This window comes from Amblyomma americanum, chromosome 7 (assembly GCF_052857255.1).
Source record: "Amblyomma americanum isolate KBUSLIRL-KWMA chromosome 7, ASM5285725v1, whole genome shotgun sequence".
Taxonomy (NCBI): Eukaryota; Metazoa; Arthropoda; class Arachnida; order Ixodida; family Ixodidae; genus Amblyomma; species Amblyomma americanum.
This window is the reverse complement of record NC_135503.1, coordinates 102528542-102600630: the sequence shown is the minus strand read 5'-3', so window position 1 is coordinate 102600630 and position 72089 is coordinate 102528542.

Genomic DNA, 72089 nt, shown 5'->3' with positions numbered 1-72089 from the left:
TGCTGGCCGATTTTGTTGTTCTTAATAATATTTATTCCAGGTTTCTAGCACTGAAGTGTGACATTCCTTGTGTGCTACGAGGTACATTCCTTGTGTGTGCTACGAGGTACATTCCTTGTGTGTGCTACGAGGTACATTTCTTGTGTGTGCTACGAGGTACATTCCTTGTGTGTGCTACGAGGTTCCGCGTTCGACGGCGCGGCGTAGACGGAGACCCAGATGACAGTGGCATCATCAATTACCCAGCCATGCTCTTTGAGTGACGACCAGAACGAAGGGACCCGCCGCCGTGACAGCGGCATCATCAATTACCCAGCCATGCTCTTTGAGTGACGACCAGAACGAAGGGACCCGCCGCCGTCGCCGCGGGGAAACGGGCTTATCCTCCCCAATTGGCGTGGCGGTTCCAGGGGCGGCCCTCGCGAGCACATTCCAGGACAAAGGAAGTGTCAGCGATCCAGAGCGCGCCTTACCTTGAGGAGCGAGTGTCAGTTGATGGATGAAGAATGGAGGCCGGTTACCCGCGGGAACTGTCAGCGGGCCAGAGCGCGCCGTACCACAGCCGACGCTATGCGCTACCGCGAAGACAACCTTCTTTTCCTCGGACTCAACACGTGAGGGGGGCGAGACTTTAAGTGCGGTGGTATGTTTGTGCGCCCAAGTGAAAGCCCTAGCCCCCCCCCCTCCTTCCCCTCCGGCGTGGGCGTCCTCACCCTATGGAGTGTGGAGAAGAGGATATAAAAATCGAGGAGCAGTACGGAAGAAGGACGCTCAGGACGACATCGTTCGCCAAGAGGGCCTTCAGCGCCGAAGCCCGACGGCGTGCAGCTTCTGCCAGCAACCGCTCGAGCCCAACTCCGGAGCCACTCCATCGCCCCCATGAAGTCGTCGGCACGTAAGCTCGGACGCCCCAGCCTCTGATGTATAATCTTAATCATGTGTAATTATTGAATATACCTGTTTGTTTAAACTGAGCCATACGGTGTCTCTTTGCCTCTCCGTCCCGTGTGGACCTGCGCATTATGGGGGTCATCACACTGGTGTCAGAAGTGGGGTCTCAAAAGCAAATGTCGTCTGAATGCTGCGACATTCATGACTTCAAAATTGTAATCAAAAGGGAATCCCGGGACTGATTGTGGGACTTTTACCCCCATTTGAGAGGCTTGAGGCACCGGAGGGCTTGAAAAAAAATGTCTTTATCTGAGGGAGCTCCCACACCACAGCCGTCGCTCGGAGCAAGCATGCTGGCATTAGGAAGCGTCATTCCGACGTTTACGGGAGATAAGACAGGGGTTCCAATCTGCGATTTCTTTTCCATGCTAGAAGAGATTGGGAAAATGGGGGGATGGTCCGATGCTCAAATGCTGGGAATGGCGAGGTGTAAGATTGCAGGAGCTGCTCATGATTTTGCATGGCGAGACGAAAAAGTAAAATCCACAAAATCTTTTGCGGAATTTAAGAAGCTCGCGTTTGAGCATTTTGACACTGAACCACGTCACGTGCGAGTACAGAGGTTCCGTGACGCCGGACAGATGGTAGGGGAGGACGTGCGAACGTTTGCGTCGCGGCTTCAGCGCTTAGCGCGCGATACGTTAAGCAGGGAGGAGGAAGGAGACCAGCTTAAGAAGAAATACGCGGAGGATATACTTAAAGAGGAAATGACCGCTTTGTTCGTGGCTGGTCTGCAAGACCCCGTGCGCCGGTTCGTGCTCTCGCGCAAGCCGAGCAATTTCGACCAAGCCGTGGAGGCCGCATTGGATGAGGAACAAAATGAGGCGTTAACGACAGCCGCAGCGAGAATACGCGTCATAGAGAGAGCGGTGCTCAACCCTGAGGTTGCTCTCTTGACAGAGCGGTTAGATCGCTTAGAACAGCTGCTATCTCAGCAGGTAGAACGCCAGGTTGAAGCGCGCGCTCAACAGCGCCCATTCGCTGGAAACCGGAGACCGCCACAAAGCTACAGGCGCGGTATGCGAGAGTTTGAAGAAATCGTATGCTTCGCTTGCCGGGGTCGCGGACACATCGCCAGGTTCTGCCAAAACGTGCGCCGTGGGCAGCCACAAAGAGAAGCAGGCGAGACACGCCCTAAGCAAGCCTACAGCGGGGCTCCAGATACCGAGACAAAAAACTAGATAGTCCTCCCCAGCCTGAGGAGCGTGGGGAGGGAGCAGTGGATGATGAGGTGGTGGTAGTTTGTGTGGCCGACGAGGCATGCCCTGTTGTGCGTTGCAAGTTAAATGGTTGTTGCATGGAATTGTTGATAGATACGGGGTCAAAGGTGACATTGCTTAAGGAGAGCAGTTTTAACACGCTTCGAAGGAAGGGGGACCGCGAGGTGTTGGAAGCGTCTGGTGGTATGGCAACCAAATTTGTAGGCATAACGGGGGATCCTCTTGGCATAAGTGGACTCTACCGGTTACACTTCTCTCTCGGCGGAATTGCATTGGAGCACCCCTGCTACGTATGCTCGGACACGGTGTCTCTGCCAAACGGAGTGTCAGGTATATTAGGGCAGGATTTTTTGAGAAAAGGGAAGGTAGTAGTCTCATTCTCTGAGGAAGAGGTTAATGCGGGCGGATCAAAAGTTCCGTTTTTGAACAGGAGAGGGGCTGAGATTCGCATTACCGATATTGACACCCGTCAAACAGTGGGATCATTGGAGAAGGTATATTCGCGGGTTGCCGTCAGGCTGGTCGATGAGGAGGTCGTCCTTCCTTGGTCGGAGCACATTTTGTACGCGTTTGTGCCTTCAGATGCAGAGAGCGGCGCCGTGGGAGTGCTTGAGCCGGTCGACTCTCTCAGCAATGGCCTGAAGGCAGCCGCGTGCCTCGTGACAGTTAATGACGCCCACAGAGTGCCCCTACGGGTGGTTAACTGTAGCCAGCAGCCACTGAGCCTTCCCAAGAACAAAACATTGGCTTTCTTCACCTCTGCGATAGAGAAACGTGAGCCCACCGATACGGCACTCGCAACTGTAGAGCATGCTAGTCCTTCGGCTGCTCCAAAGGTGTCGTTCGATCTTTCTCACGTAAAATCCAGGGAGAGGGAGGCTCTGGCTGGTTTGCTGAACGACTACTCGGAAGTATTCGCCGCGTCCAACCTGGATTTGGGCTGCTGTGGCGTTATTAAGCACAGGATAGAAACCGGCACTTCATCGCCCGTTTACCAGCGTGCGTACAGGATTCCTTACTCCCAACGTGAGGAGATAGAGCGGCAGGTGCAGGACCTGATTGATCGCGGCATTGTCGAACACTCAAAGTCACCCTGGGGAGCACCAGCACTATTGGTGGAAAAGCCAGATGGCTCGTATCGATTGGTAGTGGACTACCGCAAACTAAATGCCGTAACTCGCATCGATCCATACCCCATCCCCAATATACAGGAGACGCTTTCTCAGCTGGGCTCTGCCAGGTACTTCACGGTAGTGGACATGGCGGCGGGATTCTGGCAGATAGCAATGGATCCGGCAGATGCCGAGAAAACGGCATTCAACACGCCCTCAGGGCACTATGAATGGAAAAGAATGCCGATGGGTCTGGCCAACAGCCCTGCTGTCTGGCAGAGAACCGCTGATGTTATCCTGGCAGGTCTTCTGGGGAGGCTGTGCTTCGTGTATATGGATGACATTATCATATACAGTGACAGTTTTGATAACCATTTGCGCGATATTGAGCAGGTTTTGGTGTGACTAAGAGCAGCGGGTCTCAAGCTGAAGCCCTCTAAGTGCCAATTCCTCAAAAACGAGGTGAAATACCTCGGGCACGTTGTTTCAGCTGACGGCGTGCGACCGGACCCTGAGAAACTAAGGTGTGTCTCGGATTTTCCATCCCCGACTAACGTCCGCCAGGTCCGGCAGTTTCTCGGCTGATCAGTTACTACCGAAGGCACATAGAGGAGTTCGCCAAGCTCGCTAAGCCGCTCACCGCCTTAACAGCCAAAAATGTCGCCTTTCGCTGGGACGAAAACGCGGAGAATGCTTTTGGGGCCCTGAAAAGGAAGCTAATGAGTGCACCGCTGTTGCGCCACCCGGATTTTAATTTGCCCTTCGTTATGGCCACAGATGCGTCAAAGTTCGCAGTTGGTGCCGTGCTATCTCAGGTTATCGAGGGCAAAGAACATCCCGTTGCTTTTGCTAGCCGACAGCTGAGCCCCACAGAGCAAAAGTACGGAGCTACGGAAAGGGAGTGCCTCGCCGTTGTCTGGGCAGTAAAGCACTTCAGATGCTACCTTTACGGCCGCAAATTCAAGCTAGTCACAGACTGCCATCCTCTGAAATGGGTGATGAGTGTCAGGAACCCTAGCTCGCGACTCGCTAGATGGAATCTACACCTGCAGGAATACTGCTTTGAAGTTGAGCACAAGTCAGGAAAGACACATCTGAATGCTGATGCACTCAGCCGCACAGCTGCCGTGGCAGCTATAGATGAGTTTGTCCCTGTAGTCGACCCCGCCGAATTACGCACAGAGCAGTGCAAAGATCCTGACCTGAAGCGAATAATCGAAAGCTTAGAGGGCGCACCGTCTCACCCCGAACAGCTAGGTTATTTCATTGACAAAGACGGCACCCTGTGTCGGCGCACGAGGCCAACCAGGAAAGGGAGACGAGAGAAAACCGCTTGGGAGAGAGTCGTCATACCTCGGTCGTGGACAGAAAGGGTTCTTCGCGCGTTTCACGATGCGCCATGCGCCGGTCATTTTGGCGTAGCGAAGACACGCAGGCGTGTGGAGCGTTTGTACTTTTGGAGTGGCATGCGACAGGATGTTAGAGACTACTGTGCGAAGTGTCCTTCCTGTCTCGAAAGAAAAACACCCAAGGGACGAAGACCAGCTCCAATTCAGCCGTTCTCTGAGGTTTCGGCTCCCTTCGAGCGGACAGGTATGGACATAATGGGCCCATTGCCCACGACCACTTCCGGAAACAGGTACATTTTAGTATTTGTCGATCACCTTTCAAAATACGCGGAAGCGGTAGCACTCCCAGATCAGAAGGCAGACACGGTTGCAAGAGCATTTGACGAACGGATCGTGCTGCGACATGGACCCCCGAGGCAACTCTTGACAGATCGGGGAACGAACTTCGTGTCGCAGCTAATAAGGAGAGTTTGCGAGTTGCTTAAGATCGCTAAGAAGCAGACAACACCGTACCATCCGGCTTGCAACGGCGCGGTGGAGCGACTGAACCAAACCGTGGCCGGGTTCCTGTCGCATTTTGTTTCGCGCGACCAGCGGGACTGGGACTTGTGGCTCCCGTATGCAATGTTTGCCTACAATTCCGCAGCACACGAGAGCACGGGCGAATCGCCATTCTTTCTTCTCTACGGCCGAGACCCGGACCAGCCTAGTGAAGTGCCAGAGGGCCCCCGTCGTGTCCCATACGCTTCACTGGACGACTATAGGGTTGAGCTAGAATCGCGCTTGCAAGTGGCGAGGGACATCGTAAAGGAGGCCTTAAAGAAAGCGGCGAAGCGCAGGATGGAGGTGCACGATCGCAGTGCTAGAGACGCGCCGTTTAATGTGGGGGACAGCGTGTACATTGAAAACTGCCAAAGGCAGATTGGGCTAGCTCGTAAGTTCCAGACGAAGTGGAGAGGACCGTGCGAGGTTGTCGAGAAGCTTTCTCGTGTAAACTTCAGAGTCCGAGACGTAAGCCGGCGCTTGATAAGGATACACGCAAATCGCCTCAAGTCGGCACCGGTTCAGTATTCACGAAATGAGGAAAGGGAAAGCGCGGATTTTGTTGGGGACAGAAGTGAAGCGGAGCGCGCAGATAGTTCGCAAGAAACGCCCTCTCCTGCATTTGTTCGGCAGGCGCCAGAGGTGACGGCCAGAATGCCACCGGATTTACTTCATGCATTGCTAGAAGAAGAAGCGCGCGAGGTTGCCGCGCAGATAACGCCAGGAGAGGCTCCTGCCACGAGCCCTCGCGAGTCCCAAAGCAGACAAAGGGTCCCAGACTTACTTAGTATGACTCATGAAGGCCGATATCCGCTGCGAAATCGGAAAGCTAAGTCGGACTAATGGTGTAAACAGAGCGGAGTTGTGAACTGGTCAGAATTGTGTAATGCCGCAGCTCATAACATTGCTATATGCGTATGTGTTAAGTTATCGGAGTTAGTAGTTAAACCTTTCTGTCATTAAGTAACACCTACACAGGAGAGCATGCGGAGCGCATGCAGAACCTGCCCTACTTCCTTTCGTTATCTATATTTTTGTCTGTGCCGTGATCGTGCTAGAAGTGGGAGCTCCTTTGTAACTGTGGTAAATTTATTTCGTCCAGTTTGGACTAGAAAGGAGAGGCTTGGGTGCTGAGTTTCATGTTTATCTGTAAAAGAAGATCAGTGCTGCCCCTGGAGACGCCAGTTATGACAGCGGAGGCATATGGTGTTGTGCAGTGGTGTTGAGTGCAGCGAAAAGTGTTTTGTCGGACGCACTGTGCGAGGCGATTCAGAAAGACAAGGGGAGCTGCAGGGACTCAAATGTTCGGAGAACATTCTTCTGGAGGGTGAGCGAGTGTGACATTCCTTGTGTGCTACGAGGTACATTCCTTGTGTGTGCTACGAGGTACATTCCTTGTGTGTGCTACGAGGTACATTCCTTGTGTGTGCTACGAGATACATTCCTTGTGTGTGCTACGAGGTTCCGCGTTCGATGGCGCGGCGTAGACGGAGACCCAGATGAATGCGGCATCATCAATTACCCAGCCATGCTCTTTGAGTGACGACCAGAACGAAGGGACCCGCCGCCGTGACAGCGGCATCATCAATTACCCAGCCATGCTCTTTGAGTGACGACCAGAACGAAGGGACCCGCCGCCGTCGCCGCGGGGAAACGGGCTTATCCTCCCCAATTGGCGTGGTGGTTCCAGGGGCGGCCCTCGCGAGCACATTCCAGGACAAAGGAACTGTCAGCGATCCAGAGCGCGCCTTACCTTGAGGAGCGAGTGTCAGTTGATGGATGAAGAATGGAGGCCGGTGACCCGCGGGAACTGTCAGCGGGCCAGAGCGCGCCGTACCACAGCCGACGCTATGCGCTACCGCGAAGACAACCTTCTTTCCCTCGGACTCAACACGTGAGGGGGGCGAGACTTTAAGTGCGGTGGTATGTTTGTGCGCCCAAGTGAAAGCCCTAGTCCCCCCCCCCTCCTTCCCCTCCGGCGTGGGCGTCCTCACCCTAGGGAGTGTGGAGAAGAGGATATAAAAATCGAGGAGCAGTACGGAAGAAGGACGCTCAGGACGACATCGTTCGCCAAGAGGGCCTTCAGCGCCGAAGCCCGACGGCGTGCAGCTTCTGCCAGCAACCGCTCGAGCCCAACTCCGGAGCCACTCCATCGCCCCCATGAAGTCGTCGGCACGTAAGCTCGGACGCCCCAGCCTCTGATGTATAATCTTAATCATGTGTAATTATTGAATATACCTGTTTGTTTAAACTGAGCCACACGGTGTCTCTTTGCCTCTCCGTCCCGTGTGGACCTGCGCATTATGGGGGTCATCACACTGAAGTCTAGATTCTGACGGAAACCCGTCTGGTCGGCATGGTACATGACGAATGTGGAAGGCGCCGACCAAAAGAAAGGATGGGATGACGTTTCGGCTCCCGCAAGGGAGCCTTGTTCACAATGAGGCATAACGTAGCTTCGTCGTTTATTTATACACGGCGCATGAGCGAACCCAGGCACTTGGCGTAGATTTGGGGCAAGTTTCTGCCATTTCGATTAAACGTGTGCGCTATCGTCTTAATAATGAGCGATTTCAGATAGAGCCATGACTTCCTGTCCCTTTCCTTTGCTATAACACATGCCTTTGTCCAGTTTATTTTGCGTGAGGCGGACACCGAGTGCTCGGCAACGAGAACAAGTTGGAAAGGCAGAGGTGGAGCCGAGGAGACAGCTCTTCGGATTCGCCGAAAGCGTTTGTGCAGAACCTTTCGTCCTGCCAGCCGAACAGGGCAGAGATGACTGTCTTGAGCCTTGGCCTGAATATCAACACTGGCCCCACTCCAGACAGCAGGAAGGTTATATGTGCTGCAGAGAATGCTTTGAACCAGGTTGACCTGTCGCGCCGAGACAAAGCCCGCGCACGCGTGGTGAGCGTCCTTTCCAAGCTACGTTTGCATTCTTCGGTCTCTACCCTTACGCGTCAAGAAAAAGAAGCTATTACAACCCTCCGCACCAATCCAAACGTTGCGATACTTCCGGCCGAAAAGGAGAATGCTACTGTAGTTTTAGATAAGTTCGATTACAAAAAGAAAATGCTGACTCTCTTGGAAGACGGTGACAATTACACTCATCTCGTTCGTGATCCGACGGCCAAGGAGCAGAGAGAACTACAGAAATTCCTGGCCGACGTCTTTCGGAAAGTGCCCCGCAGCACAGGCTGCTGTAATTCTACCTGTTATGCCACACTGGTTTAGCACCAGCGATCTACGGCCTACCAAACATTCACAAGCCGGACGTCCCTCTGCGCCCTATAGTGGATATTACGCATTCCCCGCTTCAGAATCTGTCCAAGTTTCATCACAGAGTTATCTCTCTTCTCGTCGGCAGAAGCCCTACGCACTTAAGCAACACCCAGCACTTGAGGGAAAAGGTTTAAAACCTTAAAATCAACGCCTGAGAAATCGTGGATTCATTCGACGTAAAGTCTCTTTACAAGTGTGCCGATTGACCTTGCCATGGAAGTATGCACCGCCACCCTTGACTCAGACTCATCAGTGCCAGAAAGAACTCCGATAGATGTGCATGACCTGACCCGCCTTCTGAGACTCTGCCTGTCAAACACGTAATTCACTTTTGAGGAGGTCCCGTTCAGGCAGATTCACGGAGCCGCTATGTGTGCATCAATTTCAGTGACAGTCGCTAACTTGGCCATGGAAGAAATCGAAGGCCGTGCGCTTGCGTCCTTCACGCCTGCCCCAAAAGTGTTCCTGAGGTACGTGGACGACAACTTTTCCATCCTGAAGAAAGAAGCATTGGATGACTTTACTATTCACCTCAAAATTTTGGAGCCTAGCATACAGTTCACCGTTGGCGAGGAAATCGACGGCCGCCTCCCGTTTCTAGATATACTCGTTTCCAGGCAGCCCTCACGTCTGAATTTCAACGTTTACCGAAAACCACCGCACACCAGCCGGTACCTCCATTTTAAGTCCGTTAACCCTGATCGCCAGAGAAGTTCTGTGGTGTCATCCCTCCTCCGACGAAAAGAAATCTGGTCCAGAGGAGAAGACCGGATTGCTGAAGATATGCGCATACGGCGTGACCTGTCCATATGTGCCTATCCTGTACACGTCATGGACTCTGTACAGCGCCAAATGCAACGTCTCAGGCAGCAACCTTACCCCGCTACCCTGAAACGAGCCGGGATTCCCTATGTTCCTGGCATCAGCGAACTTTTGGCGCGCATATTACGGTCGCACGAAATTAAGACAGCGCATGTGCCAGCTCGGAAACTGAGGAGTCAGCTTGTGCACATCAAACAAGCTGAAGAAGGAAACGTTCCCAGGTGTCGTGTATTCGATACCATGTGCGGACTGCCCGTCTGTGTGTATCGGCGAGTCGGTTGATTTTGAGCAAAGAATACGTGATCAGAGTGACGTCAGAAACCGGCGTGGAGATCAAAATGTGCTTGCCGAGCACTCGGTGTCCGCCGCACAGAACATAAACTGGGCAGAGGCATATGTTATCGCAAAAGAAAGGGGCAGGAAGACACGGGCCTATCTGGAATCGTTGATTATTCAAACGACAGCGTACACGCATAATCTAAATGAAGGAAACTTGCCCCCAATCTACGCCAGGTGCCTGGGTGCGCTCATGCGCCGTTTATAAATAAACGACGAAGCTACATTATGCCTTATTGTGAAAAAGGATCCCGTGGGAGAACCCAAACATCGTTCTATTCTTTCTTTTTGTCGGCGCCTTCTAATTTCGTCAGGTTTCTAGCATCAGTGCATTTTGGCAAAAAAAGAAAAGTTTAAGCCTACAATTTATGAAGCGTTCATTTGAAAACTACGAGTGTTTCGATGTTGAAAATTGCGCGAATGCAAAAAAAAACGAGGTACTTATTTTGTGTCCTAAACAAAATAGCTTTCTTAAGGCCATTATTTATTGCCTAAACAGACTTGTTTTTATAGATGGCGTCTTGCTGACACCTGAAAGGATTAACGCGAACGACATACAGCCTGATATAACATAATGTTGACGCGTGCGATCGGCGATCTTTTTCATTCCTATAATTTCCGGGGATCCACTTTAACACCATTTCGCTCCAGGCAGCGCTCATGTTCACAAACTCTCCCTCCTGGCCTACCGTTGCTCCACGACCTATCCCCTCCCGGCCTGATCAGAGCGGCACCGGACAAAGCGGGAGAGAGGCGCCCGTGTGTTGACGTGGGAGGCCGACCTTTCCTATTTCGTGTCTTTGGGGATCGCGTGGGCAGCGCACGCCGAGATGTAGTTTGGAGAGCGACGCCAGAATGAGAAGACGGATCCGAGGGACACCCATTCTTTCCCAGGTGACATCGTGCTATCTCTGTGCCAACTGCTAACCTGGTGGCTTCCTTTTGCGGCACGCTGCCTGCGCGCGACACTGGGAGGCCAGCGTATTTTGGAAAACCTCAAATAAATGGGTTTCCTCTGGGCTATTCCTCGCGTGTTGTTCTACGCGACCACGAAAGTGTGGTGGAAGATAGCGGAGTGGTAGTGGCCCTTAGAGCGGGACCCCAGCCGCGCTAGAAGCCCCACAGTTGTAAAGCACAGTAACCCTTGGATCATGTATTAGTTTGATAAAAAGTCCTCAATTCTTTATCACAAGTATATCCACAAATCTCGCAAAGAAAGCTCAATCGATATGAGCAACAAAATTGTGCAATGAAGATGTCAAAGACTATATTCATAGCTATATTCAGAGTTCAGAACTCAGAGGTGTGAGTTTTAGCCCTATTCCTATGGCTAAACCCTTGCAAGATCTTGCGATCTTTGTACGTTTGCAATATTTGTGGGTTTGTGCAAAGTGAACGAAACAAATAACAATGAATCATTCAAAAACAAAACCCAGGGTGGCGCCAACAGAGCAGCTTCGCTGGCAACATCGGGAGAGCACTAGGCTATCACCGCAGTCAAACACGCCTCGTGCTTAACACCAACAAACTGTTGTGCCTGGATAACCAGCCTGGAATCCAGTTCTACAGGATGCAAAATTGCTCCTGCGAACGCCCTTTGGACAAGCCCTGTGCTGCACCGCAAGGCAACAACGCCCTAACGCTCCCTTGACAATCCAAGATGCTGTGCCGCTAGACAGCGGCGTCCTATAGAGAAGAATCGGTGGGCGACGTGTCCAAATCTGCCGAAAGTTGAAAGACTGCGAGGTACCGGTTCCCCTTACCCCCTGGAAGTCACCGAGAGTGGAAAACTTGAAGCGGGTGGCCAACGCGGTTGCTGGTTGCACCTCTCAGACGATCGTCAAGTGCTGGCTTTGTGTTGGGCCGTTTGAGTGATAACCGTTTCTCGATGCTTAATAAGCCCCAACGCTGCCGCCTGGAGAGACCGATCTACAGAGAGACCGACCCACCTTGTGCCGAGTGCCGCTCACGAGTGGAATGAGATGTGTGGCACGTTGGAGTCTCGCCGGACGCCGCCGTGCGAGAACAGTCGCGTTTGCTCTTATCTTGGCGCCCCTTGCCGATCTTGTCCTGTATAATGACTTGTACATAGTTTATAAAATCCCTTTTTGTTATTTTCACCGACGCCTGACTCGGAGTATTCGCTACCGCCAAGAGAGCTGGCAGCGCCCTGTCAAAAATGGGTGGCGAGTGCTACGGGACCCCCTGAAGGTCACGACATTGGATGGCAGCTATGGTATTGACCGGCATCAGCTTCCTCAGCGCGGTGACTGCCTGAAGTTTACCTCAATCGGCAGCTCTCTGACAGAGGTTATTGTATCTTAGAGAAGGACTTTGTATAGCATTGTGATAACCCTGCGCGTTTACAGCCTAGTGGGAGCGTTTTGAAAACCAAGGGATGCTGAGGGGGTAAAAAGGGCAGTGTGTGAAATTCTTGCGCATGTCTTACTAGTAGTGATATAGCAGTGTATGGCAAGTATATTCTAAACGTGTAAACAGCGAGAGGCCAGTGTTAACGATGGAGAGTTACAAGGTCAAAGAACTACAAATTTTTGAGGCGTTGGGCATTGACTTGAGCTCTACAAAGAGTACGAATGCGGTCATTGAGGTCATGAGGACTGCGGACCTAACGGTTGAAGAAGCCAGAGAGGCCTGGGCCGATATCAAAGAGAAGGAACGTCGCAAGGAGGAAAATAACGAGAAGGAACGTCGAAAGCACGAGCTTAAAATGAAAGAGTTGGAGCTCCGTAAAACCTTGTCTGGCTTCTACGACAGTTCCCTCTAACGGCCCAAGAATACGCGGCCAACTGCCGCCCTTTGTCGTCGGAGAGGATATGGCCAAATACATCGCGAAATTTGAGCAAGTGTGCGAACGGAATTACACTGAGTGATCTCTCTGGGCACAGAATCTGTTAGCTTTGCTTCCCGGGGGAGCATTGGACACAATAACTTGCTTGTTGAAAGAGGCGTTTGAGGGCTATAGTGATGTGAAGGAAGCGCTACTGCGGAAGTACAAATTGTCGCCCGAAGCTTTCCGGCAGATGTTGCGGTGTGCACAAAAGGGCAGGGAGTCGAATGTTGACTTCGCGTTTCTTCTAAAAGCCGACCTGGTGGAATGGCTGAAGGGCGAAGAGGTTTTCGATGACCGCGAAAAAATCATCGAATGCATCGCGCTATTGCAGTTCTACCGTTGCATTGATGAGGATGTCAGGCTCTGGCTGCAAGATAGGCTAAAGGAGGTTAGCTAAACAAGCCAGCAGAGTTAGCAGAAGAGTATTACAACCGCCGACGCTTGCACAGTTGGGCAGTGCCCGTAGAAAAAGGAGATAGGAGAGATGGTTTTTCTGGGAAGCCCGACAAACGGAAGCAAATCACGCGTCGAAAGTTTCGAAAAGACGAGTCCCTTACCAAAGAAACTGTGAGGGAAAAACAGAATGCATCTCAGTATGCTAACGATGGTCCCAAGCTGCGAAACGATGCGACGCGTGCTTTTGAAAAACGGAAGCCGTCAACCTTTTGCAACTGCAAAAAGTAAGGGCACATCGCGGCGAAATGCCAAGAGAAAATTGCTTTTGCAACAATGCGGAAAACAAACACATGCTACTATTGGAGCCATATATGCAGGAAATTAAAGTAAACGGCAAGAAGTGCACAGCACTTCGGGACTTGGCCGCAACTATGGACGTCGTCCACCCGTCGTTTAGTCTCTTCGAGTGATTTTACGGAAGAATGCGCCTGGATATGGCAAGTGGCCGTGGAGGAGAGTATCTCTTTACCGATCGCAATGGTTATCATTGAAGGAGAGCTTGGGAAACTTAACACAGAAGCCTCTGTGTCTTCCGCTCTCCCGGAGCATTTTCCCTACCTCTTCTCAAACAGCTCGCAGCAGCTGCTGAAGGATCAGGGCAAATCATTATTTGCCGACGGGATCCAAAGCGTGGCAGCTGTCGAAGGAACTTGACTTCGCTTCGGTAAGAGAACAGCGATGCGGTACACGCACCGATGAAGGTAACTAGTGGCGAGCAGGTACAGGAGATGCAGAGTTCGTAGGCTGGCCTGGGCGAGCGTGGCCTGGGCGTGACAGGGAGTGACGCGTGCACTGCTAGCTGCTGTATAGACACGCCGCAGTTTGAGGACGCGGGCTCCACACTCGCTGCGGTTTCCGCCAGCTGGCAGGAGCTGGCTGCAGTTGAAAGAGAAACTGATTCGTGAGCAGAAGGAACATTGCTCCATAGCCAATCTTATGAAGAGCGTGAAACTCGAAGTGGGAAAAAAGAGCGTTTCATTTTGCGAGAAATCTGGCTTATTGTACCGCTGGAACACGAATAAGCCGGGTAGCATGTATATGCAGCTTTTGATTCTTTCAAAATATCGCCGTCAGTTACTGGAACTCGCACACAAAAATGCTTGGGCAGGGCACCTTGGCTTTAAAAAGACCAAAGCTAGAATGGCTCAGTAGATTTATTGGCTATATTGTTGGAAGGATGTCGAACAATTCGTGCGCTCTTGCGACGCCTGCCAGAGGGTCGGTAAAGCCACTGACAAGTGGAAGGCACCGATAAAATTGGTGCCACTCATAACAGAACCTTTTCGGCAACTGGTAATCGAAATTGTAGCTCCTCTGCCGGACTCAACGAATGGTTGTAGATATGTTCTGACCGCCCTGAATGTCGCGACCAAGTTCCCAGAGGTGGTATCTCTTAAGGAGCCAAATTCCTCCCAGGTCGTAGACGCTCAGCTCTCAATATTCGCACGCGTTGGGTTCCCTTCCGAGATTCAGTGCGACAACGGCAGCGTCTTCACCTGATGCCTAACTTCTGCTCTTTTGGAAAGATGCGGCATTAAAGTGGTGTACAGTTCTATCCATGACCCGCAATCTAGCCCAGTAGAGCGAATGCACACGGTGCTGAAGCGAATATTGAGAGCCCTGTTCTTTGATCGTCACTGTGACTGGGAGGCCAGCATTCCCGCCGCTATATTCGCGTTGATTTATGGTCCCCATGTGAAAACCGGCTTTATCCCCGCGGAGCTTGTATAAGGCCGGAGCCTAAGAACTCCGCTGCACATGATGCGAGAGTCTTGGGAGGGCAGTGGCGACGATTCAAATACAGTCTCCTACGTCCTCGACCTCCTCCAGAAACTCGGGAAAACAAAAGATATTGTAGAAAAACACATGAAGGCGGCGCGAACCTTGTAAAATGAGTAGTAAGACACGTCAGCAAAAAAACGCACTTTCGAAGTAGGTAGCCAGGAGATGTAGCTGCGACCGCCGAAGAAAAACAAGCTCGAGGCTCACTGGGAGTGGCCGCAATGGTTGTATCGAAGCTTTCCGATAGCAACTACGAAGTTAAATTAGGGAGACGGCCCAACAAACTTTATCACAGCCACTTGATGAAACAATAAATTCAGAGTTGCGCGATTGTGAGCATGACGGTAAATGATGCCGACGAGGAATTGGCCGAAATCCTGACGGCGGCTGACATGAATGATTGTGGCCTATAGCTAATGTTGGAACAGCTGACTTTGAACGCGCGTCAAAGTGCCGTCCAAACGGAGGATTTAAAGTTAATCTTTTCAGACTCTAAGGAGGTCTGTTCGAACCGTCCCGGAAGGACCATGGTCCTAGATCACGACATCGAGTTAACATCTGAGTAACCGATCCGCAGGAACCCAATCGTTGTTCATCCGTGCAGAAAAAAATCATGGCTGAGGAGATTCATCGCATGCGTTATTGGGGGTTATAGTCCCAAGTGAGATCGACTACACATCGCCCTTGATACTAGTTCAGCTTATGGGAAAAGATCCGAGGCCATGTGTCGATTATTGGCGTCTGAACGCGAAAACCCGACATCAGACATATCCGATACCGAACCTCAAGAAAGGATAGAAACGGTGTCGAAGTAAAATCATATATCTACACAGGACCTCGTGCGAGGCTATTGGCAAGTACCCCTCACAGAACGGGCTAGCCGCTGCGCTGCGTTCGTTTCCCCGTTTCGAACGTTCCGCCTGTCATGTTGAGCTTCGGACTCAAAAACGCGCCATACTGTTTCTCCAACATGATGTACAGAGAGCTTCATGGTTTGGGCGAGTTCGCATTGCCATACCTTGAGGATGTTACCATATTTCTGGACACTTGAGAAGAACATCTGGAGCATTTGCGAGTCGTATTGAGCAGGTTGAAAGGGGCAGGCCTTACTGTGAAACCAGCTAAATTTCACCTAGGTTGCGGTGAAGTGACTTATTTTGGCCATGTGGCGGGGCGCGGCTGGCGTAGACCTTCCGACATCAAGGTAGCCGCTATTGTGAACTATTCCAAGCCAACCACTAAGACGAATTAAGGGCCTTTTTAAGTTTAGCTGGTTATTACCTACACTACGTGAGAGACTACTCAGAACTTGACAACCCGCATTAGACGCACTTCGCAAATCGGAGCCCGTTAAGGTGACATAGGACTCGAGGAAAGAAAATTGTTCCAAATGGTGAAACAGGCCCCGAGCCACAATCTGGTTCTACCGGCACGAGACTTTTCGTAAGGTTTCGTCATTCAATGTGACGCGAGTGATCGCGGCTTGGGAGCGGTGCTATGCCAAGAAGCTGCTAGTGGTCATGAATGACCAATTTTGTAATTCAGTCGCAAACTAAGTAGTAGGGAGAAGGCATACAGTACCTCTCAAGAAGAGTGCGCCTGCCTCAGTGGGGCCCTAGACTAGTGGCTTCAACCCGGCCACAAGAGCCACATACCGCAACAAAAGATGTGAAGAGTGGCTCTACACCGAGACCCACCCATATATTCCTATGAATAAAGTTATTACTACTACTACTGGTGCAGGCTGGTCAGAAGCTGGCTTGTTATGTCTCCGGTCCTAAGCTTTTGGAAACGGACCATTGCTCTCTAACTAGTTTAAGTAACATGTCGTCTAAAAGCGGCCGTTTGCTGAGGTGAGCCTGACCCTCCAGTAGCACAGCCTCGTTGTCCGTTATATGAAGGGAAGGTTAAACGCGAGCGCAGATACTTTAATTCGTGCATTCTAGGCCTCGTTACTTACCTTCTCTCGCTTCGCGACAGACTGTCAAGTTCGCAGGATGATCGGGGAAAAATGAGTCACATTACTTGCTTCATCAGTTGTGCTTTTGGTTCAAGTGATTTCACGGGGACCATTCTATTTTTCATTATTATTGCTCAATATTAATTGTTGCTGCCATTTTGGTGTGTCGTTCATTTGCAAAATTGTTGTTTGAGCCTTGTGTACCAGGTCGTACACCAGCCTCTTGTAGCAGTGGGCGCAAAAAAGGGAAAGTGCATTTTAGCTAGGTTGATTTGGATTATGGCTTTGTCTGGTGTTTAATTAGAGACAGAGGCACTTCGTCCTGCTGGGTGTTGCCTTTTGCCGGTCGGTTTTGCAAGCTGCAGAACGACCAAACATGACCAGTGGCGAGAAACAACGGCATTGGAAACACGCGAGCGGAGCTGGTCGAGGTGACTTGGCGACAACGCTGTGAGCCGAGATCCTGGCCCGGTGAGGGGGACCTGGGCTCGTGAATTTACCTGCCGTCCGGACACTGGACGTGAACTTGGAAGAGCCTGACGAACGTGCGCGCCTGGCGTCCGAGTCACGTGGAAGGAGCTCGTCTTCCCGGCGCCTTATCTGATGGCGGGGATGCTGTGTGCCCGGACAACCAGCCCAGATTCCAATTCTAGAGGATGCCAAATTTTTTCCTGAGAACGCCTTTGAACAAGCCCGGTGCTGCGCCGCAAGGCAACACCGCCGTAAGGCTCCCTTGACAAGCCAAGATGCTGCGCCGTCATGACAGCGGTATCCCATAGAGAAGCATCGGCGAGCGACGTGTGCAAACCTACAGCAAGTTGCTAGACAGCGAGGCGCCGGTTTCTCTTCCCCCTTGAAGTCACCGCGCGGCAAACTTGAAGCGGGTGGCCAGTGCGGTCGCTGGTTGGACCTCTCAGACGACCGTCAAGTGCTGGCTTTGTATTGGGCCGTTTGAGTGACAATCGTTTCTCGGGGTTTGATAAGCCCTAATGCTGCCGCCTGGAGAGACCGATCTACAGAGAGACCGACCCAAAGTGAAACGAGCGCCGCTCACGAGTGGAGTGAGATGTGTGCGACGCGTTGGAGTCTCGCCGGACGTCGCCGTGCGAGAGAAGTCGTGTTTGCTGATAGCTCTTGGCCCCCGTGCCAATCTTGTCCTGTATAAGGACTTTTACATGGTGCGTAAAATCCGTTTTTGTTATCTTCACCGGCGCCCGACTCGGAGCATTCGCTACCGCCAAGAGAGCTGGCAGCGCTCTGTCACAAAACGGGTGACGAGCACTACGGGACCACCTCAAAGTCACAACAACACTCTCGAGCCGTGTATTAGATCAGATTCCATTTGCTCTGCAAAGACACAGATAATTTTCTGCCGTCACTGTTGTTATTGCTCATGCAGTTCAGCTCTATGTAAAAACATTAAAAAATTCTCTAATTTTAGTGCCTCAAAGGAAGCGACGCTTAGTAGAAGCGTGGAAATAAACCGTCTCATTAATGCTTGCTCTCGGAGAACATTTTTAAAGAGATAAATGATGCTACGGACTGAGTTTTAAGGCACCGAAGCTGGCAATACAGCGGAAGAGAGTGGATTAGTTTCTTCTTCTTCTTCACCCCAGGTATATGGCGCTACAAGCTACACTTCTTTTTCTTCAAATTACGTCGCTTAGCATACGGTAATTTTTCGCATTTCGAGATTTGCGGCCGCGACCTGGTGCCCGCCAGCAATGCCCGCAAACAACAAGCAGTGTCCCATCGCGGCAGGTTTACTGTGCTGTACTAGGAGAGTGCGTGGACGAGGTATCAGAGTTTTTAATGTTGTTAAGTGGTGAGTTGACTCCCATGCTCCAGATGCTGAGTGGGGCTAGTAGGCTTGAACTAAAAGTCCACCCGATGTACCTGATACCTGATACATGATTTATTATCTGCTGCTAGTCCTTGGACCCATAAATTAAACTTATTTTTGGAATATGACGCAGTCCTTGGCTTGAAGCACTCTGCCACGAGTCGGCCCGGTATTGCACTGCCCCCGGGATAGGCCGGGGCATAATAGCGCGCGCCTTTTCTTTCGAGCTTCGCTCTCCTATCCTCGAACTCTCCAACTTTTAGCACGCGGCTCAGAGCGCTGCTCGGCTTGAGCCAGTAGCCAGGCCCGTGCAATTTCCATTTTTATCTTCCGATCAGAAACAAAAACCACAACAACAGCAACAACAGAAGCGCAGCAAGCAGCAGCAGCAGCAAGTCCTGCCACGCTTGTTATTTGCAAGCGGCGTTCAGTAGCTTGCGCTGTATGGATGTCAACGGCCGCAAGGTATAGCCACTTGTTGGTACGAAATTGAAGCATATGATGTAGAGTAATAATCATAAATAATAATAATAATAATTGGTTTTTGGTGAAAGGAACTGGCGCAGTATCTGTCATAGATCGTTGAACACCTGAACCGCGCCGTAAGGTAAGAAATAAAGCAGTTATTGAAAGAAGAAAAGAACGAAGAGGTGCCGTAGTGGAGGGCTCCGGAATTATTTCGACCACCTGGGGATCTTTACCGTGCAATGGCACCGCCGAGCACACGGGCGCATTAGCGTTTTGCCTCTATAAAAGCAGCTGCCGCGGGCGGGTTCGAAGCCGAAGTAATAATCACAATGATAATAATTGGTTTTTGGGGAAAGGAAATGGCGCTGTAAGAGAAGAGATAAAGGTGGGAGTGAAAGGAGAAAGGAAGAAAGGGCTGCCGTAGTGGAGGGCTCCGGAATAATTTCGACCACCTGGGGATCTTTGGATTTTGGGGGAAGGAAAGGGAGCACTGTCTGTCTCAAATATCGGCGGACACCTCAACCGCACCGTAAGAGAAAGGGTAAAGGAGGGACTAAAAGGAGTTACACTCCGGTGTACCTGATACCTAAATTCAGGGGGCATTTTGACCCGCCATGGTGGATCAGTGGTTACGGCGCTCGACTACTTATCCGGAGTTCCCGGGTTCGAGCCTGACCGCGGCGGCTGCGTTTTTACGGAGGAAAAACGCTAAGGCGCCCGTGTGATGTGCGATGTCAGTGCACGTTAAAGATCCCCAGGCGGTCGAAACTATTCCGGAGCCCTCCACTACGGCACCTCATTCTTCCTTTCTTCTTTCACTCCCTCCTTATCCCTTCCCTTACGGCGCGGTTCAGTTGTCCAACGTTATATGAGACACATACTGCGCCATTTTCTTTCCCCCAAAACCAATTATTATTATTATTAGCGGGCATTTTGTCTACCTTAAGTGCGCGGAGGCGAAAGCATTTAGCGCGGCGTTCCTGCTTGTGGCTGTGATGTGAATTAAGTACACAATTGTGTGTCAATCTTAAATGCTGGAGACACTGGAGGACGTTTGAAAGGCATCCGTCGGATTCGACGCCTTTCCGCAAACACTCTCCAGGGTCCTAGATAATGAGAACTACACATGCGTTGGCAGGAAGTAGTGTAGTAGTTGGCACGCTCGGCTGCGGTACGGCAGGATGGTGGTTCCAATCACACTGTGCAAAGTGATACTGGAGACACTGGACGACGTTTGGGAGGTATCTGTCTGATTCGACGCCTTTCCGCAAACAATCTATAGCGTCCTAGAGAAAGAAAACAAAATATGCGGTGGCAGGAAGTAGGGGATCGTTAGCACGCTCGCCTGCGGAACGGAAGTATGGGATGTTGGTTCGAATGCCACTGAGCGCAAAGATTTTTTTTCTTATCGGTTTGCTAGATGTAACGGACGCCGGACAGATCGTTGGCTGCGAAAGCCATTAAATGGTTTCGCCTTAAAAGAAACGATCACGAATAGAATTTATATATCATTATAATCAGATTTGGAAACATTTGTGAGTGGACAATGGAATCAGGGATCGACCACATTGGCGAGTGAAAAGAAAATACTGCGAACTTTCCTCCGCATGGATCTACATGGCCACGGCGGTCGGGTTAGAACCCTGGTACTCCGGCTCAGTAACCTGGTTCCAACACCACCGCGGCGGCCGCGTTTCGATGGAGGCGAAACGCAAAAGGCGGGCGTGTGCCTGGGGGAACCTCAGTGATGTCAACTTCTAGAAAATATGTCTCGAAAAACAACTTGAGCCCGGCTGCGGCTCTGCAGTAGGCCGCGGGTAGTTTGGCTTACGGGTGAAGAAACGCTGTACACACTGACTGCGATTGGAGACGAGAGGTCTTGGAGACTAAGGTTAATGGCACCATTCAGAACGCTGCAAGGCTGACTGCGAATTTAAATGAACATAGCAATTTTTTTTTCAAGCTTCGAAATTTCTTCGGAACTTGAACTCGAAATTTTGCAGCATCCCACATCTTACGTAAATCTATAAATATATTCGCATGTCGAAGCCTCAGTCAGCAAAATATCACAAGGTTAACACACGCAGATTCAAGCTGTACCTCGAGGTCGAGCGAGATGTAAGGCTCATTAGTAAAATCACAATAGCGTCCACAATGCTCGACAATAGTCATATCCGGGGTCGTCCTCGAAACAAAAGCACGTTAAAGATCCCCAGGTGGTCGAAATTATTCCGGAGCCCTCCACTACGGCACCTCTTCCTTCCTTTCTGCTTTCACTCCCTCCTTTATCCCTTCCCTCACGGAGCGGTTCAGGTAGGTGTCCAACGATATATGAGACAGATACTGCGCCATTTCTTTTCCCCCAAAACCAATTATTATTATTATTGTTAACGCCCTCCTATATCCCTTCCCTTACGGCGTGGTTCGGGTGTCCATCGAGAGATGTGAGACATTTACTGGGGCATTTTATTTCCTAAAAAATATTTTCAGTTTTTCAAATTTTTAGACCCCACCGCGGTGGCTCAGTGGTTAGGGCGCTCGACTACTGCTCCGGAGTTCCCGGGTTCGTCGCGGCGGCTGCGTTTTTATGGAGGAAAAATGCTAAGGCGCCCGTGTGCTGTGCGATGTCAGTGCACGTTAAAGATCCCCAGGTGGTCGAAATTATTCCGGAGCCCTCCACTACGGCACCTCTTCTTCCTTTCTTCTTTCACTCCCTCTTTTATCGCGGTTCAGGTGTCCAACGATATATGAGATAGATACTGCGCCATTTCCTTTCCCCCAAAACTAATTTTAAAAAAAATTTAGACATCTCAACCGGCTCATGAACAGAAATTGAGGAATCTAGGATCTTTTAATCAGCCGCTTGAGATGTCTATGAATTTTAAACAGAGAATTTTTTCCAAATACACAAAGATCTAGAAGGGCTCATAAATAGAAACTGAAAAATCTGGAAACCCGCCGCGGTGGCTCAGTTGTTAGGTGGCTCGACTAGTGTTCCGGAGTACCCGGGTTCGATCCCAACAGGGGCTGTCAGGTTTCGATGGAGGCGAAACGCAAAGGCGCCTGTGTGGTGTGCGTTGTCTGGCTACGCTAGAGATTACCAGGTGGTCTCAATTATTCTGGCGCCCTCCACTGCGGCCCCTATTTCTTCCTTCCACCTCTCAGTCCATCCGTTATTCCTTCCTTTACGTCGCAGCTCAGGTGTCAGCCGACATGTGAGGCAGATACTGAGCCATTTCCTTGCGGCAAAAACCAATTAATTCAGTTGAATAATAATAATAATAATTGGTATTTGGGGGAAAGGAAATGGCGCAGTATCTGTCTCATATATCGTTGGACACCTGAACCGCGCCGTAAGGGAAGGATAAAGGAGGGAGTGAAAGAAGAAAGGAAGAGAGAGGTGCCGTAGTGGAGGGCTCCGGAATAATTTCGACCACCTGGGAATCTTTAACGTGCACTGACATCGCACAGCACACGGGCGCCTTAGCGTTTTTCCTCCATAAAAACGCAGCCGCCGCGGTCGGGTTCAAACCCGGGAACTCCGGATCAGTAGTCGAGCGCCCTAACCACTGAGCCACTGCGGCGGGGCCTAGTTGAATCTGGGAAAACAAAAAATTGTGGCTTCAGCCCACCCTCTGAAGGCGGTTGGACTGCGAACGTGTAAAACGACACCCAATTACCCATTGCGACGTCACTTGAAAAAATTCTCAAATTAATGTGGATTAGCTTTGCTAATATAGGATATAAAAGCGAAAGATTGTGCTTGCTGTGTTCATTGGCTTTGGCGTTTACAATGTTCTAGACGGCGATGGCTTTGATGTGGCATGAGTGCATTAGCGCTGATATCGTTGTGGCTGACATGCGGCAATGCAGCAATAGCTAGGCCGCCGCGTTTATTTGGTGATCAATCTCTTGCGATCAACCATTAACTGCATGCTACTTCCCAGGGTGGCAGGGAGGGCACGCTGCCTATCCAGTGTGCGGAACGCAATCATCAAAGCAGGCTTTTGCACACGCCATGTACAAGAAAGCGAGATTGAGGTCTGCACTTACCCACGGGGCCGGTTGTGCGCCTTTGCTTTCGTAAAAATGAACGGCGTTTTCAAAGTTGTCAACGCCAATGAACTCTGTGACCGCCGTCAGCTCGCTTGTTTTGTTTAGTTTTTGATGAAAGGAAATGGCACAGTGACCGTCTCTTATATCTCGGGAGACACCCGAACCGCGACGTAAAGAAAAGGATAAAGGTTGGAGGGAAGGAAGAAAGAGAAAACTGAAATAATACTAATGTGTTATGTTGAACCATGTATATGTATTTATGGTAATTTCCTTTGTAACCATGCGTTGCAAGCGGAATAGTAAACCCAATTTTGTTCTTGTGCCCACTAACTTTTGAATTGAAAAAAAAAGTGAAAATCAAAAACAAAGTCCTTTTTCGCTTAGCTCAGTTTATGAACATTTATCCTTTTTTTTTAATCTGTGCTTGAGTGTCAACCGCTGTTTATCTCAAGTTAGTGCGGCCTCATCAGAAAGGTTCCTGCCTTTAGTCATGTCCCTCAAGACAATCCTTGAGGATTATATTCTTTAAAAATAATTTAAAAATGAAATTATAATTGAAACGTTTCAAATTGGCCTCTGGCGTCGAGAATTGTGATATGTTTGAATTTTTTGCAGTCGACTAATATTTTGTCAGGATTCTTGCTAACTCCGTGTTCAGCCATGTATATCAAACTCTCCGATATTTCAACACTTACACGTTTCTTGCCTGACCAGACCTACAGCGGGCTATAAGTCGATTTTAGGTGAGTGTAGCTACAAAGAAGAGAGGAACAATTCAGGAAACCGGTCACTGTTTGGAATATTTTAGAAATGTGGTTATTCGACCTAAGAAGATTACACTCACTATCAAATCTGCTGTGCCTTTCCTACTGTTGCGGTGCGCAAATAGTGTTGGTATAAATCACTGTAAATAACAGTAAAAATTCCACTCACAGATTCCACCTTGTTCAGCCGGCTCCCTTGGGGTATCATTTTCAAACGCACTCGGCGCGGAATGAAAAACGTGAACTTGGATTCAGTGAAGTTCATGATTCTGATTCCCGTTTCGTTCAAAGAATAAATCAACATTTTTCTCCTGGAGTGTTTCCTTTTCGTTGCAACGTTGTCTCGTTACTAAGGCTCAGTTCCCTGCTTTATAATTTCATGAAAAAAGCGCGCTTCTTGCGATTTTCATAAACGCATCTTGTAACACAGTTTGAATTCTTGATATTTCTTGCTTGAATTCACATTAAATTAAATTGTTTGGAGCGTGTACTTTTCGCAACGCCTTCTTTCTGTGCCACAGCGCCAGCATTTTAATCGTCAGAACCGCTGCAAATTACCGCATTAATTTTTTTCAGAGTGAATTTAAATCCTCCGCAAAGAACTGCAATCAATCCAATCTCTCCTTGATTTGTTTGTATGTTCGATGCAAGTCTCACGAACAAAATTTATGCAGTTGAGCTCTGCTGGAGTGTTTCATTTTGTTCCGCCCATTACTTGTTTTAAAACGTCCCTTCATTTTTGTCCTTCCCTCATACCGTGTACTTTTATACCCTGTTAGAAATTTAGATCTCAATTGAGTTTGAAGGAAAAAAAAAGATTGTATATTGGTGTTCTGAATTTTTTCCCACGACCATTTTAAAAGGACAGAGCGAGGAACCATTAAATTTTTGTGCTCAATAAAATAGATTCTTGGCTCTTCCTGGCTGAGTGGACGCATGTTCGCCAGAGAATGACGCATTTAACATAAGGATAAATTGGGCGTAGACATGGTAGTTTAGTACGCCTCGATTCAAACTGGTGAAGTAGCGACAGGAAAGGACTATCTGACCATCGCCTTTAATTGTATTACGATGCATGCCAACCTAAAATTTGGTTCTTTACACCAACGCAGTTTGTTCGCGAACAGATCCGGTGGCTTAATACCTGTCTTTCGTTTATCGCCTTCCTTGTTTCTAAAAGCTCTATAGGCGTTTTTATAAAATGTGGTAAACCTACGCTGCTGAAAATACTTGTATGAAGCAATAAACTCATACAGTTTGTCATACAAATGTCATACAATCATCATGCACATGTCATTCATGTTCGCAAAATCCTACATTTGTCCCCCAGTTGTAATTCAATATCATTGAAATTGAATGACATTTTTACGATGGAACCAGCATCAGGTCATTGCATCATACAACTTTTTTCAGCAGGACTATCAGTGCATATCAATGTAATTCTTTATCGTTTCAAGGAAAAGGAGTGGAAGCATGGCCCATCATTATCTGTATTATTGCCCTTACCCCTGCTTTATGATGTAACCTGTTCAATGATATTTAAGGAATTGAATAAGTCATTTACTTTTGTTTTGATACCAGAAATGCCTGTAATTAATAGCTTGCCTTTTGCCTGTAGTATTGGTGGCCTCGTATTTTCGCCGTGGACAATATTGCTACCGAAGACCTTAAGTTTAAGAATTAGATTTCCACGAAGCGTTATTTCTTCTTAAACTACGCTTCTTAGCATCAACATTACTTCCGTTTCTGAAAATTGGCCTTTCTCGCCTCTCAACTGTTTGAGTTTCCGTTAGAAGACCACTACGATTATCAACGTATATTAAAACCTCACAAGCATATGGCATCAGGACCAAAGTCATCTTAACTGGGTTTATCTAAGAACCGATTTCACTCTTTACAACAGTGCTCCAAGACGCCAAAACTCGTCATTTTAGAGCGAGATACTGATGCCAAGTAAGTTTTTCGATTATCCGGCGTCGGTTTTAGTGGAGTAATGCCCCAGATGCTAAGCGTCAATCTTATTTGTGAGGATAAACTGCCACAGCGAGGGACGTCATGATGTTGTGCCACGATGATTTCCACGAATGCGATCTTATTTATTCTTATAAAAACAATGACACGCCACAAAGTCACTTGACAATCCACACATCTTACCCGTGCGGCTAAAGCAAGCGAAGCATTATAAACGCAGCAGATATCCCATATATGTCGCACCTCTACCAATAAGCAGTAAATACTCCTACAGATAACAGCTCTACGCACCAGATCAGGCGTCGCTGAAATTATTATTAGCACAAGGACAAATATACCATCAATATTTACCTGCTACGTTCCCGGAATAATTCGATTGCATTTCCGGTTCATGTTTTTACTTTGGTCCCAGAGAATCCCAAAAGGGACCCCAAAATTATGCACTGAAATACGGTGACATAGATAAATAACGAACCCGGTGGTGTTGCTTGTCACCACCCACGCGAACGCCGATAATGGATGGCTTGAGAAGCTACGGTATATAACCCCACTAGCCAAAATTCTATATTTCACAACGCTACGTTTGCCTCTCGATTCATGCTCTTTTTCTAATAAGAACGGAAATCTGGGCAACCAGGTAGGACCCATAATACAACTGCACTTTAGACGAGGACGAACGAAAAGCCATACCACCCGAGCGCTAACTTTCAGCTTTATTTCTCATTTCCTTTCTTTCTATTCCTTTAAATTAAAAAAAAGAAAATGATCGCTGCAAGTCAGCGCTCGTGTTTTCTGCTTTTTCGTCAGCTGGGCGCCGTAACGATAGAGCCAAAGCGGCGGCCGAAAGGTGTGTTGGTTGTGGCCTGCCTATTTAGTCATTATGCTACCAATAGTACCTATGGTGGTGTGTGTAGTTAGAATTTCCAACAACGTGGATATTTGCAGCGTGCATAGCCCTGATATTTGCAGTACACAAATGTTTCCATTATTTTCACCATTGCTGATATTTTTGTTTTTACAACGACGGGGCGCGGGAAATTTGGCTCAGTGAGATAATTTTTTATTGCGTTAAGATGCTCCAAAACTTTTCGTTTTCTTCTAGCGCAGGGTGAAGGAACCGCTATCTACAAAGACCCCTCCTTCAGGACGGGGCGCTGCCCCTTAGACCAAACTGTGATATCCCCAAAAAACGGATCAGCGTGAGGAGACGTACGGAAGCGTGAAAGAATAGAAAACGAGGTACTGCTGCGTGAATATCAAAAATCGCGTAGTCACATCAAATATATAGATAACGTCACATAAATTGTGCGATTACAAAATTAAAACTCTCATTCGGCGCGAGGAAAACCAACAGTAGACTATTCTTCCTGTAAAGCAGCAGGGAAAGGAGTGACATCTCAATGGCGATGTTATGGCTGTCTTGAAGCGAACTGCTGATCTATAGCATCGGTACTTATTCTACTAATACTATTACAACTACTGTCACAACCTCAAAACCGTCTATGAACTCTCAAATGATCATGATCTAGTCTAATGCAGCTATTGCAATAGAAAAAGAACGGCACCCACAAAAGGTCTGTATTGTTGAGATTCAGGTAGCAGCATCCCACCGCTGCCACCAGTTGTTGGGATTCAGGTAGCGCGACTGGGCCGGAGAAGAGACGAGTACGATCGAGGAAGAAAACTTGGAAAATTTTATACAAAGACTATTTACATAATGTACAAGTACGGGCAACTGAGAGTGCTTCTCTGTAAAGAGAGCTTCTTAACAGTCGGGAGTCTCCCAGCAAAGAGCATCTCTAAAGAGGGGGGCTCTCTTCTGGTACCAAACCAGCAGCTCCTTAAATACTCTTCGTATTCCCCAGATCCCTAGCTGGGGAATATAGTTCGAAGTATGATGTCCAATCACACGATAGCACTGATGGTACCACCCATGGCCGGGCGGTCCTGATGTTCTCTCGCAGCTCGGTCGAGGGAAAGGGAACAGCACCCGGTCGCGTTGTCGTCAACGCGCCCTCCAGGTGGGCGCGCACGTGTGTCCGGACCGCGCCCATGTGGACCCGGAAGGCGCCTGCATGACACAGGAGTGCAGGCTGTCTCCCAGCAGGGGTTGAAAGATCTTGTACTGATGACCGGAACGCGGAACCTCTGTCGAGGTCGCAGCACTCGGACAATTGTTCAACCCCAGCGTGACTGAAAAGGGCAACACTGATCTTGTACTTCGTCGTCTGAGGACAGGAATGAACACGTGGGGACTGTATTATCGTCGCTGCTTCCGGCATTCCAGCCACGTCTCCCCAGAGCGCCCATCCACACTCGCGGTGGTCCTCAGGGAATCCTCCCCATGTCCAAATTCGCCGAACTCAACAGCAGGAAGGAAGTGCGAGCACAACAGTAAACACCATGTATATTGTGCCTGTCTCTGTGCATAGCAAAGCATATGCAGCAGTCAGTTATTGTACTAAGCTCTAACTGCCACTTAAAATTCACTAACGTCTAGCGTACTCCCATCCTTCCCGTCCTGCTGTCTAAGCAAGAATTACAATAAGATTACAGAGAATAATATTAAGTAAACTGCAAGCGAGAATTAGCTTCCTCATTTGGTATCACTATTGCGAAAACAATAACTCCGAAAGTTCCTTTCAAGCTTTCACTACGGACGGGCCCACAAGAATGTTAAATTGCGTGCATAATAGCTAAAGAGTTCCTTTATTATTATTATTTGTTATTATTGTTTAATCAGATATTATTTTTGGAACGGATAGCATGGATACAGCTGACATGAAATGGATGAGGCTTAAAGAGGACCTTTCTCTCGATGAAACCACGATTTGCACAGCCTACACTCACAAGTTGCCAATGGGCTAACTCTTTGTTTTTTTTTGTAATTTTTGTGCGAGAGATTTTCACGTCTGTTACTATAGAAAGCTATACGCCAAAGCCCTCGCCGTCCAAAAGACTCTCGCTTAATCACCGTTTAGTTTTTCTTTGTTTTGTTCGACTTCCAAATTACTGCGAGCAGCTAAATGCATTTGCGGAAAAGCTAGCAGTCGAATACTTTTTCTCAGTTTTATAGATAACAATGAACTGCGATTATCATCGGCTGCACCGAACTGAAAAAACAGTGATCACTCTTCTTTGGAGTCTTTAGAGTACGACTTTAACCCCCGCATCACAGTCAAGTCACGAACTTCATTATTCACGTCAGTAAGCAATTTTTGGCTATCAGTGTGATAAACTTTTTACTTCTTGCATTCGGTCCGCTGCCACTGAGATCTCAGCTCCCAGCATTTTTTCCTATTGGTATAATTTTGTATTTATCGGGAAAGGGAAGCATATGCTAAATTCAGATAGATTGAGACATTTGTGTTTCAAGTTAGAAGGCATGCGTAATTTTGCACTTGGCACAGGCGGGACCAGGCAGAAAATTACTTAAGAACGACACTAGCGATTTCCGTCGGAAACACAAAGTTCTACTGACGCGGATTAGACGTGAAGTAAATTTTCCGTCGAAAGAACTCACTCATAAACCGCCGCGGCTCCTCAGTGGCTTTTGTGTTCGGCTGCTGATCCCAAGATAACTGGTTCGGTACCGGTGGCGGTGAATGTTATTTTGATGGAGGTGAAATACAAAATGGGGGGGGGGGGGGCTTTTGCCATGCGATGTGAGCGCGTGTTAAAAAAATTCAGGTGACGCAAATAAATCAGGAGCCCTACGCTAGTGTGCCGCTGATAGCCCTTGGTTCGCTTCGGGGCGTTAAAACAATTACCGTTTACAGTTATCTCATCGACATCACGTGCAACACTACCGCCACCGGAAGTTGCGCATTCTGCGGCGAATTCTGCTCAGTTAGATGGTGCGAAGCGTCGTCTACATACCATGCCTTTAGACTCGCGTCACAAAGCGATTCTGCGCAGAAAATTTATAAGCGTGAGCCAAGCACAACCTCTCAGTATCGGATCGTTTGTGTCATTTTCGAAGGGCGAGGCAACAATGTCTTGAGAGGAAACTGTTTCACTGCACGAATGAAGGTATGCTTATGTTAATACTGTACCGTATGCAGGCACTGCTTGTTAATAAATAATATAGGAAAGGGTTGACCAGTCGATGCGTCTAGTGCTTTAGGCTTGGCTGCATAATGCCGTAAAATTTAATTTACGCACCACTTTGTGCGTTTCAAGCAAATAAAGCAGAGTGCATAGGTAGTATTCCAAAAACGTAATCTATGTGTCTAACCAATCTTTTTTCAGAGGTGTTTACATCAGGGTCCAGTAGATATGCTTCGTCGTGTCCAGTAGATATGCGTTCCGCCAGTGATCCTTTGGCTGTTTGGCCTTTGAGCATGCGCTTTAACTATCTGCTTTGGGACTCAATCCTGTGCCAGGCTGCGGCTGAATCACAGTGCAGACTTTAGAGAGCCTATTAAGTTGGGCCTGTGTGCATAACTTAGACATGGGTTGCCTACCAAGATGAATCGTCAAAACTGTTAGGTTGGGCAATTTTGTCAATTGACCGTTATTAAACGTTACCGCCACGATTCGCTTTCAGACCACGTTGGTTCACTTATAGAGAGCATAGGTTTTGTAGCACAAGTTATAAAAACAAAACTCGTTAACGGTGCAATCACAATTGCAAGAAAACAGTTGTGCAGACATTTAGAGCTTCCGACACTTTTCTAGACTCGGTTTTATTCGCAGAAAGAACGCACGGCATAAGATAACAGTTGCACACGCCTTGCGCTGCAAAATGGCGCGGATAATTAGGTGGACGCTTGGAGAGCGCTATCGTTACCGGTTAGCAGAATTTTTAAATAGTCGTTGCGTGAAGAACGTGGAATTATGTTCCAGTCAGTTATCTCTGGAAACGATCTGTTTGAAACTCTATTTTTCCTGAATGCGCATAGAACAGAACGGACCACTGTTTATTCCTTATTTTAAAGTTGAATAAGTTACGCTAGGCATGCGCTGAAATGTGCAAAAAAAATATGATTTCATATGATGTGCGCTTGCGATCACTGACGTTTAAAATAGCTTTTTGTGGCGTGATCTACAGTGGAATAACGTAGAATACCTAGCATGAGTGTGTATTTAGTGACACCTACCTTAGAAACACAGGGATGCAACTAACGGTCTCTCGAAACGATGTAAAAAGGTGTTTAAAGCTTTCGGCCTTGCTAGCTCGAACACGCAATATCACGGCTGCTCCTTTATTGGCGTAACAACGCAAGCGCAAACCCGCATGCCATGCTCAATGGTCAATGCTGTGACGGCACGCACAACCGCTACAACACGCTGTGGAAATAAAAAAATACCAATAAAAAATGTAGCAGACGGATAACATCCAACTCCCCCCTCAATTCCCGCCACTATCCCCAAACTAAAATTATCTTTGTGCCAACAACCTCTCCCGCAGCAGCTAACGCTTAGAAATACGAACGCTTAAGCATTTGGAGAATTTTTTTTCTTATAAAAATATTTGGCTCAAAGAAATGGTGGTAGAGGAAAATAGGATCTTCCAGGCAGTCTGTCCCCGTTCACGAAATAGAGAAAATAGTCTCCGCAAGAAATGGCCCTCTGCAAAATAGAAACATCGACATGATATAAACGTTCACAAAACTTGAACAAGTTTTCAGTGAAGAAATATCCATTCACTACGACAGAAGGCATTGAACCTTGCGCCGGGAGCAATCCAGCGCCTCGGCCGAGTGATTTGAAATCCCCGGGAAACACGTGTAAAATAGGGCGGTTAATCTTAGAAAACGAATGACCGGACCTGCGTTGGACTGGGGAACCAATTTTAACACACGCGACTATAAATCACCCCCCTCCTTTTTCTCCGTCGCCCTGTTTCACCCTACCGCTGAATGACCAGTGACACGGAACGAGAAACTTGCAGAAAGAGACGGCTGTTGCAAATCTTCTAGCTAAAAATATATTAAACGCAAAGATGAAGACGAAAGCGAAAATTTCGCAGCGCCTATAAAGAAACAGGACGTAAAGGGTCCTTCGATGGAACATTACTTTAAGGGCGTGCATAAACATAGCTGCAGTTGTGAAGGCTTCGAAGATGGGTTTCTTGTTCTAGTCGGTGGTAATGCCGTCGAAAAATTAATTGCGGTATGTGTCTGTGTGTGCGCGTGTAGGGTATACAGCATTGTAATAAGTATTGCGGGAATAGCTGTGGTCTCTTGGTGTTACACGGTTGCAATTAATGATAGGACTTGTGAAAAAGTGAGTCGGGCTTAATTATGACGGGAGGGTGAGGTGGGGAATATCAAGCTGAATTTTAAAGGCTTTATTACTCCTGTTCTTTTTTTGCAAGCATCACCATAATATTTTATTTCCGTCATGCAATACATGTACATGCACAGAGATCAGTATTACAGGAGTAGGTCTCGAAGTAAACGCTGTCCTGGGGACTTCCTATGAGAAAATGCATAAGTATAGTGGATAATTTACAAAACGAATGAGGGGTGCGAGTGCGCACTGATGGTTGTGGGTTACGAATTTCAGTATCAGTGATAAAACTGTGGCTTAATCTTTAGCAATGTCTCTTGCATCCGAGAAGGTATTGGTACCACCATTACGGTCAGTAGCAGTAGGTTCCGGTGCAGCCTGATTTAGGAACTGTTTTATTGGTTGCCAGTTTTTACGGGCTTGATTTCCAATCTATTGAATTTGGGTTTGATAATTGCACGTTTAGCACTCTAACCACAGCTGATAAACTTTGACAGCACTTCTTGAAGCACTTTCGAGGGTTAATTAAGGTTAACCAGCTGCTTTTTGAGGTTCTTCCAAAGATTATCTTTTTTTTTGGATATGGAACACAATAGCCCGGTCTTTATCCTTGGTGCCTGGATATGGGAAACTTTTCCACTTCAGTCGAAACACGTTTGCATAAGTTAGGAGGTCAGTTACTATATAAATAAACGTACCAAAAGCTGAATTAAAGCCGGGGTCATCCAAGTTGTCACTTCAACTTACGTGGACGATAATCTGTGCAAATCGACTGGAATCAAATAACTGTCACATACTGTATTTTCGCTTCCAATGAGCAAAGTAGGTTAATGATCAATTATATGAATATCAACAACTCCGGTAGTATGGCAGAAAATTAGGTTAGCGAAAATGCGATCAATAGCTGTTTCAGGGCCACAAGCGACAAAGCGTGTAGGCGAATTATATAGTGATTGTTCACCAAGACCGAGGAAACTTAAGGTGCAATTCATGCGGTAGACGTCGTTGTCTTCCTTAATATTAATATTGACGTTAATGCATTACAGTATGATGATATCTTTGTTTTAGTTTTTCAGCGGGGTCAATATTCTGCCTAGCTCAGTGCACAATTCCTGATAGGATGAATCAGGGCAGTGATATATGTTCGAAAATAGGGGTGGTTTGTGAACTTTTACCTAGATAGGTTTACAGATAAGCGGAAAACACGATTTTATGTCGGCGATTTTACGTCAGAGCACTAGAAATGAATACGACACACCCACCATGTTGGCTAATGCGACGATGTGCATAATCTGCATGACAATCTGAAATATGAAACCGGTTCTCATTAGCAGACAAAGGCCATGTTTCAGAAAGACATATGATAGCAAATGCATGGTCAGTAAGGATAGATTAAATGGTTGAAATTAGATTAATATCATGATGCAGGCAGTGGAAGTATCTCACTGCGGCGTAGCGAACTTAATTTCGAGAGTGATGAATACATGCATGTTGAATTCTTACGTCGTGCACTCGTTTTCACGTCACCAAAAAACCAATAAATATCTATTGTGACGAGCTTTACATCTATAAGTAAATACACGTAATTAAACATTCTCTTTAGCAGGTCTTCCTCTAGGATTGGATTTCTTTTTTGAAGTATATCTTGCCTGCGGGGACAAATTGTTGCACACACCATATTTTCGTTATTCTGCTCTAAAAAAAGGGAGCTTCTTTCAACACACTTCGGTGGTAAATATGAAAATAGCTCATGTGCAACCCTAAACCCTCAGTGTAGGAGAGACTTTAAAAGAGTTTTTGAAAGCCTGCAAAAATCTCGAAATTAAAATTTTAAAAGCGGAAAATTAGTTCCTAGATCGCACGCTGCACATGGCTATCCCTCTCTCAGGTACTTTTAGCGGCATTCTCCAATTACTGCGTTTACGTTACTTCTGGTTTTTATATGTACTACGAATACAAAAATGAAATGTACAACAAAAATAGAAAAAAAAATCTTTCTTGATACGCTGGCATATGCGTAAAAGTTGACCTTTTTTATTAGGTACATGGTAAATTTCAGACCGTTCTACCGTGCTGATGATTAATTGAGGATAATACCGAATATTCTGTAAGGAGTGCCGCTTTCAACGCATTCCTTGTTTTTGAAGTGGCACCTATACACAAAGGAGGAACACGAAATAATTTTGTTAATTGTAGACGAATTTCAGTGTTACCGGGTTTCTCAATGGTATACGAAAAGTCTATAAATAATCGATTGACTATGTTCCTGCCAAAATATAATATAATAATATAATCTCACCATTTCAATTCGGGGTCCAAAAAATCAAGACACCTGAAGAGGCCCTGCTCAATGTAAAATCATTAATTATAAAGAATTTTGAAGCAGGAATCTGCACTTTGGGAATTTTTCTTAATTTACGGAAGGCCTTTGATTCTGGCAACCACGAAATTTTGCTTCACAAACTTCACTGGTATGGAATTCGAGGCGTTGCGTCAGACCTCATAAAAAGCTATTTGTCTTGAGATACCAGTTCATAAACCTCAATGGAGAGCACTCTGAAAACTTAGAAATAAAATTCGGAGTACCTCAAGGTTTCATACTAGGTCCCACGCTCTTTTTGTTGTATATAAATGATATCACAGATGTTAAGTACACACCTGATATAACTGTCTTTGCTGATGACACTGGTTTATTTTTTACAGGTAAAGACGCAAATGACCTAGAAAAAGCAGCTAATCTTTACCTGTCTCAGCTATCTATTTGGCTCGAGGACAAAAGTCTGCAACTAAATACGCGTAAAACAAAGTTCATACTTTTCAAACCAGTCAACAAAGTTACTAAAGAAAGCCTCACACTTAAATTCAGAATGGAATACATTGAACAGGTACATTTTCAGAAATTTCTAGGTGTCTGGTTCAGTGAAGATCTATCCTGGACTCCACATATTAATCACCTTCTAACTGATTTTTCCCGTGCTGTGGGCTGTATGTGCCGTATAGCTCCACTTATCCCTCTCTGGCTTAAAAAGACCTTACATTATACGTTATTTTACTCACGGCTACTTTACGCAATATTAGTGTGGGGCACTAAGACTAAAGGAAATTACGACAGGCTGCTCGTACTGCAAAAACGCGTTCTACGTCTATTTGAGAATTATAGAGGTAGAATACGTTACCTACCAACCCAGCCACTCTTAAGACGTGATATATCACCGGCCAACAAAGTGTATTACTCTAAACTGATGCAATTATTCTATAAAAAAAACTTTACACTAGATTTACAGTTATATCGCCACACTAAAGCTTCGAACCCATACACATAAAACAAGAATAGTGAGAACAAATTATGAGAGACGGGATATTGATTATCAAGCAACAAATTTATTTAACCATCACGAGTCCTACATTTATATTACGCTACCATTGAAGCCCTTCGAATTACAATACAAAGCATTCCTAATGATCACTGATGATATCTTATGTATATAGCTGCACTATATGCCCATGCAAATCACCACTCTTGCGAAAAAGTTTTTTTCCCATGTTTCTGTCAGCATGTTATCCAGCGGTTCCTTTTTTTGCCAGTGTGTTGTTGCGGATCCTCTGATGTGCTTTCGAACGGTGCGTTAATCGACAGCCAGCATTTTATGTTTATATGTACTTTATATTTTATATCTATGTGTACACCGTTTCATCAGGAGGAATCGCTGCAAACCTACTGAAGTTTTGCCTGCTCCGAACTAAAGATGGGAGTCGAGGCCTTGTCAGGCTCCATGCCTTTTGCCTAGTCTTCCACTTTCAACTGAAAGGAAATAAAATGGTCTGAATGAATGAATCTGAAGCTTTTTCACCAGTTCGAGCCCCGTTTTCAAGCTATGTTGTACATTTGCATAACCTCTGCATAAACGACCAGTTTACGATGTGCTTCCAGTCTGATTCAAGAAATTGCGATTTTATGCAGAGCCCCAGCACAGGAACCAGTATCAACAAGGTATTGAACTGGGAGTAAGCAGGGGTGGCCAGCCACGTTTTGCTAAGTTTAGATGACCATGGTTCATGGATATGAGGTCGATGCAGACAGATGTATTTATAAAGCGCCTGTACACAATTCGTTTTTTAGAACTGCTAAGCCATCCGACTCCTACAACCCAAATGAACATCGGAGATAATTCAATAAGGTGATTAGGCGGTCTAGTTGTTGTACCATGACGAATTTCCAGCCTGTGCCTGAAGAATGCGATCTAAAAATCTTGCGTTCATTTCATGCAAGTAAGTTTTCTAGACCGCAGGTGCTCTCTCTTGTGTCACAGGGTAATATTCATGTGCTTTGTTGGAAAGAACGCATGAAATATAAATTGAAGATTGTGAGCAATGAACACCTCTGCTACGAAAGGAAGAATCCCGGAATGGTTTTGAACTTTAACCGCCTCTCACCGCTTCGGTCTTGTGGAAGTAATGCCCTCGTTGTCCTGCTACGAAACGCTGTCGGCTACAGTGAGCACAGCTTTGCCGTCATTGCACAGGCAGCGGCGGTGATCATTCCTCAGCGTCAGAGAAAGCAAACACTGGGAGGTAAGCGCGACAAGTAGAACTCAGGGAGGCGGGGCCGCGACCAAGCAAATTGCCTCGCTCCCGCCCAAACAAACTTCCTCGCGCTACGTGCTTTGCGAGAACTACGGCGCCAGGCAACAGTATACCCCTTCACCGGGGGGACCGAGCCAGAAGGTACCGTCCCAGAGTGAAGTACGTTACAGAATAGCTGCAGCAGGGTGGTCGTGTTAAGCTTACTTGCTCTGTTCTCTCCGCGGTATGCAATTTGAATGAGCGGAAATGTCCCACGGAAAGTGCTGCGGCGCCCAACAGCAGCACGTATTTCTCCCTGTACTTGCGTTTGGCCTCCCGTCGTTGTGTGTGCCTAAAAGAGGGGCTGCGTCGTTACGGGCTTACGAGTTGAAAAGACTGGATGAGTTTCTGGCATAAACTTCCATCTTATTTGAAGCTGTTGGCAGCGAAGTAAAGACGATAACTAATTCCAAATGTATACGGCTTTTAATATGCCATTTTTTAAGCCTACCCTTCCTGCAACGTTCCCAGCCTTCCAATTCAAAATGATAGCCCTACAGCTGGAGAACTTGCGTAATTTCTTGCGAAACTGATAGCAGCAGTTCTTTTGCTAAGATTAGGGAAGCGATTACAGGTAGCAAAAATGAAAATATTTCTACCTATTTACGCCTTCGTCACATGAGAGCTCTGATTTACTGAATTGCATCGACTCTATTTAGAATAAATTTTAGACTTTTTGTTAATTTCCGCCATGACGTCATTAACAGTATATGAAAGATGTTATTTTATCATCATAGGGGTGCAAGGGCCTCCTGTATTATATTTTCTCAGGGCGTTAAGAGGGGCGTCATAACATGCCCCGCAAGGGCATATCGGGAGAGGTATGTTGGCGAATAGTGCATCACCAGGGACCCGACACCGCAGCGTAACCGTGGGTGGCAGCGCCGTGTCCGTGGAAAAGGGGATCTTGTTGGTTGAGCTGATGCTGAGCTTATGGACCTTTAAGGCCACTCGGCACAAGCAGCACCCCACTTTGCCTACCACTTCCCCTACTCGGCACGCCCTAACTGTTATGCCCACTAGAAATCGGCAGTCGGCCTTTTCCGGTCTTCCCTTACTTTTTTCATTTTTCTATCTTTTTCTATCAACTGTGGTATCTCTAAATCCCTTCTTGGTTCTTCCTTTCTCATGGACAGCTAGGGTTAGCTTTCGGTGCCGAACTACTCTTCGTTACGCCGTATTGGGTTACTGTTAGAGTACATAGCAGATGTGGGCAGGGCTTGCTTGCAAGTTCCTGTCTGTTCCCTTAAATATGCTGCATGGTTGGCTGCTGGCACCATGACCGAAAAACATACACTCTTCATGATTTACGATTCAACAAATGATCGTCCTCAAAAAAGAGGGCGAACTGAGTTAACTGCACAGTTCTTACAAAAGTTTTCCCGAGTTAAGTGACACACATTAAACAGGAGAAAACCAGCACGAATTATTTGACTATTCATTGTCTGTAAAAGCCTTACAGATGCTTTGTATCATCGCTAGAAGGTAAGAAAACTTGACAGGGGTGACCAGCTCTCTGATATCCGAGAAAACTTACCATGCTCCTAACTCTTGTGCATAGTGACCTTTGCAAACATCGCTGTTTCCACCAGCGCTCAAGACCATTGATAACAGTAGAAGGTGTAATTTCCCGGACACTATGTGCTAACTCTAACTCAAAAAGAAATGGTGTAGAGCTTGTAAGGCCATAACACCGCACATGCCCAACGTGTAAAAATCCGAAAACACGATAAGGAAGCACCGAAAAAGCACTTCGTACTGACGTTCACCTCCAGCCTTTTCCTCGAATTCATGTTAGTAAGATATAGGAAAATAATTGCCAGACCATACACTCCAAAACCTCGATGGTGTTTTAATCACCAGAGATTTGTCCATAAAGACCAGAGTTGTCGTCGGCCCCAAACTTGTATCAAATGTGCATGCAATGAACGTAAATCCGGTCACTGTAACGCTGCGCCAAAGTGGGCTATAGGGGGCGCACCCTGTGTACTGGAGTTCATGTCCACTGAAAGAAGGATATCAATACTAAGGAAAATGTAACATATTAAGAAGCACGTAAACGATTCTCAACAGTACCAGTTAACCGCAGCTCGAAATTTGGCGGGTATGGTGCGACGGGGCCGAGCGCCATACTGGAGTTTTGCACTCGCCCAGGTTACACAGAGTGGGCTTGAAACCGGGACATTCAACACCTGGCAAACCTAGAAAAGGCTGCCCTGCAACCTTTCTCAAAGGACCCGGCGGCCACTGGCTCGGCAGACCTCAAGGCTTCTCCCCGATGATGGAGGTCTTCGGAGTTCATGGGTGCACGATTTGCAGGCCTCTCCCAATGAGGGGAGGCCTGCAAATCGTGCACCCGCGGCTGCTCCGGAGACCTCCATCATCGCCTCTACGGAGGTGATTGACACAACTCCAGGCTGGCCCCCGCTGTAGCGGAAGCATGGCTCTCTTTAGCGAAAAAAAAGAATCCCCTATTGGGAGACACTTTATTTTTTTTTCTACAACCCCAGAACTCATCCAGCAAGATTGAACGTAAACTATAAAATACAAAACCCGTAAGCGTTTAAGGTTCATTTAAATGTAAGATGCAGCGCAGCTTAACTGCTTGGAAATTGTTCAAGAAAAGGCGCCAAGTGTAAGCGGCAAAAAAGGAAGACATGAGAGACGTGTGTTTTCCGTCTACCGTTTATTTCTCGCGCATTTTTGTAAGAACAAAATGCTCGACTAACTCACCCATCAGTACCGGCTAATCATGTAATTCAATACACTCAATGCCAGTAATGAAAATATACTCGCTTCAAGGAGGGGAGGCTCTACATTCATTTCCAAGAACGCTGTTTATGCGAGACACCAATGCTTTACGAGAGCCGCATTGTTATAGGTGTATTTCTAAGGACCGAGGAAGACGACATAATTCTCTTTAGACGTGTTTCCTTTGTTCATTCCGGATTCTTTCAGCTTGTACAAGCCGGCAAATGCTTTTTAGATCTGAATGAGTAGGCTTGAACCTCAGCTGTGCATCATGCATTAATTCGATGTCTAGCTCAGCCAGGAGAAGTAAGCAAGATTGAGATCCAAACGGAATCCTTCTTTCCATTTCGATGTGGAGATAACCTTAAATTAAATGCAGTGAAGAATTTCATCAGAAAACGGACATAACAACACTTTTCTAAGCTGCGTTTTGTAAGGTTTATAGACATGCAGGTCTTACAGAAGATCGTCGTACGTCCGGCACTGAGAAAATTTTGCTCCTCGAGCTCGACTGATCTCTGCGTGCACTCTGCTTTTGGCAGCTCGGACAGGGCGCTGAGGAATGTGCTGGGAATTGAATCCCTGAGCGATGCGACTGCAAGAGAGCCGAGCGGCATTCCAACTGCATTTCCTCGGGCTTGATATAGCAGCGTAGCGACACTCAGATAGGGAAGCCCGCTAGGTCTGTCGCCCTCTGCCAGGCGGCTTGTCACGGGTGCTTCCATTTGTCTAAAACGGCTGTGCCAGGATAGCGCCTGTTTTAATTTTTTTGCTTATGCCGCTATAAAATGCTTACCCTCAAGCCGCCTTCTCTTGAGGGGTTTGCTTTGCAGTGCTGTCAGCGCCGCCTTGCGGGCTCAATTAGCTACAGTTATCGGCCACCGGACTTGAGAGCAACATTATTTATTTTCTTTGTTCTCTTTCGCTCAAAACAAATGCAATAACTTTGAAAAAACGAGTAGAGGAATGTTTTTTAAACTTAAAAGCAAATTTACCCTACGCCCACCAACGAAGAAACATAGGTCCGGCGTTCGCACGGTGGCTCGGCAATTTCTGGAATTAGAAAATGACCTTTGTATAGTACTTCGAACCTTTAGGAGATACCTGAAAGAAGGGTATTGGTCCGGGTACCCTTCTTAGAGCAAGTGAGGGACAACTTTATGCCAAAATTTAAGGGCTAGCAAGGCAGGGAGAGAGAGGGCAGCGAGGAAGGGAGCGAGGTCTTATACTGGGTAGGCCTCCGTTACCCTCTCAGCCTGATCCAGGATCTTGCCCTTGAGATCAGGCGCCACGCTGTACACGAGAGCATCCCACTGCACCTTTGAATAAGTGCTGAGGGCTTTCGGTCCACATCATGTTGGCCTTCGTTCGTCAATCCCTTTCTTAGAAATGTCAGAAAAATTACTGAATTCCTGCAGGGAATCTTCAAATTGATCTATCGGTTTGGTGGGAGGTAAAGATGGAGACGTCGCATATTATTCATCTCTAAAATGTACAAAAGGAACTCAGGCATGGCATTTTGAAACACGAGCATTAAAATCAACGCTGGAGAAATAAGGTCGGACAAGTTATTTCTGAGACAGGTGTCTGAGTATTCTGTCAAATGTTTATTCACAAAAAGTAGACACAAAGAAACGGCTTTCTTAGAACACTGCTGTTAGGCGCTCAGGAGACATTATTCTCCGCGAATGCTTTTCGGGCAAAAGCACTACTTTAATAGCAACTTCGAAAAAGGCGAATTCTGTGTGAAGGTTTTCAGATACATGCAGAAAAAAAAACTATTCCCGCTACTGGATTTCAAGGCAGGACCGGCGCGAACAGATTCGCTTTGTTGGCCGTTGCGCGAAAGCGCTATGCTAGCGCCACGATTTTTTTCTTTATTGCATGGAAATCAATCACGCATACTATACATACTATTTTCAATGGAGAAGATTCCTTCTTACGTCATCGTAGACTGCACTCTACCTGCACATAAATATTGCTGGAGACATGCACATGCGTCAAGAACCGGCCACCATTCAGGCGGCCGGTCCTGTGCAGCCTAAACCCCTCGCATCAAAGTGCACTGCTCACTCATGAGAGACTGGATGAACAAAGCTCATCAGCCAGCTCAACCGGCTAACCAACCGCACTAAAGGAAGGCATTTCTTCCGTAGACTGGGCTACCTAGAATGCAAAGGGGAACATTTTCTAACAGTCACAATGGAGCCGTACCTCAGGACAGGCATCAAAGTCGACACGATCCCAGGAAACCTGTACTCCGCGTACCGTACAGAGAGTTCGCGCTAGAGAATAATTCGTTCGGGCTTTATACGGAAGCATCACAGACGTTAAAATCACAGACGCGGCCCAATATGCATCCAGATCTGCAATGCTTGCCTCTTCCGTTGAATACATCCTGCATGTGGTCTCACCCACCACCATACGTACCTCCACAACCGTAGAAAGAGAGGAGACGGCCATAGATCTTGCAAATGCCTCCAGCTGCGTGGAAGGAAAAATTCACCTGATCTCAGTCTACCAAGAGGGATGCCAAAATTTCGCAAATATCGCATATCACCAAACGCACACCACATAAAATTTTTATGAAACGGTACTCATCTGATCTCTATGCTATAATCGGCGAGGGAAAGGAGCGAGTGAGGTCCTATTACCTGGACGTCAAAATAAAACCGCAGGCCCCTGGAGCCGGTCCCACAACAATACAGCGAGATACCTACAAGCTAAATTGGTGAATCTACCTCACACTAAATAAGAAACTGAAGCGGGAAGAAGCCGTAGCTTGGGGGCATCTGCAGGCGGACATACCTCAGCCACCGACAACACATGCACCCCACATTATATCAAAACACATATAACCGATATACGAGGAATACACGACCTAATACCACACAACATGAGCTCGCCAAAGTATGTAGGCCACCCCAAAAATCGCAAACCAAAAGCCTAAGCAGTGAGAGGCCGCACTGTTCATGTCAAGCCTAGACGGCCGAAGGCTGCCGGTTGGGCACAGCAAACAGCCAAGGTTGTGGAAAACCTAGACTAAGTGCTTCACTCAGTTCAGGGAGCGCAAAGCTTTTAATTGAATAAATTGTCTACCAGCACTGCCATCACCAAATTGTCTTAGGTTTTCCTTAGTAGTGAAGCAATTATTCAACTTATAATCTTGAAGACAGAGGACGATTGAAGGAAATACGAAATTGCAGCGGTCTGCAAAAAGAGCGCGACGGTTCCAAGCCAAGGAAGCAGTAAGGAAGAAGATGGACAAAAGAACAGCAAGCACGTTAGATACGCAAGAAGTGCTCCAGTAGTACTGACTTTTCTCGTGACCTTCTGTGATCCCAGAAGCTTGCAGCAGTGTACTGCAAAAAGCCTTTCAATTAGGTCCCTACCCCAACAGAGTATTAAATGTACATGTTCTCGGCGTCCAACATTTTAGACGAGCCTTTAATACTTCTACAGCTGTCTGCAAAGCGTATGTAGGTTCTTTGCAAAAGGCAAGATTAGAAATTGGAGTAGGGTTTCATTTCAAACAGACCCCTCACTTCCTTGTCGGCAGAAAAATGAAAAGAAACTTTCACAGAGGTCAGGCCGCTGTGAAGGAAGTGCGAAGCATACATGGCGGGAAAAGAGGCTGAGCAAGTTCATTAAGTTCGTTTTGAAACGGTTTATGTGAAATTGTCTGTTAGGTTCGAATTCAATTTCTTTTCTTTATATAGCAGGAAAAACTGAATGTAGAATCTTTTGTTTGCTCAGTTCTCGACAATTCAGCGCACAGTATAAAGACCTTATGAGGGAGCTAAAAACTTAGACGCCAATTTCTTATATGCTGCTGCCACATCTGGCTGGCAAAGCAGGTTCTTTCGAAAACTTGGAGCCAGGTAGGAGATTTGGCCGAGCGCTATTAGAGCCGCCTAAACGCAATGTTCGGCCACATTTTGCCACTTCGTTCTGCTTTTAGAATAAAGTTCTGCTCTCGAACTGGAGACTGCCTTCCCATCATGCGTTATGCTGCAGAGGCTTTCGGAGCGTGAACGTAACTTGGTCTGTAGGCTAATTGGAGTTGCTGTAGAAGCGCATCGGTTAGAAAAAACTTATTTTGGCTTTAACACGATTGTGAAAACTTGTTACATTTCTATTTCTTGCGAGAAAAAATGAATTTACATAAACTTTTATTAGTAGTGTTTGGCAATAATATAGAAAATTTTGTGGAAATTCGACTAGGACATTCATTATGAGGTAAAGGTTTCAATAGAACGGAAACAAGTAAGGAATCAAGGTGATTTAAAGTGCATGATTGGCTATGTGAATCGATCACCCAGACAGGCCTAGCAGCCACACAGTCATAAAGAAAGCGAACTACCAACATAAATTTATTTCATAGACCTATGTGAGGTTCACAACGCTGTTGGCATCTCTGGGCTCTTGAGGTAGTTGCATGCAGCGATAAAGGTAATCTCTGCTCTAGATGCGGAGAAGTGAATCGCTCTTATTGGCTGTCCTAATCAAAACAAGTAGGACGTAGAGTTAAAGTCGTACCACAGCTTGCTGCAGGCTCTCGTTAAGGTCTGCAAAGCAGGTTGTACAGGTTGGACGAGGGAGATTTAGATAGTTAGGGGGGGGGGGGGGGGGCGTGAGAGTAACGAAGAAAAAGTACACAGACTGTTATATGTCGGCGTAAAAGGAAGGGCAGTTAAGGCTGTGCGGGTACTGTCCAAATTTTCACCGGTATAAGTCTACAGAATGGTAGGAGTAAATTGAATTGAACTCTACACTATACGCGAGTTTTTTTAAAACGGGAGGGACGAATGCGGAGGGAAATATTAGTTAGGTGTGATGCAATGCATGTCTAATGTGGCTTGACGGCCTTCTCGATGATCACCCCTCGTCCGCCATCGGTGTGCTTGACTGACCACGGTATCATTAGCAAGCGATGAGAGATTTCGCGGGCAAGTTCATATGCCAGCTCCAAACCAGTGATCTCCATATGACCAGAAATTCACCAGCAGGTTGCAGGGCACGGGTGCAATTCCATGAGTGTATCCTTGGCCATGCGGAGGTATTGCGGAAGTTTCTGATGTGCAATTCTATGAGGGACTCCTTAATAATCCGTGTAGAGTACACGTGTAAATGAAGGGGGAGGGACATTAAAGATTGAATAACGCGGATAATGTCTAGGAGTTCTAGCTGGCTAACAAAAGGTGGTTTCAATAACGAGCCACAAGTGAAGCTCATATGATCATTTGGTGAAGGGTGGTAGAGGATAAGCTGCGTAATGCGCAGCGGTTAAGCGATGAGCTACTGCCTTGCGATGGCAGGTGCTGCCACTGGTGGCCTTGTGCGACCCAGGTTGGTCTTGCTGTACTTCCAATCAGCAATTTAACTGCCACCTGCCACGGTGGCCAGTTTTCTCACAATCAGGTGGGCATGTTGTGATGACGCCACAAGGCCACGTGACCTAGGTTGCTCTCCTGCTTCCTTGGTTGCTGCCCTGGGAATTCTTCGTCGATTTTCACTCACGGTCAACGACGCCGACGAAGCCAGTTGCGACGTCGGAGTTTCTGGGGCATGAGCTCCTTAACGTTATCGCGTCAATGTCTTTCTGTCTGTTGACTCCAACGGCTCAGTGCGCCAGCAACACCGGCAGCACCACCGGTTTGAATCAAAGCATTTGGAAGAGCAAAACAAACTGATTAAAAGCGAGGAAGACGACCTGAGTACAGGCAGGGCGAGAAATATGTGCTTGGAGAGAAGAGAACAACATTTCGCCAGAGGCTAACTGGTGGCCTAATGGTGTAAGGGTTATGAAAGGGAACCAGCCTTTTTGTCCCAGCGTTGGTTCGAATCCACCCTGGGGCTGAAGGTTCTGCTGGCTACTGTTCTAACGGAAACCCAACGAGGCTCTCGGGTATGTTCGCCGCGGTCTCCGGAAGATGTTCGTCTCACTGGCTTTATTGTAGGTAATATTATTTTGATGTTAAAAAATAGAGGCAAACGCAGATATGATTCTGTTCCACCGTAGCAAGCGCTTTCAAAAATTTTGCAGTTTTCAAGTGGTTACAATTCCTAGATTTGCATTCATAATGTTCAGATGGAGATGGCCGGAACAAAAATAAGCAATGACATCTGCGTGTATTTCACTTTACATCACGAAAGTACGGTCTCACTATCTTCTAGCCACACACGAATGATTGAGCTGCGAATTGTGAAGCGTATTTTTTTTTGAGGGGGGGTCAGGGATTTTTTCATATCTTTTTTTGACAAATTCGTGTATTTGCTGCATTATAAAAATTTAATTTAGCAGCCTTTGTATGGCTTCTGTTGGCTGCGCGAAACAGTAAATCATCAGATAGTCAACAGAAATTTGGTTAGGCATAAATTTCTTAAAATATACTTACCTTGTGTGTTCCTGCGTAAAATCTACCCATACTGATCTGAATGCTGCACACAGGACTAAACCAAAGCAGAAGTTACGTCCATGAAATGCAAAGCACCACTTGAACGTACCACAAGCTGTTTTGTATCGACGGGCCCTCCAAGGCTTACAAGCGGATCTTCGCCGTGGAGCACATGAACAACTGGTCCCGGAAATTCGACAACTACATCACCCTTGCTTAAATAAAGGGCACGACATTATCTACCAATGGCTACCGGGACACAGCGGCATAGCGGGCAATCACCATGCGTGCGAGGTCGCTAGAACTGCTGACTACAACGGCGATTTTGTGTCGATCCCCATTTCGAGATCAGAAGCAGTGGGCCGGCTTCGCGCATTTGCGCGGGACATCACGTTTCCCGCGTTCAATTCAGGTTAATTTTTGAATTCTTGTTTAAATCCCTTGTACCCAGATCTGAAGCTCGGGCTTCCATCCGGCCTACCACGACGTGAAAAAACTTTGCTGTGTCACCTGTGGCTTGGTGTAGCTTTCACCAACCATTAGTCTTTCTTATAGCATGGCTGATAGACCTATATGGGCCATCTGCGGGTGTGGCGAGACGATAGCCTACATTCTTCGCGAATGTCCTGCCTACAGCGCCGAAAGATAGTCTCTTTACCGTGCGCTGGAGCGTCTAGATCGACGCTTACTGTCGGAAATAAAGATTCTCGACCACTGGCCGCGGCGATCGTCTGCGGTGAAGGCCTCCAAAGGACCAATCTGCTTCTTGATAACTTCTGGCCTGCACTTCTGGCCTGCGACTTACCGAACTCTTGCTGACTTTTCATAGTGACTTCAATTTTCTGCTACTGATTTTGTTCTTTCATTCTCTATCCCCTAATCTCTTTCCCCCCGTGTAGGGTAGCATTCTTCGCGAATGTCCTGCCTACAGCGCCGAAAGATAGTCTCTTTACCGTGCGCTGGAGCGTCTAGATCGACGCTTACTGTCGGAAATAAAGATTCTCGACCACTGGCCGCGGCGATCGTCAGCGGTGAAGGCCTCCAAAGGACCAATCTGCTTCTTGATAACTTATGGCCTGCGACTTACCGAACTCTTGCTGACTTTTCATAGTGACTTCAATTTTCTGCTACTGATTTTGTTCTTTCATTCTTTATCCCCTAATCTCTTTCCCCCCGTGTAGGGTACCAAACCGATTATTCTTCCGGTTGATGATGATGATGAAGATGATGATGGCTTCTGGCTGAATGGTACGTACCCACGGCGGGGAATTGGCCGGGGTACATTGTTGATACAAACGCACGCATAGGTAACGAGTAGAGTAATTGGATAATTTTCTGAAGAAGACGCAAATTTGGATGAAAAAAGGTGAAAAAAAAGGAAATGAAAAAAGCTGTGATTTCACACTTGAGCATAAGTTTTGACCTGATGCAATTATATGCCCGCTAATAAAATCGCACACTGGTATCAAGGCTTATCCTTTGGCGCTTGCGCAAAATGGTAGTAGTATCAGAATAGACAGAGGGAGCCCCAGCCAAGCGAGGGGGATCTCCAATTATGTTCTACGGAGAGAAGCGAGCCGCCGGCAAAAGAGGAAAGAGTGATCTATTGACTCTATTTCGCCACAAGACTCACAAACGTTGGTCATCGATAAGCCTCATGGATATAAATTGAGATTTAGTCGCGTATTGTGCAACGCAAGAGGGTCATGGACACCTCATATTTCCTCGAACTGCACATCCGCACACCCCAAGGAAATGCCAGGTGTTGAAAATCCGTTACAGCAAGAAGAGGCTGATGGCTCAAGTAGTGGAGGCGCTGGAACCGATGGATGCGTGCTGCAGTCAAGAAGACAGTATTAGGGACGAATATCACAATAGGTTCCCCAAGGGCGGATTTTGCTAAAAAATCAGCCCTGTCATTAGAAACAACGTCACAGTGTCCAGGGACCCAGCGAAAATGAACTTCTGTAATATGTGGTAGAAGAAAAAATCGAAGGGAACGGCTCAGAGTGGTACCCCTCGATTTTTCGAGCGCTGTCAAGACGGAAAGGCTGTATGAAAGTTTAATAACCTGAGAGATATTGCTGGGAATCCTGATTAAGGCAAACTCAACGGCCAGAAACACGGCGACAAAAATAGGAGTATAGTCAGGGGCCCGAAATGAATAACACCAATAAAGAGCCATTGAGTAAATGCCATAGGCTGCCTTTTCATTTTGCTCGGAGGCGTCTGTAAAAACTGCGATATGGTCAGGAACGTTATCCAGATACTCCTCAATAAGCCCTTTTAATACACTGAGAGGCAGATTATTCGCATTCCCTAGGAGGGTGTCATCAAAAGAGACCACAGTGTCATCGCGGCTGGGGATAATTGGTACTACATAATTTATTGATATGGAAATTTTTAACAGCATGGAATTAGTGAACATAACCTGAGGAGGCTTGCACCTAGGCCAAGTACAAAAGAATAGGCATGGGTTCGTTGTGAAAATGAGGTTAGCCAATCCCGGAACACGCTCCAAACACCTTAAAAACGTCCGCACAGGAAGAAGCTGAAACCTCGAATTAAGATCAGGTATCCGCGCCTCCAAGTATAGCACAGCATTCGGCACTGATTTAGGCAGACCTAAGCAAAGGCACAGAGCACAGCGTTCTCTAACAAAAAGGGGTTCAAGCTTGTACTTAGGGCACCCAGAAAAGAGAAAAGCGCCGAATTGAAGTATTGGCCACTCACAGGCCTTATAAAGAAAGAGCAAAGTGTCGCGACGTATACCAAATTTCTTGTTGCTGATCCTAAACAACCGGCCAAGGGCACGCTCACCTTTAAGCACAATGTTTTTAATATGGGGCCGCCAGTCTAACTGCGGCTCATATAGTATACCCAAATAATTAACCGAATCAACTTGCGGGATTAGGATAGAATATATACGAAAAAAAAATGTAAAGAAAGGTTGACGGTGGAAAAACAAGGACGGCACACTTGTTGACATTTAAAGTTAACATCAGGCTGTCGAGCCAAACTTCAAGAGCATTTAAATACTCCTGCAACAATTGATACAGGATATGAATATTTTTGGCAGAAGCGAAAAAGCAATTTGATCCGCATACACATAAACTTTGACTTCCGGGGGGATAGGGGTATCACGCATTAGTATATTAAACAACATCGGCGATAGATCGGAGCCTTGTGGCACACCTCTAGTCTGGTCGTATATGTTAGAATTTAACGTACCCTTAGTGCAAAAGAAAGATTTGGTCCTTAAGAGCTCCCTTATCCAGGCGAAGAGGTACCAAGGAGGTTGTACACCAGCTAGCTTTTGAAGCAAAATGCTCAGTTCAACGCTGTCATACGCCTTCGCAATATCTAAAGTAACCAGAGCAGATACCTCTTTGTGCATCATAGCAGCCCTAAAACGGCATTCCAAGTCTATGTGCGCGGTACAAATTGAACACCCACTGCGGAAACCAATCTGAGCCTCACTGAAGCCTCGAAAAGACGAAACATTATTCGTGAGTCGGCTGAAGACTACCCGTTCAGCAAGCGTAACCAAATTGGATGTGAGAGCAATCGGCCACATATTGTAGAGCTCAAAACCCTTTTTCTGGTGTTAGAGCAATAAAATTATTTTCGCTGTTTTCCAATTTTGTGGAGTCCAGGCTTTTTTCAAACATGAGTTGACTATGTGCAAGAGGTCCAGGGCAAAGACTTGCATTAGTATCTTCAGCATGCCAATAGTCACTCCGTCAACCCCAGGGGCAGCAGACTGCAGACAATTTACTTCAGACGTTAAATCAGATACAGACAGCTCAGTAAAATCTGCACTCAAATAGAATGGGGTCGACGGAAAGGCAGTGCGAGCATGAAAATACGTAGCAAGGCCTTGAGTAATGGACCCGAAATGTTCGTCTTCATCCCGAGGGGGCAGCATAGTGGATTGAGCGATATTTGAAGAAGGCAGCACGTTAGTTAGTACGTGCCATGTATCTATAGAGAGATTTCCGATTGGCTGGGTTAAACAAATAGGTGTTCAGATTTGCATTGTAGTCATCCTTAGGCTTCAATATTGTTCTTTTAACAGATGCCGCAAAGAATTTGTAACTGATCCAGTTCTTAGAACACTGGTTATGCGCTAGGCTCTTCTAGGTGGCTTTGCTCTGACGATAAGCTTTTTCGCATGTTTCATTCCACCAGTTCGAAGGCGTCTTATTTTTAACGGTTGACTTAACCGCAAAGACTGATCGCCGAATGGCGTCTAACACGGAAGTTAAAACTTGAGGACCGCGGTCAGAAATAACCGAGAGAACAACTGACAAGAAGGCCTCGCCTAGAAGTCTCTTGAATAGTGTAGTATTGACTAGTTTATGTGTCTAACCAGTAGCCGTAACCAGTTAACCTTCCTGCCTTTCCTCTTCTTCCTCCTCCTACTCCTCCTTCATCCGAAGAGCGGTGCCAGCGTACTGTACACCGTTTACAGCGGGGCTTCACGTTTTCGCACCCACTGTTCATTTTTCACAACGTTTGTACGATAGCCGTTTTCATTCCGCTTGTTGAAATACACGTTTTAGTTAATTAGACAGATAAATGTATTTAAGCTTATTGGTATGAATTGTTAATGCAAATCAGGTTGGTACGCGTGCATTGAGCAAAACACTTAGTGCATAAAACAATACCTTTGCACGGCATCCCTGTGACATCCGAGCCCACGGCCTCCAAACTTCGCGTCCGGGGTTAGCTGTGGTGACGGCGGTGCAATCTTCTGCTTTTGTGGACAATTTTGTATATTTGTGTGCAGTGTAACCGAGCCTCGAGACTGTTCACCAGCGACACCCCCGTCCATGGCAGCGGACGTAGTACGTCCTGCATTAACGAGAGGGCCACATAAGAATGTGCTCGAGCGATGAGGGCGGAAGCTGTGTAAGAACCCTCTTATGCTGCCTATGGCATCAAGACTGCCAGAATCGAGGCCCTCATTAGCTATTGAGCAGGAAAGAGCTATTGAACAGCCACAAACGCCAAGGAGCATAGGGGATGTTTTTGTTCTTAATTTGTAGTGTGACCGCAGTAGTAGCCAAGTGGTTGAGCACCCGCCTCGCACGCGGAAGGTGTGGGGTTCGATCCCCCGTCCCACCGGGTACACACCGGTGATACAATGGGTACAAGCTTTCCCCTGGTCAGGTGCTCGGCTTATTTAGGGTGAAATGCTTGGGAAATGAGTCTTTGATCCCACCTTTGAGAGAAGGAAAATACCTTGCGCCATGGCGCTTTTTGGCCGTAGATGCCCTTGCGCCATAAAAAATCTATAATCATCAATTTGCAGTGTTCATCTAAGGGAGACTAATATAATAGTTATTTTTATGGTTTTACACATTATTGACCATAATTGACTAAATTCTGAAGTCGTGTGTTCGGATTCAACCAGCGGTGTTTCGTCAATTTCTTCTTTCGCTATAAAGTCAATTATCTTTTAATAGATAATAAAAAATAAGTACCATATTAACCTGCCTTTAATTGACGCGACAAACTAAGAAGTGAAATACCCCCTATGCTCATTAGTTTCGGGGACTCTTGCCTTCAGTAATGTATGCCATATCGAGCACCTCTTTTCCCTGTTCTTGTCTGCCAAAATGACGACATAGAAGTTTTTTAAACAATGAACAAAAATGCTATGCTTGTCATTATCTCATTTTCCCGGAAACATGTGCTTGTTTCTTTTTTTTCTTCAGCGTGGGTAAATAAATTTTTCAGACTTAAAATATTTGTTTTCTTGTCTTGCGGCGACTGTGTCCTCCATGTGAACTTGCGCAAGGATTTCTAGCCCCAAATGGCACTGCATGCATCTAACTATTACTAGCTAACAACAAACAGGACGTGAGATTGTGACGAGCGGTGCTCTTGTGTGTGTGGCGGTAACTAACGGTTCTTTTTGTTTGCGCGCTCATCTTTCTTGACAAAAAAACGGGACCCCTAATCGCCTGCTTATGCCAAATGCGACTTACTTGCCCTAGCACGTTTGCCGTTATTTAAGGGTTCTCAGTTACATTACTATGGAAAAACTGGGATTGCATAAGCTTCGGTGTCTGCTGCCGCATGTCAATGCTTTTCTCCAGAAATCTGAGTCGCATTTAATTTTGCAAGTCACTCTGAGTCTTTTTATTTCTTCTTAGTCGTTCTTAGCCCGGTCTCTCAATCCTGTTCCCTACGAGTGCCAGAGGGGGATTTCACTCTCCTTGCAATGGCAAGTGGCAGATGCAAAGAAGGAAATCTCTATGAAGTATGCTTCAAAGACGGAAATTCTTTTGAAATTTCGCATATGTTTTCTGAAATATTCTCGGAAAAAAACTAGCTGAACTTACAATTATAAAGAATTTTTTTAACATGTTTAATTTTTTAGCATTAGCGCTTTCCAATTAATTATTCAGTGTCTTCTGAAATAACTTTTATGGTCGGTGCCGTGCGAACTTCTTGCTATCTGAACACTACTATATAGTTCCCGGCGATGTGTTCGCAAGTTATAGGGAAAGCCACTAATCTTGAATAATGTTTTCTCTCATTGTGCGAATGTACTCCTTTCAGCGCTTAGACGCCGGGGGAGATAGGAATGCACTTCTTGAGCAATTATTTTCAAAACGTAGCTATGTTGCGCATGTCCCACTACAATCCATGCTCGGTTCTGTTCCGTGATCACGGGACCTGCATATGCGGGCGCTTTCCTAGTTGTAACCGTGAGCAAGTTTTTGGGGTGTAGATTGTTAAGAGCCTCTTAGAGGTAGACAGGAATGAAGGCAACACTGTTGTTCTGCTCCTTACTTCTAGTAATCATTTGTCATAAGATTCGAAACACCTAAAGAAAACGCATCTGCTTTGCACAAACCGCCAATTTTAAGCAATCCCGCAAAACCAGCATGATGCTCATTATAACAAAGGAAAACTACGTAAAATAGAATGAACGGATGATTGGTAGTTGCTACTTAGAACACCAGTACGGTTGGCTGACCTTCTGTCAAATAATCGCCCGGTGTTTTTCTATGAGGAATTCAAAGCAGATGCCAAGAACAACGTCAGTTCTCAGTAACTTTCTCCTCAGCCATAGTTTATTTATAGTTCCTCCGGCATGGTAAGGCAGGAACTCTGGTTAGAGGTAACGCCGCGCTTTATTTTTCTTAGATGCTTATGAAAAGTTGTGCTCTTTCCCTCTGATTCTCGACAGTGATCGATAGCAGAAAAAAGTTCTGAATCCAAGCTTTAGAACAAAAGACTAAAATATGATGTATGACCTCGAAGCTGAGAGTAGGGGCAAAGGGAGCCGAATTTGGGCTGCTTTTTGTTGAATTATGCTTTGCATTGATGGCCGGAGAACTACATCGGAAGTCTTTTCTAACCGTTGGTTGGGTAATTGTGCTGGGACGAATAGTTCCACGTTAAGAGAGTGCTGACAGTCAGATTAGCTCAATTTTTAATATATTTGATTCCTTGATGCGATACATGTCGTTGATTGTATGTTGAAATGTTTGGCGAGTTGCCATGCTGCAGCATTTGGTTTAACGAAGTTAAATGACGCTCACGTATTTGGAGCGCAAAGGTGACATCAACAGAGCAAAATCTTGGGCGCAATCAATACCTTGCCGTCGACAAACGAGCGGTGAACTAATGATGAATTAGGTCCGAACGTAAATTCTGTGATGCGAAAAATAATTCAAGAATGTAAATATTATTTCTATACCTCTGAAAATGATATAAAATATTAAACCTCGAAGTTTGCACAGTCATAATACGATGGTCGTCTTTCAAGCCGCTCGCCAGAAAAACAATACACATGTTCTACCAACTCCTGGTTATTCTTTGAGCTCTGCAGCAGGGATCACGGCGGACATAGAGAGGGGACATGCTAGTTGCAGACAAAATTTATAAGTGAGCTGCAAAACGAAGGGAAGACAGCTGGAGAGTGCGGAGAACACTCCCTAAGTGCATCCTGTAGAGCTGGTTTTATTTATATCCCGGGTGTCGACACGGGAGACGCATCGATTTCTCCGTAGCTGTCGGGGGCAGAGTGGCGAAACAAGGACGCGCCAGGCGGGTGAGCCGGATTTACGACATCCCCACAGGACCATGGTGCGCGGGATATGTGCGGGTCTGCTGTTTTAATTAACCGCCACTTCGCGTCGTTCTGCTGTTTATCGATTTCATCGCTTCTCCCTTTCTGGAGCATCTCATAGTAGGCGCAAAGCTTCAACATTTCGCCACGTTTCGTTTATCGGAAGAAAAGGTTGAGCAAGATCCGCTGCTTGTTTAAATGACCGACAAAATGAAGTCAGTGGCGTCACATTTTGCTACCAACCAAAAAGAAGGAGGCTACACGAGGCTGCGCTTATTTTTTTGACAGCTGGGGCAAAGTAAATGGCCCTGAACGTCTGGAGATCACGGACCACGAATGCTGGCAAATCGGGAAAGAAACAGAAAAAGGAACGTGTCTTAATGGCCCAAGTACCAGCCCCTAGTACGAGGTCGCATATTGGTTGATAATGATGATGTTAATGCGGACGTTTCTTGTTTCATTCTATCCCTCACGCAAATTCACCTCAAACTGTTCTTGCAGACACAATTCCTACTAGGAGGAAAATAACATACAGTAAAAAGCTTTTAATGCAAACAAGGCTTAACTCGCCTTCTGAGCAACTTCGCTCACTCTATGCTTTGTGCAAGTAGGATACATTTGCGACTACGTAAATTAGTTTTTCTTTCTTGGTTTTTTGCTTGTCAGGGGAAATAAGTAGTAGATCAGTCCACCAGGGTTACAGTAGATACGCGAAGTCGCGCCATACAGCACAGGTAACAGTGAAGTATTCGCCGACATATGATAGGGATCTCTCATTGCATTCCCTGCTGTTTTCGATGGATAGAATGAACTTCAGTGCGTCCATAATATTGGCTGTATGTGAGCGTGAAATTTGTCATGCAAATATTTGTACGTTTAGCTGCGCTGTGCTCATGCTATGCTCAGTCTTTTGCTATTTGGGTACCAGTGAGGACTGGAATCTACGCGCTCAAAAGTTGCCCACAACACTTCATCAACAAATTTGACGGCAAAAAAAAAATGACACCGATGTCCCTCTGTGCAAGAGTCTAGAGTCTATTGACTGGCCATAGAATTTTGTGAATAGCGTCCACACACTAAATAAATACAAATCTAAAACGCTTATCTATACCCAATAGAAAACCTATAGACAGTCTATAAATATCTGCGGAATCATGACCATACATTTTTGGTAGTATGAGTATTTTCTCTATGGACACTCTGTTCTGAAGAGGCAAAAGAAGATATCTATAGGAAAGTCATAGAGTCTATATGTTGTCTATAAAAGCCTATATACTATTTTTATATCGGCAAGTGCCACCGACCACTCAAAAGTGAAAGTTGCTACATTTGTATATATCCGACACAAGCTCGCTCGCAGGCCCCCATTCCCGATTCTTTGGAATCATGCGTAGTGATGCGTTGTCCAAAACACCGGCGGGTGTACTGTGCTTCGGACCGACAACCAAATTGGAACGCCAAAGGTAGCAGGCGAAATACTGTTGTCACGAATATTATCTATTCTTTCTTATCATTGAGTAGATTTTATTTGGCGGACCGTGTGGCTAAAAGCGCCGTTATTCGGGCAGTTCGCAATACATGGCGCCTGCGGACGGCTAAGAGAGGTGCAAATATAGTAGCGCGACTTGTTAGACTTTATTTTTAGCTCACCTATAACGTGCAGTATTTATTACTCTCTGAATATGGAGGACTTCCGACCGCGAAGCAATCAGAACTAAAGCCTCGAATATAGCACTTTGTTTCCTTTTCTTTTATACGAGTATGTTTAAATTTATTTAAATGCTTGCCAATAAGAACTTTAAATTTCTGTTCAGTTGCTTTATAAGGTTTCAGTTCCCTGCAAGTCAATAGGCGGCAGTGTTTACTGCTAACACATAGCAGGAATTGCTCGGTGGATATGTATGTAAGAGGCACGTAAAATTAAGTGAGGAAACATGTGTTGCGACGGATTCTGATTCAGGTTGTACAGGCCTCCTAATGGCATCCAGTGACATTTTTAATGAGGAGCGAAACGTTTTTCCGCTTCGTACTGAGCTCATTTTGGTGAGCGAACAAAGCTAAGGTCTTCTGACAGACTGAGCGAAGAGCAGTCTTTAATGAAATGCAATAAGGCCGCCTCTAATAAGTGCAAAGCGACGCGTGGGATAATTTAGAAAACAGCGAGCTCAGTGCATCAGCCTCATTACTGAACGAATGCTGAACTTAGCTTTCGCGTGAGTGCAGTGAGGTACTAAAGTTGTGCTGTAATCTCAGGCGGCTTGTGTGGGACATGAGCCGTCTTACGAAAACAGCGAATGACGTACACGGAGCGTCGACTTCCAGGGGTCAATGCTGCCCACCCAGAAAGAATAAACCGGGTTATATTTGTCCAATTATATTTGGCTAATCCAAAGCACGAAGAATGGCTTTCTGTTTACACGGCGGATTGGCTCAAGTTATTCGTATCCGCATTTGGTGGTTGCGCTATGGATTTCTGAGAATGAATACGTGGTTTGGAGGAATGGAACCTACTGTTCCTGCATTGGAGCCGGAACGCTTGTACTGAATCGAAGATGAACCCACTTTTTTTTCTGCTGGACGCAGCCGAACAAACAACTTCCATTCCCGGCAGCAAGTCTCTGTCAACTGGCTCGTGACATCATTTGGCTGCTGTCTTCGCCTCTAACCAACAAAACCTGCAGAGAGAGTGCCACACGGCAAAAGGCTTTTCAACATTCAGCGAAGACGCTTTGCTACATTTGATGAACACGGCAGACTTAAACCACTGATTTCTCTTTTATTGCGCAGAAAGTAACACTCTAAGCATCACTGCGCGATGTTTTAATGCTCTTTCTTAGCATGCTGTTAACAGTTTGGTAGGTGTGCAGTGCAACAATGAGCGCCTTACTAGAGAAACAAGCGCGCCATATTAGTGTGTGTCAAATTTAGTTTTTATTGATGTAATTTTTTAAATTTTAACGGTTGCGGGTTGTGACGTCCCGCAGTGCAACTCGGTACGCACGAATTAAGGGGGACTGACCATTATTAATGAATTAGAATTGAGGACCATCAAGAATGTCTGAGTACTTCTAATGGGAGTGACAAGGTAAAATTAGATGTTTTTCTATGCAGCCTGTTTTCTTCGTATCTCTGGAAGTGTCTAAACCATGAGTGCATTCCCTTTTCCAAAGACTCCAGACTGAAAACACAATTACTTTTGACTACCGTTTCATGTAATATGTTCTTGGACGCCTCATTTGAAGACCAGTTTTTCAAACGAGTAGCACCCGGCCTTCTACCTGGTATATTTTTTCACACATCATATTTTGCTCTACAATATAGGCTTGTGCTTAAAGTTTAGTCTCCTATAACCAAAAATTAAGAACACTAAATGAAGTGCGGTAAATGCCTTGTCAAGGGTATCACTTTAAAAAAGCTGTTTTCGAACCTTCCTTGAGGCTTCTTTGCTTGTGTGTATGAAATTATGACTAAGCACGCCAGACACTATCGGTCCATGCCTGAAAGGGGGTGTGAGAGGGAAGGGCATATCATGCTCGATTTCAGTATTGGATTTGCCTTAGTGCAACCTTCACTATCTGGCGAATTGAAGTGGGGGGCTTCTGCGCGCGAATACGCGAGAACTCGTGCTTCACTAACCGCACTCAGGAACGCACACAACCATTTCCAGGGCCCTAAAATGCAGCTTAAATACAGATCGACTTTAAAACACAGCTCATGGTTTATGGAGGTTTAACGTCCCAAAGCGACTCGGGCTATAAGGAACGCCGTAGCGAAGGGCTCTGGAAACTTCGGCTACTGGGGTTCTTTAACGTGTACTGACATAGCACAGTGTACGGGCCTCTAGAATTTCGCCTCCATTGAAATTTGACCGCCGCGGCCGGGATCGAAACCGCGTCTTTCGGGTCAGCAGCTGGGCGCCATAACCACTGAGCCACCGCGGTTGCTAACGTGCAGCTCACATACAGCTCCGTGTTTATTCTTGTTTACCGTTACGTGACTCAACTTTTCGATGACTTCGACGTTTGAGTTGCTTTCGCTTAAATCCGATTCGTTCCTGATTTGAATGTCATACGGCCCTTCCTGTCGCTTTTGTGGCTGCATGGAAGTACTATAACACCCTTTGCCCGGTGTTTAGGACCGAAAACCGAATTTGTCGGGTGGACTAGGTGGATTCGGTGTTTCGTCTGTAGCAGAGAAGAAATCGACTGGCCAAGCCTCGATCGATTGTGAGCTCGGAAAGCTTGTCAGGCAGTGCTTCGGTTCGTTTCAGCGTCTTCCTTGCGCTGCAGGTTTTGCGCTTTCCGTATGCAAGTCCTTAACTCCTTCTTAACCCTCTTTTCATCTATTTTTCCATTTTTATAAAAAAGTTCCTTTTTTTTTCAGAGCAGGGCTGCCAATCGCAACACTTTTTTGGTTAACTTACTTGCTTTTCCCCTTCCTCTGTCTTCGGTCTGCTTCTCAAGTACTGCGTGCAGAGGACAAAACTGTGTTACAGGGCATATAATTTTGGCCGCAACTGGCGTGAAGTTTAGCGACAAGGAAGTGATTTTTACGTCCTGGAGATATAAATAAGCTCAGTCGGCGAAATTTAGATTTAAAATTCCAGCTGCCCGCAAAGTACATTCTTTCGCACGTACACCTCGTGACACAGACAGTAGCCTGAAGATTCTAGAGAAAATCTATGACCAAATCCTCATTTACAGAAAAAGACTCATAGGGAAGGTGAAAAGCTTCTGAGCACACATGATGGGCATTTTTTTTTTATTGGAAGCCGTTTAAATATGCACCGAAGCCTTCAGGACCCAAGGCCAAGGAACCTTTTGAAAAGACGCTTGCGTCCCGATTCCCAACTGAATTCCCAACAGTCTCGCCGTTCCCAATTATCTTTTTTATTTACTAATATCTGCAGTGTGATCCCAAAACGCGATGCCTTGTGTAACCTGATCGAATCATGTTCTGCTAATGTAGTTTTATTGACCGAAACTTGGCTTACCTCTGCTATTAACGACACTGAGATACTACCCTCTCTTCCCAATTTTGATATATTCCGAACCGATCGTAACGACCGGAGGGGTGGGGGGGTCCTCATTGCCACTGATCGCAACTTACGTTGTTTACGTCTAAACATGATCTGGCTCTGCTGTGATACATGTTACCCACGTGTTTTGATTGGAATCTGCTATCGCCCTCCGAACCATGATTCCTCTTTTAATTTTTTGCTGCATGACGCCCTGAACAGACTAACAACCCTCTATTTCATTACACCTATCTTATTGTTCGGCGATTTCAACTTCCGATCTATCACTTGGTCCGATCTTGCTTCTACGCTTTTAAATACTAACCCTCCAAGTGAGTTCGTCCACACTTGCCTTACCTTCGGCTTAGATCAAATAATGGACCGTCCAACCAGAATAACACACCATTCCGCTAATATTCTCGATCCTATACTGACGTCACAACCTGATAGCTTCTCTCCGATAACTTATCTTGAAGGACTTAGCGATCACTTGGCCATTCATGCCACATTCTCTTGTCATTTTCAAAACAGCAAAAGAATAAAGAAAACGCTTACCCTTTATGATAAAGGTGACTACATCAGTCTTAACCGCGACCCCGCTACTTTTCTGAACACCTTTACATCTGGTTTTTCGCTTCGCTCCATCGAATCTAACTGGTTACTTTTTAAGTCCGAAATGCAACGCCTAATAAGCATACATGTTCCGACTATCACCATAAAAGAACGACCTGGTTCCCCATGGTATAATAAAACACTTAAAAGACTAAACAACAAAAAGAAGCGACTATTTCGTGCAGCTAAAGTGACAGACACGGATCTCGCCTGGAATAAATATTACACTACCGCTGCTAACTATGACACTCAGGTAGCCAAAACTAAAATTAACTTCTTTTCTAGCCCATTACCTAACATGCTGCATGATAATCCAAAGCGCTTCTGGAAAACTATTAGCCCCTCTACTTCTAGCATAATTCACCTGGCAGATCATTCTGGAGTTCCTGTTTCCGAATCAGATGTTCCCAATATCTTAAATGAGACATTTTGCTCTGTATTTACTCACGAACCGCTTAATAACCTCCCTGAAGCCCCCTGTTTTCTCCATGCACCAATGAATACCATAATCTTTGAGCCGCGCGGCATTGCCAAGATCATTGACGCTTTAAAAAAATTCTTCATCTGCCGGTGTTGACGGCATCAACGCTAAAATTTTAAAAAACACAAAGGAACATTGTAGTGTCATGTTATCTCTCCTCTTTCAGCAGTCATTTTCTTCGTGCTCATTACCTCGTGACTGGCGGATTGGGAAGGTCATTCCAGTCTTCAAGAAAGGTAACCGATCTTCACCACGTAACTATAGGCCAATCTCATTAACCAGTGTTTGTTGTAAAATTATGGAACATATAATATATTCACACACTGCCCAGTTTTTGTCATCGCACAACTTTTTTCATCCAAATCAGCACGGTTTCCGTAAAGGTCGTTCCTGCGAAACGCAACTTACTCTCTTTCTTCATGATATACATGCATGCCTCGATCGTAACATTCTTACTGATGCCATATTCCTAGATTTTGAAAAGGCATTTGACAAAGTCCCTCACGCGCGCCTAATTCTTAAGCTATCACGACTGAACCTGCATTCCTTAGTTCTGGGCTGGATTCGGGCTTTCCTAACTGATCGCTATCAATTCGTTCATGCTAACTCTCACTCATCATCTCTCTCCCCTGTCTTGTCTGGCGTTCCCCGGGGTACTGTTTTAGGCCCTCTTCTATTTCTTATTTACATAAATGATTTACCCCTTAACATAATGTCTAACGTCCGCCTATTTGCAGATGATTGTGTTATCTACCGCCCAATAAATAATCCATCTGACATCACCACCCTTCAAGAAGATCTTGTACGCGTCGAAGACTGGTGCAGTACATGGCTGATGTCACTTAATAGTACTAAAACGTCCCTTCTTTCTTTGCATCGCCGGCGAAACCACCAAGGTACCACTTATACTAATAACAATATTCCTGTTGCGTCAGTTGACTCGTACAAGTACCTTGGTATCCATTTAAGTCAAGATTTAACCTGGTCTCTACACATTCACAACGTCACTAATTCAGCTAATCAAATTCTAAGGTATTTACGTCGTAACCTTTCCTTAGCCCCCTGTTCCATAAAACTTCTTTCTTACTTAAAATTTGTACGTTCTAAACTAGAGTTCGCATCTGCCGCGTATGATCCCCACTATGCTAACCTTATCACCACGCTCGAAGTGGTCCAGAACCGCGCTGTCAGATTCATTTGCTCGGACTACTCTTATCACACTAGCGTATCAGCACTAAAATCACAGCTCCATCTTCCTATTCTGGCCTGTCGCCGTAAAATCGCCCGTCTTTCTTTATATCATAAATTTTATCACACTTTCCACCACGAACCTCCCCCTGTCGCACGCGCCCATCGGATTTCTCGTCACAGTCATCCTAATGCCGTCGACCCTGAACAAGCCCGCACCGAAACATATTATCAATCTTTTTTCCTTAGAACAGCCAAAGACTGGAATGACCTTCCGTCCGAAGTGGCAACCATCATCAATCCCGTTCGCTTCAAATCCGCCATCGAAGACCATCTGTATTCATCCATTTGAAACCCTTTTGTTTGCCTACCCCTCATGTAATGTCCTTTTTGGACCCTTGAGGAAATAAATAAATAAAAAAATTACAACCGATTGCGGCCGACCTTGAACGTCCAGTAATACCACTCGTGCGGCTGCTCCTACAAAAAATCTGTCCACGTTTCTTTGCAAGTAGAGCAGAGCGTCTAGCATGGCGTTCACAAACGTTAAAAACTCCGCTCTTCCGGCGATTTGCCCAGCACAGAGAATCTACAGGGTGGGAGAGGAGCGAAACTAGAGTGCGAGGGGCAGCATTTCTTATTGATTGTTTGCAAAGTTTATATATTTTGCAGTATTTAAAATTTTGGGAAATAGAGGACTTCGGCTGTTCAGAGATCTTTAGAGAAGATACGGATCTATCAATTTGGCTTTATTTTTGTCCTGGATGCTTATTGTCTATTCAGATGTATGGAACTTACAAGTACCTGACAAATTCATATCGTCTTGTTAATGAATTTAAACTTCAACACATAATCTTTTGTCATTGTGCTTACAAGTAACGAAGACAATTTCAAACAAACTAGCTGGAAGCTTTTCATACCCAAGCGGCGCGTAAATTCTTTTGAAGCAACGCCGGCTGCGCTGGATTTTTTCTAGTCAGAAGTACGGCTGGTGGCACCAGGTGAACTTTTTAATCGCAATTCACAAATATGTCCGCATCATAATGAACTTACATTGGGGAAAAAACTAAGGCCCGTTGAGATCCTAAAACAGCCGCCGTATTTCAAAAAGGCTGATGCGGCCGTTTCGAATGCCTGCAACCCAAAACGCCGGACTACTCCTCGAGCGGCAAGCGATAATAGAGAAGGAACGCTCAGGGGCCTGCGCTAGCCTCATTACGAAACGAATGTCGATAGCGGATTCCGCGTGGGCGCAATTTCGTTCCAAAATGCAGCTCTAATGATGGAAGGCGGGCGTGGAAGACGAGACGTCTTACGAAGTCAACGAATGACGTGCATGGAGCGTCCGGTTTCGGGTATTCAAGCTGGTCATTGGAGATCGCTGCAATCCAAAGGATGGAGAATGACTTTCCGTTTCATGGTGGCTTGGCGTAGCATATTGGCATCTGACTTAGGATTGCAGCGCGGACTTATCTGTATGAGTGGCTGGCTTATGCTTGTTGCACTCTCAGCTCCTGACTTAGTGCCAGAACGCTTGATCTGAATTAGAGAAGCATCGCCTTTCGGGGGTGCGGTCTGCTTCGCCAACTTGAACCAGAATTCACGTGGTTCATTTATTCATTTAGTTTTTTGGGTGCACTACAAGTACCCTCGGAGCCTGAGAAAAAGCAAACACGCATAATAAATGCAAGCAGTAAATGCGACAGGGAAAGCTTGCGCTCCTGCAGTTGTGCTGAAAATGAACAAGGTGAAAATTAATTTTAAGTATACAGTCTTATTTATTTGTTTTACAGGAGGAAATATTGAACTTGCGGCATTTTCATTTTAGCATTTTCGGGAACGGGGTTCTCCCATTGTTTGTCCTTGGGCTGAGAATAACTTTGTTTATGCGATGCTGCTACAAAATAGCTGAGCGTTTGTTTTTTTAATTTTAGGCACACAGACGCTTCTCGGGCACCAGCCGAATTACAAACCCTAACTCTGTGAACCCAGATGCTGTTGAGAGGTGACAAGCTTCCTGACAAAAAAGCACATCTGTGGTCGTCACATTCTTTAACTGGCAGCTGCCCTTCGATTCAGGCGCGGCGCCATCTAAACCGAACAAGAGTTCTACAGGCGACTGATACACAACTCCCACGCTCAGTACGAGATAAAGGGCTTATAGCTTTAGAATCCATAAATTAAGACAACAGCCAAAGACCAAACAGAAATTCTGTGGAAACCGTAGCTGTGACCCACTTGTGTTCCCAGAGCTAGGAACACAAGTATGCCACAGCGGGTGCAAAACGTCAGTAAAAGTCAAGCCACGCGCGCAAGCCGACCTGAATCTGCGTGCCCATCGATACCTCCTTTAGTACTGTTAGAATATGGTACGCCAACTCAGAATTCTGGCTTTGTACTTCGCGTAGCCTCTGAGGTGGGCTGCAAACTCACTGCTTTAACATTGCTTTGAAAATTTAAGGGCTCAGTGGTCGCCTGACAGTGCCCGATAATGTGGCGCATGCGTTCTGCGCGGATGCAATTTTTTTTTTCGGTGCATATCGTGCTGCCTTTTTCTACAGCGCACAGACTTCTGTGCAGTGAGGCACCCGGAAAAATGCATCGTAAAGATTAAGCTTGAACTGCAGCTAACTGAATGGAACGACCACACTCCCTGCTATCCATGAAACCTGTGGCTAAGCGCAGTATTCCATATTTTCATCATCTAATAGTCAATTATGAACACAACATTACCATTTCTTGAATGACCATCAAACTCACCCGGCACTGCGTCAGTCTTTCATCAATCATATCCAAGGTCCAGCTTTTTTACTGATAACTGAACGGGCCACTAATTGGATCAAGGCCGAATGACAAACCAGTGTTTCTCCGGCCTCCTGTCTGCATCTAAGCTGCAAGCGCCATCAGAGGCGAAATTCCGACTCTTGGAGAGGCGACGCACGGAGACGCCGGGGTGGTGGCGATTCCGAATCTGAACTTCTGCGCCGCAAACTGTACTCCCAAGTAGGGCTTCTAGAAATCAATGTTAAAGAGCGCACCGGCAGCAACTTCCGGACTAAGCTGCTTTCCTGTATGCACCGCAGGCATAGGCCGGAAGGACAAAGTCCGCTAGACCAATGTCTAGTACGTTAGGAAGTTTATAGATAGGACTTTTTTGCAAATACAGCACCACACGTTGTAGACTTCTCTAAATTAGCCGTAGTTGACTGTAATATTTGTCGCTCACAAGACTGCCGTGATTTGCAGGTCTGTAGAAGACTTCCTTCTACGGCCTTTAGTAAAGGGATACGAGATCAAACGTGACTGCCTGCACCGCTTACCCAATTGGAGGAGATTTTTCATACTTCTGCGCCAAATACCTAAACTATTTCCTAGTTTGTGCCAAAAATATACCTTCGAAGAAGGCTAATGAAAGTACGCGTTAGGTATTCTCAACAGAGACAAGGTTTTTGTGTTATGCGGCTGTGTTGTTATGTGGCTGGTCTGGTGGAAACTTTTGCTTATCTGATCTATTATCCTATCAAAGTTATTTCGCACATGATAGGAGAAACTTCAAAAAGTGAGCCAGTGGACTCGTACAGGTGACGAACATCTTTATGCAATGTTATGAGAATGCAACAGTATAGAAAAAATAGACTGCGTACAAATAAACACGAAGCTTCTGGCATAGACCTATCTCTATACACCCAAGCTTTGAACGGCAGTTCACATCGGACGCTCTCTGGCAACATGTTAGCTCAAAATAAGACAAACGCGAGAGAGGCAGACAGGACGACGCGCTACTTACAATATTATTCAATGTCACAGAAAGAAGAAAGTCATTCTGCTGGTTTAAACAGCTTTTGCGTCGGCCTAGCTGTTGCATCCTAACACGAACGTCTTGTGAGTTTACTCCGTTGAAAGAAATCCGCAGCTTATGAACCAATTCAGAGGTATTATTAATATGCACATCAATATTTTAAACTCCAGTTGTGCAACAGGTTTCATCAGAGAGTTCAGTCCTAACCTCTTCTTATAAATGGGAGGCCAGACAAAAAGAAATAATAAAAAGAACCAACGAATCAAAGGCCGAGGAATGATTCTACAGCTCGACACGATTGGACACATGGCAGAGTTGATTCTGCTTGCTTTTTAAGGAAAATCAGCGCCCAGAAACGAAATGGAAGAAAAGATACCCAAACACAGCGCTGCACTATTTATTGTAAAGTACAATGAAGAAAACCGAAAATATAATAACAGTTTCTCAACTCGGGAAAGAGACAGTGTATAATCACAGATCAGATTAGGCCCTCTGCTGAATGAATATAGTTTGTAGGCAGTAAACTTGGTTGTTTCAGTCAATATACATCCGTTTGTGTTTTATCTGCTGTTATCTTCTTCCTATATAGAATGGCAGGCGCATTCAGCAATCATATCTAAGCCGTTTTCTATACTTTATCACTCTCCAATCTCATACACAGTGTCTTCACAATATTTCACTCTTCAAATTTCCTCCCACCACAGCATTCCCAGTTTTATTCCCGTACTAAAGCCCACCTTCAGCGTTGTTTACTGATTCCTTGATATTTTAACCCTTACAGAATTTATTTCACTTAACATTTTTGGCCGGAAATGATTTTATCTCTGTTTCTCTGACAGTTCAGGAGATACATGATTGGAAATTGCATCAAACGTGGAAACGGAAAATTTTCTAATTTTCTACAAGTTTTCGACCGAATGGCGTTCAGTATAAAAGTAACTTATAACAATGCAGACGCAAACGGGATTACAACGTGCGCCGCCAAAGAGGAACTTCATTTACCGATGCCGTTGACCACTCGGCCATCGCTGACCTCTTTTTTCTTGAGAGGGGGGAGGTTCGCGCTTTCTTTTTGAAATAGTAACATCTCGCGGTATGTCTGTTCACTCGTCGTCTGCTGCATTTTTATTTCTTCAATCTTTTACCTTTACTGCAGCGTCGCGTGAGTCTCTGCTATAAGCGAGTTCGGCGCTTCCAGTTGCCCAGCGACAGAAGCATGGCTGGAATTTTATTTATTTATTTATTTACAGAATACTGCAGGCCCTTCTGGGCCCTAGCAGGAGGGGCAATACAGTGCAACATGAATATACAAAAAACACTGAAAGAAAATTTAAAACACAAAGCAAAATAAGTTCGATGGCGTCAATCTTCTATTTTTTCATTGGAGTCTATGTCACATAGTGCTGTTAAAGGTAAAGTATTCCATTCAGTTACGGTGCGAGGGAAGAAGGAGTATTTAAATAGGTTAGTTCTGGCGGTGAATGGAGTTAGTGAATCAGAGTGGCGATGTCTTGTTGGTCGTGGAGCGGAAAATGGCTTGACGTAGGGATCCGGGCACATTGACAACTTGTTATGTTTGACAAGGAAAAGAAATTTTAATCTGAGAATTTTACGTCGTACCTGCAAAGTTTGAATTCGGTGTGCTCGCATTATGGCAGTAGGTGAATCGGTTGAACGGTATTTTGAAAAGATGAATTGAATGGCCTTGCGCTGGATCATTTCAAGCGCTTGAATGTTACTTTTAGTAAATGGGTCCCAGACAATGCAAGCGTATTCTAACTTGGGTCTGATTAATGACGAATAGGCTAAAAATCTCAAGTCTGCAGGAGCATGCTTCAATTTGTGCTTGAGGACACGAAGTTTACGAAAACCTGATGCACATACGTTACCTATATGTTTGTTCCAGCTTAGATTATTAGTTATCGTCACGCCAAGATATTTATATTCAGTTACCTCCGAAAGTGGAAATGATGGAAGAGCGTAAGGGTATAAAAGGCTGTTTTTTTTTTGGTTAATCTCATAAATACGGTTTTCTGAGCGTTAAGTTTTATGTCCCACTGGTTGCACCAATCCAGAATATTCTTTAGGTTTAAACTGAGTAATAGTTGGTCTTCGCGACAAGTAATTACATTAAACAAAACACAGTCATCTGCAAATAGCCGGATTTGAACGGGATGAGTAACTACTTTTACAATGTCATTCACATATATTAAAAATAACAGGGGACCGAGGACACTTCCTTGGGGAACACCAGAAGAGACAGGCAGGCTGTTTGAATAATGGTCGTCAATACTAACAAACTGCTGTCGGTTAGATAAGTAAGCTGAAACCCAGTTAACTATAAAGTTAGGAAGACCAACTTGTTTAAGCTTGTCAATTAATTTAGAATGGGAGACGAGGTCAAATGCTTTACTAAAATCCATAAAAATAATATCAGCCTGACCGGATTTATCAAGTACAGACGCAAAACTATGAACAACCGATGTTAGTTGAGTTACAGTAGAAAAGCCCTTCCTAAACCCGTGTTGAACGTTAGAAAGGATATTGTTATCGTCAAGAAAACCGATGATGTACTTGGCGATTATGTGTTCTAGTAATTTGCAACAGGTTGAAGTGAGAGAGATGGGACGATAATTTGATATCAGTGATGCGTCCCCTTTCTTTAGAACAGGAACAACACGTGCAGTTTTCCACTCTGAAGGAATAAAAGCTGATGAAAGAGATGCGCAAAAAATAACAACCAGAAACTCGGAAAGCTTTTCGGCATACCGGCGCAAGAAAGCGTTTGGAATTTTATCAGGGCCTGGCGATGCTTTAGTTTTCAGGTTTAGCAGCAATTCAACAATGCCAGGTCTTGATATCGTAATAGAAGGCATAGTGGAGGGCGTTTCAAAAGAATAATGTTCACCACTTGCATTAGCAAAGACACTGTGGAAGTAGCGGTTAAATTGCGTAGCAATATCATTTTTATCTGTGAGAGGCTTGCCGTCGTGCATTATTCGGTCAATAGGTTTTTTTCTTTTGACATAAGTGGTTCCAAAATTTTTCAGGTGAAGTTCAAATGGAGCCGTTTGAGTTAAGATATCGAGACACTGACACATGCCGTTCTCGACCGCTTTGTGTAATTGCACGCGAGGGTGAGAAGGCGGCCTAACGCGTCCCGAAAATGCCCCAAAAGGGCCGGAGGACGCCGATCCCGCTGCATAGGTAGAGAGAAGCGGCTCATTGCGATGTCTGTCACTGCATATCTAAGACGCGAAACGAACAAAGCAGCCAGTGATACTCTTTTGCAATAAGTCGACAACCAGAAGCGCTGAAAGGCCGTTGCGCGCACAGCTGCTAAATGACATTGCTGGTACTTCATTGTGTCTACCACCATCTGCGTTAGGATGTGCTACACCTTACGTGACATGTTTTTGTGCTTACTACTGCTGCTCTAGACAACAAAAGGGTAAAAATTTATTGTACGTGCGGTACTCTGTAATTCAAGATTTATATTCATAAAACACACAAAAGGGAGCGGTCCATTCACTTAATGAATGCTTTTAAATGTCACTAACTAGCACGAACCGCCCTGCTCCGCTGTCTTGCGGCCTGTAACGGAAGCTTTCGCCGCGGGTTTGCAGTTAACTATTTTTGTCGTTCGTCATACACAAAGTACAAAGAGCTACAAAATGCGCACACCACTACAAGACGCCTCTCGTTGGCTCTACAGGAATGGCAGGCTTCCTAATCTCTGGCGCTCTAGCGCTATAAAGAACAACAAAATAACAACCGCTGTAGCAGCTAGCTGTATTGCACCAATGGGGTTCAAAAACGGGAAAAAGAAAGAAATACCCGATGGTCAGCGGTGCAGAGGCATATAATTTGAAGCGAACGATTTGAACCAAACAAGCGCAACGAAAAAATGATGAGCCAGCATTAAAGCCTCACTGAAAAAAAAAAATGTTGCATGGGTAAAAAAAACGCCCTCATTGGCAAGTGGAAGTGACGTACCAGACCGAAACCGACGACACGTCTATCAATAACATGAACAGCTGGTAATGGGAACGTATTCCCTATACTTAAGGTAAATATCCGTGCCTGTGATTGTTTTAGTACGGAATATTTCAGAGCCAATTTTCAAAAATCGAGAGTTTAAAAGAGATTTGAAACTCTACACACACACACACGCAAGCACACGCGCACGGACGGACTCACGGACGCACGGAAGCACGGACGCACGCACGCGCGCGCGCACACACACAAACACACACACGCACGTGCGCGCTCGCACAGGTACACGCATGAAAAAGCTATTTAAAAAGTTATTTAAAGTTCTAAAAGTCGTGTGGGGTGAGATTATATATTTCTGAACACTCAATAGACCATTAAGTGCTCAGTAAACAGCGAGCTCAAGTTTTACATGCAGCTTAAAACAGTATTTAAAATGTAGTATGGGAGTTTCTTGCTAAGGCTGCCAAAACATCAATAAAAATCTAGGACTTATTCCCAGTTTGGCATAAGTTATAAATATGTAAAAGGCAATATACCAACCTTCAAGTTGGAAATTCAAAACAACTTTTTCTATGTAATTATCCAAGTCCTTGCGCTTCAAGTCCACATAGCGCTTCGCGGCTCGAGGGCAAAAGCTGATTGCGATTTTGTGCTATAGAATTCTGCCGTCGTCTTCTTTCGGAACGCAGCCGAATAGGTCTTCGGAAGTTTCAAAATTTTGCCAGACGCAAAGCTGAGATGAGACGAGTCTCTGCTCTGAATTATTCATATGAACTATGCAGCAATACCACGTCGCCGCTTTCCGCTGAGCCCAATGTAATGAACCACATACTATTGTTGCGAGGAATAAGGTTTTATTTCGTTGCTTTCTGCGCTTCTGATAAATCGCAAGTTTCGTGCGCACCATTTTGTAAGCACGTGTTATATCGCCAAACTACCACAATAAGCTTTTTATCCAGTCTTCCAACTTCTTTGAGAGGAAGGAAACGTTTAAAAGTTTGTTTTCTCGGGGCCTAGAGCGGCGGAGGTGAGTCTAAACCGGCAGAAAACCCAAAATTTAATTCAGCCTCCCTTGCATAGTTGGACACATTATAAGTTTTGTGGTTTTACTGGAGTGTACAGCCTATTGTGGTTTCCCGCAATACACACAGGCAAGCCGCTTCGAGCTTGATTTGTGGACTGATAAATGCTCGCACAAACACCTTTTATATTCAATTTTGAAAGACACTTTGCATCTCAGTAGCTTATCAGTAAAGTTTTCTAATCTTTATTTTTTAGTATTTGTCATTTTTGGACGCCCTCTTTTCGCACCTCTATTTTCCCGTGTTTTTGCTGCATTTAATCGAGTGTTGGGGCTGTCAGTCGTACTACCACTACCTGCCAGTCCTGCTTTCTATGAATACCGGAGAAGCTGCTTTTTTTTTTTTCAGCTGCGTTAAAAGTACATCTAAGTTATATGCACTTATTTTGTTTCGTTTCTAATTAAAATAACACTGAAAAACGCCATTAGTAACCACCAGATTCAGTGCGGTTTTGATAACTTCATGGTAATTTCCGCGGAACGTTTGCCGAGGGCCGAGGACTTTCTTCACTGTAAACAGTTGTCCTTACATTAGTACATGAAGCCTTATTGCTATTTCAAAGGGCTGTGGTTTTACAGAACCGTACTGTCGCCATACACTGCATATTTGCGGCAAACAAGTGCTTCAAGCATTTTTTTCCACGAACCATACACAAACACAATTATTGTGGCTGCGTGACGGCCACCAGTATTTAAATATCGTTATTATGTTTTACGATAGATTACTCGAAAATACCATTGTGCATCAAATTTTAAAATTTTAGCTAACCAGTGTATGTGCTCCACTAAGATCTTCCTGACGGGGCCAGAGTGCTTTATTTGTAATGTCACAGTAATAACCTAATGCGTCAGCACACATTCCTTAAGAAAGTATTCATTCACCAAATCTCCTTTGTGAGGTTTTGGTCAGACTTTCTTTAAATTATCAAATTCGCCTCCGACCCGGCAGATCTGTGCCGAAATGCGCAAGTTCCGGCTGGTCCTAGCTACCGTTTTAACATTCGCGCACGTAGTTAATTTCCTGGAATCCCCATTGCACTCAATAGCACAAAACAATCAGGATAGAATTAGGTGCTCTAAGCCATGGCGGAGTGAAAAACGAGCGAAATTTCTCTAAACTAATACTGATGCCTCCTTTTTCTAAACTTGCCTTCTCTCAAGGAACTGCAAAATTGTTAATATTTTCGCTAGAGAAATGAGACTAGGAGCACTTCTAGTATGCAGTTATAAACATTATTCTGCCAATTTCATATTATATCAATATTACGGCTTGCTTCGTTACAGGAATATCCGTGTATCAGTAATATTATGTTTCTTTTCTGCAGGAGAGTCACTACTCCGACTTATTTAAATCACTGCTCCTTATCCAGAGTAACTTGAATGAGCAGAAATTTCTTGAAGATGAATAGGTAGAAACTGTTGCGGGTAGGGCCCTGGACTGGCTTCTGTTCACTTAATGGCGATGGTGTGCAGCACCTCCTTCCTGGCCTTCAAGGAAGATGCCCGCCAGCTTCAGCTCACACTCCTCCAAGGCCGCATCTTCAAGCGGCTTAAGGTGTATGTGTGGAGATGTCTATGTGATATTAACGAAGGAATGGTGTCGTCCCACCAAGGATATACATCTACGCATAGCATTGCGGGCAGGCGATGGAGACAAGGGTGGAAGCCAGGAAGGAGGTGCGGCGTACCATCGCCAGTCCAGGCGATGGAGGCATTGAATATTAGGGTTCCTGAGAGCCTAACTCGCTGGATGAGGTAGGAGTCTTTCAGGGAAAACTGTTTTTGGGGTGAGGATATAGGCGCCTTGCCCATCTTCGCATTGAGATAGCCCATCATTACAGTGTACTGTGACTTTACCTTGTTCATTGCCGATTCCACGTCTTCATAGAAGCTTTCAACGGTCTGGTCATCATGGCCGGATGTCGGCGCGTAGGCCTGCACCTCCTTCATCTTGTACCTCCTAATGAGCCTAATTACGATAGCTGCCACCCGTTCGTTAATACTATAGAACTCTTCTAGGTTGCCAGCAATATCCTCATTAATGAGCA